The sequence below is a fragment of the Lathyrus oleraceus genome, chromosome 6 (genome assembly GCF_024323335.1).
Source record: "Lathyrus oleraceus cultivar Zhongwan6 chromosome 6, CAAS_Psat_ZW6_1.0, whole genome shotgun sequence".
In the NCBI taxonomy this organism is placed as follows: Eukaryota; Viridiplantae; Streptophyta; class Magnoliopsida; order Fabales; family Fabaceae; genus Lathyrus; species Lathyrus oleraceus.
In genome coordinates, this window is record NC_066584.1 from 73,274,530 (window position 1) to 73,346,618 (window position 72,089).

The 72,089-nt window shown below is 33.9% G+C and overlaps 2 protein-coding genes and 1 long non-coding RNA gene across 3 annotated transcripts; 2 read left to right on the forward strand and 1 right to left on the reverse strand.

Annotated features, from left to right (window-relative positions):
• The first annotated feature begins 766 nt into the window (after positions 1–766).
• On the forward strand, positions 767–2,232 carry LOC127097222 (uncharacterized). The gene is made up of 2 exons (XR_007792951.1): positions 767–1,227; positions 1,960–2,232. It is a non-coding gene; the product is annotated as an uncharacterized LOC127097222 (long non-coding RNA).
• Positions 2,233–22,096: 19,864 nt separating this feature from the next.
• On the forward strand, positions 22,097–26,339 carry LOC127092277 (fructokinase-1). Its single transcript, XM_051031121.1, has 5 exons — positions 22,097–22,631; positions 22,968–23,218; positions 23,335–23,626; positions 24,776–24,928; positions 25,440–26,339. The coding sequence occupies exons 1-5, from the start codon at positions 22,293–22,295 to the stop codon at positions 25,821–25,823; spliced, it is 1,419 nt and encodes a 472-aa protein (XP_050887078.1). The 5' UTR covers positions 22,097–22,292; the 3' UTR covers positions 25,824–26,339.
• Positions 26,340–31,234: 4,895 nt separating this feature from the next.
• LOC127091885 (flowering locus K homology domain) lies at positions 31,235–37,106 on the reverse strand. The gene is made up of 7 exons (XM_051030609.1): positions 36,952–37,106; positions 35,864–36,444; positions 34,247–34,496; positions 33,888–34,036; positions 32,985–33,260; positions 32,692–32,886; positions 31,235–31,611 (listed from the first exon to the last, which is right to left on the reverse strand). Exons 2-7 carry the CDS (start codon positions 36,434–36,436, stop codon positions 31,423–31,425), a joined length of 1,632 nt encoding a protein of 543 aa, XP_050886566.1. The 5' UTR covers positions 36,437–36,444; positions 36,952–37,106; the 3' UTR covers positions 31,235–31,422.
• Between the last annotated feature and the right edge of the window lie 34,983 nt (positions 37,107–72,089).

Genomic DNA, 72,089 nt, shown 5'->3' on the forward strand with positions numbered 1-72,089 from the left:
AAAATTGGGGTCTTACAACAGTCAATTTACACCACAAAATTCTTTATAAGCCCTAAATTAGGGGAACATGCATATCTAAACCCTAGGGGTTAAATCCTAAACATCTAAGTCTAAGGGAACATGCCATGATTAAGGTGTAATCTAATCAAAAAAATCGACACCAAAATTCTATTAAGTGCAAATGATTACATGTTCAATTAAACCTAACAATTCATGAACACTGTTGATTCTACTAATTAAAATCCTAATCAATTAAAGTCTAATCATGAAAAAATTAATCATCTAAAACATGAATGAATCAATAAGCATCATGCAATCTACAATTATCATACATTTACCATCTAACCTAAATAAAAGCTAAGATTAATCATGTATTTTTCAATTTCATTTTCCAAAAATTAATAAAAAATTAATCACTCAATTAATTCTAACCTAATCAATTAATCATGTCAAGAAAATATGATGAAAAAATAGTATAAAAATTAGTACAAAAATATCAAGAAAAAATCATGTAATAAAAATCATGGAAAATGTATATTAAAATTGCACAAAATCTAGGGGTCAGAATTCCAAAGTAGGGTGCACACAGTGGACTGGCGCATGGGCCAAAGTGACAGGCACAAACATTTACTAACCATCAGCCATGGGTGCATAAGTAAAAACAAGGCAATGTTTCAGCAAGAATGGCCCAAGCCCAATATACAAGCCCAAACGAAATTGAACTTTAAAATGGATAAAGCACAGGATGATATGGCAATGAATCAACTTCCACGCATGCCATGAATGAGTCAAAGTAACAAAGGAAAAACTCACATTCAAAACATGAGTTAAATGAATAAAGAACACATCATCTCCTCTCCTCTTAGTTCAGTTCCTCCCGCCGACGTGCCAGAGGCGCTCCTAAATTCAAATCAAGAACCACACTTAACTTAGTTCTTCGCGCTGAGTCCAAATATACTAATGGAAACTCCTAATTCATCATGAGTTGCTTGGATCGAAATGAAATAAGGAAGAATCCTAACTCTGAGAAGTTAAATTAAATGGCGCACATTCACAGATTCACGCTCAAACATTAGGGCTAATGATGCCAAGAACATTCTCTACACAACGGTAACAAAATCATGGCAAGCGGAAGAGAAGGAAGATTTACCCCCGAAATGGAGAATTGTTCCGGCGAAGGTTAAATCAGAGAAGACGAAGACGCAACTGAAAATCACTTAAAAACAGGTCATTAACGATCTAGCTTCTTACTCGTATTCACTTCTTCTTCCAAACTTCTTCTGTGATTTGAGGGATTGAATTGTGAGGAGTGAGAATATGAAGCTTAGCCCAACTCTTGTTGAAGCTTCAAGGTGAAGCTTCAATGGAGTTTTTGAGAAAGAGCTTTGTGCGAGGGTAAATAGGGGATTAAGATCGAGAAAGTGAAGATTGAAACTCGAAAATTTGGAAATGGTGGAAATGAAAACGTGAACCTTGAATGAGTGAAGAGTGAACTAATTTATAGAGTTTGATTTTCAGTTACCAAATGCAAATTTAATTGAATCGAAATTCAACAGTTAGTTGCCAAATTCCAAATTCTATTAGAGTGGTTATGGATGAAATTCAGTTAGTTGAAAATCTAAATTTAGTTAGTTTCCCAAAATATGAATTTAGTTAGTAGGGTGTTTTTATTCTCTGCATTGCATATGTGTGGGCTCATCATGGAACTCAGATTATTGTCTATTGAAATGACATTGGTGTACGTTGTTAATTTTTACTTGTGAGTTACAAAAATTATGTAGGGTTGTATGGAAATTGGCTTGTGTAAGTTTGTTAGTGAAAAATGAATGAAATTAGTTTGTGAATTGGATTATAAAGGTCAAAGTTAAATGTCAGAATTTGCAGGGCAAAGCCATGTTAATTGGAGTTAAGTTGATGAAATGACTTTGAATGTTAATTAGAATTTTATTTTTCTGCAAGGCCATGGTCAATTGAATAAGTGCAAGGCAATTTTATGAGTTAGGGCAATGTTATCATGGAGTTGTTGATGGAATGTTATGCATTGGATGAGCTTTGGATGCTAGAAGTAAATGACTTAGTGTTGCTCTGACTTAGGATTATGGTGGATATTGAATGATGTAATTTGTAAGATGAATGTTCAATTAAATTTGGTTGAATGTATGAAATATGAATGTCATTTAGTTCTAATGGTTGAATGTGATTCGGGTGAAATGGTAGTCATTTTGAATGTAATATGTATTTGTGTTTGAATGTATGAAAATTGGATTTTGGATTATGTATGAAACTTGAATGTTTGGAAAATGGATTGGATGTATGGTTTAACATGGAAAATGGCTTGATGAATGGTGTCGCGGTTGAAAAAATGACAGAGTCGCCACCATCCTTTATTTGTTACTAAGGAACAGGGAAATAATGATAAAACCTATAACTAAGGGTAAGATGCTAGATTCAGGAGTTGGTTAAGTAAGGGGAAGGGGTTAGGCACCCCTTATCTCCATTGTATCAATGTGATCCTCCTTCAATTCTAGGGTTAGTGTGTGTTTCTAATATGTTTGCTTGATTATCAAATAGTTATTAGTTATTTATTATATTTACCAAAGATATTTTATTTGAATTAATGGGAGACCCAAAAAAGATTTTTTATAACCGTACTCACTAGAGTTTACAACTTTGTGCCCACGTACCCTTACATTAGACGAGGATTAGAGTACCGTATTTCTTCTTAAAAAATGTTGGTTGATTGTTTGTTTTTATCCCTTAAAAGTTTTCTCACGCATCGGGGACGGAGAAATATTCAATTTTGAAAAATGCCTCAATACACTAGGGTAGAGGTCTTACAATTTAAAGTCTGTTGAATTTGTTTTTATCTCTTTATCACTTGCAAAAAATAGTATTTAATTTATTTAAGAAAATAAATTAAAGGTCGTAATTAGGTATTAAACATAACCTTTTATCCCGATTTTATCATCAATTTTAACCCTTGAAAACTTTAGAGTTTTATCCCATATTGTATCCCATATCCTCATCCTCTTTAATTTGAACATGTAATTTAATTTGATTAGGAAAAGAATAAATTAAATAAGATGTACTAAGATATAACCTTTATTCCGATTTTATCCCTATTTCCATTCCTTAAAACCTTAGAAATTATCCCTGATTTTATCCTATTTTCCTGATTTTATTAACCCTAATATAAATAATATAAATCCCTAATTAATTAAATATGATTATTATAATTAATAGAATTAACCCTAATTCATTTAATCAAATTAAACCATAAACCATAAATGAAATAGTTAGATGATTATTAATTAAATTTTAAAAAATTATAAATTAATTATTAAGATTGATTAAAATTATAGTTATTAATTTAATTGGATTAATCGTGGTTTTTTTAGTTAATAAGTACAGTTAATAAAATAATTAATTAATTAAAGACCAGGGGGTATACTTTGAACCAAATTAGCAATTGGGCTCTTGGGGGGGTGTTGATAGAAATAGAGAGAGGCTCATTGGCCTCTCTGAGCCCACCACGTCGAAAGTCATCTTGGGAGGGTCAACAATGGACTCTCCATTGGGAACGTCTAATTTGTTGACTGGAGAGTCAACAAGATTTATCCTCGGGCGTTGGATGAGATAACCAGAGGAAGTCATCTAGATGGAGGGACGTGATGGAGATCAAATGTTGGCGTACCATGAACCTACCCGCTTGGGATGCGTCAATGTACGCTCATCGCGTGGCCATTAGGGGGCACGCTTCCTCCATCGAGCGACGAACGAAGAGGGTATATGAGTGAGTTCCCTGTATAACTTTCATTTATATCATTTATATCATTTCTTTCTCTTTCTAACCTCTTTCTCTCTCTCATAACTCATCTCTCTACTCTCAACCTCTTATCCTTCCGGCCAACCTTCTCTACCTTCCAGTGCCCCTTAAACCACCACCTTCCCCAGTTTCCGGTTGAAGTTCAACCGGAAACTCCAAACCTTCATCGGGATCTTCAACGTCATCCCCAGAACCTCCATCCCATCTTCATATTTGGGTTCCCTAGATAAACCCTAGGGTTCATACGATGAACCCTAAGCAATCTTCAAACCAAGAACAACTTCAAACCAGAGAACCCTAGCTTGGGTTTAACAAGAACCCTAACAACCCCCCTGAACTCTAACCTTCCCCAGATGAACCCTAGGGTTTATATGATGAACCTTAACGTTAGAATTTCTCTATAAGTCAGAAAAAAATCCCCAAATCAACCCTTAAGCTTGGTTGATCTATAGATTGGCCTTCCTTAAACCCCAATAAATCCCCAAAAACAGCTAACTCGAAACAAAATTTGAAAACCCCAAACTTCAAACAAAATAAAACCCTAGATTCCATTAGATGTATCAAGCAACAACAATCAACATATTCAAATCATAGTAAATGAAGGAAGAAAATGCCAACCTTCAGAGGCGAGATTCTCTCTAGTTAACAGGTAAACAACTTGATTCAAACTTCTTCCTTTCCTTCTGCTTTTCCTCTAATTCTCCCCCTTTTCTCTAACTCATTCTTTTTATTTGTTTGACGTGAGGTCCTTCTGGATTGTGACAGAGGCCAAGCTCATAGAAATTAAGATTTCAATCTGAAACCCTAATTTTACTTTGATTCAAGCTTTAGTGAAAGGAGTTGGATTGCAACAACTAACATATTTTTCTTATATTTTTTTTCGTCCTCTCCTTTTCTCTCAGATTTCTCAATATTTATAGATTAGTTTAGGTTTTAGGATTTTAATTTTATTGATTAGTTTATGGATTTTTAGGATTTGATTGTAATTAGATTAATTGATTTAGGAAATTCAATATTTGATTTGAAATGTATTTGATTTAGATTGATTTTGTGTGAAAATAGAATTAGGGTTTAGGGGATTTATAATGTATATGGGTTGGATCTGATTTGCAATTCATAATTTTAGTGTATTTGAAATCATAAATGACAAGATTTGGTTGAACTTAAAATCTTCAAGTTTTGATTCGTTGTTGATTTGTCTCTGTTTAAAGTTAGGGTTCCCGCGTAAGGAAGAAGATGATGGACTTTTGGTTGGATCTTGGGTAGCGGACTCTGGTCCTCCTTACTCCATTGGATCATGGGCTTAGGTCACGCTTGGCCTAATTTGGAAAAAGGCCTGGTTTGGGACCCAGAACAAAGATCCAGTAAAAAATAAATAAAACAAAATTAAAACTAAAACCAGTTAAGTGCCCTCTCAAATATTTAATAATCTAATTAATCTATTAAACTAATCAAAAAACGAATAATAACCAAAATTAATCGTATTATATTATTTTGTAATCTTAACTTGATAAAATCCATTGATAAAACCTAATTAGTTTAACAATTCGAAACTTAAACTAAATAGAAAATAATTTTACTAACCTTAATCAAAACTTAATTGGTTCAAGGATCATTCTTTAAACAAAGAACTAAAAACCTAATTAATCCCAATCAAAAGAGAAACTAACAACCCTTTATGATATCATTAGCATGTTAATGATTCGGTCATGGTAAGAAAAGTCAAACAAGCCTTCTTTGACTTTTCAGGTCACTGAGGTTGACTGGCAAAGGCTTTGGGCATGTTAAAATCTGTTAAAAGAAAGAAAAGGTTATCAAAATTTGGGATACAATAGCTTCCCCTATTTAATCAGCTTCAACTCGAGACGATGATGACGATGAGCCTTCATCTTATAATGGTAGAGATGGTTAAATAGAGAGAGAACCCCCTAGTTTTAACCACGACACTAACAGATCCTGGAATGAGAGAGGATTGATCAATCCTTGATGCACTGGTGGGTATGCAAACTGACTTATGGTGGAACCCCTGATATTACTTTGTTGGTTAATTTCATCCCGTATGGGTGAAATTGGCGTATGATTCTCGTGATTATCTGATCGTATTACGAGGATCGGGCAGGACTTTGACGATCCTCCGGTCATTGTTTGATAAACCCGGTGGAATCCCTTTGATAAACTCTTGAATATAACCTTGATGGAACTCCCCTGTTAAAATCATGATGAACCCTTGATGTGGCTTTTGATGGAACCCCTGATGATCAGTTTCAACCCCTCTGGGTGAAATTCTCACATGATTCCTACAATAATTTGATCCCGTTCTAGGTAAGACTCTATGATACCCAGATTATTCTGGATGAAACCCCTTGATTAAGTTCTGGTGAAACCCCTCTGATGGACCCCTTTGGTGAAACTAATGATAAAAACCTTTTGATAAAATCCTTTTGATAGAATCCCTTGATGAAATCCCTTGATAAACCTAGTGTATTTGAAGGAACGTATCCTGTGTATGGGATAGATTAATAAGCTGGGAATGTGAGACGTGAAGACATGCTCACTAGTTGACGACGATCATTCATGATGATTGACTACTGGATAGACTCCTTTGAAGACTCATGGTGAATGAGCTTGCTGGGGAAATCTTTTGTTGAAAAAGTACTTATGGGAGTGTTATTTACTAGGAAGGCCAATAAGCATTCCTGCCTAGGGAAATGTATTTGGTATAGCTGGGGATTTGACCTCTAAGAGTGGTCACAAATCATATTCCATGTATTATGTATGCATGTTCAAGTGTATGCATATTTTGAATTGATATATATTTTATGAATGATGCAGTTTTTTTGGGCTGACACCTCTTTTATGATATGTGTATGCAATGCATGACTTTGTGGAACCGGTGTTTTCGTGACATTTTGACTCTCTGACCCCTTTAGATTTTGATATGTCCATGGAACAGACCATGATGCTCTTGATATCTGAGAATATGCAATATGATTTTTTGAAAAGGAAGAAACTTTTGTACTGGTGTGACTGTTGATTTATGGACCCTGTGTTTTGCTTGAGAGGCAATATTGGAAGAATATGATCCCTTTGACGTTTTCAAAATCAAAGTAAAATATGTTTTCTCTTGAAAGCCTTTTTTATTATGCCCAACCTTTTAGTGTCTTATTCACAAATAATTGATATTTTATAATCAAGCAGAAAAATTGAAAAACAAATTTTATTTATTGAGATTTGGCTTGTAAATGGTACTAGTACATAAGGAAGTAATTCTCGTAAGGAGAGACTACCGAAAATATAAGAAGATGTAAAAATGGCAATGAAAAACAGATTTATTCCTGTCCCTATTGAACCTGACACACACTATTATCCTTATGTCTTTGAGGTCACAATACTTTGGTTTTGAAGACGATGATTGAATTGATTGCTCTCATTTGAAATCATATTGTAGGATGAAACAAGTGATGCAGTCACATGCCTTTTGGATATCCCTAATTTTGTCTAGACCGCTCTTTTCGAGTCTTAGTCCACTGGGATGATACCCTATTTTGCTTAAACTGCCCTTTTGGGTTTTTGACTTATTGGGTTTTATTTTTTATACAAGTCCCTAATTTTTGCCTAGATTTCTCTTTCAAGTTTTCGATCCACCGAGACGCCTTAATTTTTTCCTAAGTCACCCTTTAGGGTTTTCGACTTATCAGGCTTTTTATCCTCTTTTTCTAGGCATAGTATTTGTTAACTGCGTCGGAGTTTATAAAACTTGGTAACTTCGCTTCATCCATGGTTGTGAGAATCAAGGCTCTGCCAGAGAAGGCCTTCTTCACGATGTATGGTCCTTCGTATTTCGGGGTCCATTTGCCATAGGTATCTTTATGGATGGGTGGACTTATTCTGAGCACCAGATCACCTTCTTCAAAATGTCGAGGATGAACTTTCTTGTCGAATACTTTATTGAGCCTTCACTAATATAGTTGCTCGTGACATACCACAACCATGCACTTCTCTTTTATGAGGTTTAACTGATTGAACCTAGTTTGTACCCATTATGCTTCGTCTAATTTGGTCTTCATCAGGACTCTTAAAGAGGGGATTTCGACTTTGATAGGGAGTACGACTTCGGTACCATATACCAGAGAAAAAGGAGATACTTCTGTTGAGGTGAGGACGTAAGTTCTATAGTCGTGCAGTGCAAAAGGGAGCATCCCATGCCAGTCTTTGTAGGGTTTCACCATTTTCTGGATGATCTTTTTAAATTTCTTGTTGGCCACTTCTAATGCGCCGTTCATCTTTGGTCGATAGGGTGACGAGTTATGGTGTTCAATTTTGAAACTCTCGCATAACTCATCCATCACTTTGTTATTTAGATTTAACCCATTATTTGTGATAATTTTGTTGGTAACCCCGTATCGATAAATGGTCTCCTTATTGATGAATAGATAGATCACTTGTCTTGTCACATTGGTGTAAGAAGCAACTTCTACCCACTTGGTGAAGTAATAGATAGCAACTAGAATGAGTCAATGTCCATTCACAGCTTTTGGCTCAATCATCCCGAATATGTTATACCCCACATGGAGAACGGCCATGGAGAAGTCAGGACATTTAAGGGAGTATAGGGCACATGTACTTTATCCGCATACAGCTAGTACTCGTGACACTTCTTGACGTATTTGAAACAGGCGGTCTCCTAAGATCCCACATATCATTTGCATACTTGCATACAAACAAGATTTCCTCTTGGTCCCTCTCCCTCTTATTTTTTGGTTTCCTTTTGCAGGGGTCATCAATCACTTCTTTGTTGGTATTTTAATTTTGTGTTTATATGTTCATTGCTCATCTAACCACTAATCAAAATAGAAAAAACATATCTTGTTTTCTTTAAGCTTATTTTGCAAGGTAAGGGTTTCTCATCAAGAACATCGAGCATGATTCCTCAGCCAGGATTTGTGTTAATTCCTCAAGTCAAAGCGTGATCAACCATTGATTCTCAAGGGGCTATCTTTCAATCATGATCTCCAAGGTCCAGAAGTATCTTTCAATCTCATTTTTTATCAAGAGTATCTCAAAGCTTTGTTGCTTACTTCTCAAGAAAAGTCAAAGGTTCATGTGTTTATTTCCATGTCTTCTTCAACAAGTTACCTCAAGCTTTGGGAAATCTAATATAGAGCCATCAAGGGCACCTTATTTTAAGTTCATATGATTATCCATGTACTTGGAATGCAATAAAATTTCAAGTGCACAAGTTTATCCCAAGAGGTTTGACCAAAAAGTCAACCGTTGATGTCAAAGTTCCAAGGATCACAACTCCTTTAATTACCAATATTTTTGAATGCTTATTTTTGCATATGACTCTTCTCAACATCCTCTATAACTTATCTTTACATGACAAGAACCAATTATGATTGGATGATCATCAAAATTTGGACACATTATAGGTCATTTGTGGACTTAGTGAAATTTGACCTATTTGCAAGTGACTTTTTCTCAACTTTCAAGATTCATAACTTATTCAAATTTCAACAATTTGAGACTAATTCATTTTGAATAATATAATTGTTTATGCACTCTACAAGTTTTCTTCAAGTATCAAACTCAAAATATGCTTGCAAGGCCATGGAATTCATTGAGACATTATAGGTCATTTTCAAGCATTTGGGACTTAGAATTTTCTAAGTTACATGACCAATTTTTCCTGCCAACTTCAAAATTCCATAACTTTGTGCTCAAGCATCCAAATTCAACCTTTCTTAGTACATTGTAATCTTTGTTATGATATCAACACATTGCAAAATGAATGAGATCAAAAAGCCTCCTGAGCAAGATGCCTCATTGAGTTGAACATGGTGACTTGAAACTGAAGAAATCACCATGGTCCGAATTTGAATTTCACTAATTCTTAATTACAAGTTAAATTAGCACGCATTTTGGACCTAAACATGTTTAACCAAGTCTCCAGAATTTAATTGACACTTAAAACACATTATTTGGCTGAGTTTTGATGAGTTATAAGTCATAATTTTCTCACTTCATGATCAAATTCGTTTTGCATGAATTAAGCTTGATTCCACACATATTTAGATCCAAACACATTCCTTATAAATAGAGGAAACTGCCGCACTCATTTCCAAGCTTTTGACAGCCAAGAAATCCCTATTTCAATCTAAAATTTTCCATAAAAATTCAACTATCGTGTTTTGAATTCCAGCTTATTTCAATTCAATTTCTTAATTTCATTAGCATCTTCGGCCTCCTCTGAAACTTTTGCAACAATTCCCAAGTTTTGATACATCCTGAAATGCTCTGACCATATTGAGCTTCATCAACTTCTGGTCATCATTTGGACAAGGTAGTTCTGAGCATCATATGACCTCAAACAAGTTACCACAATGTAGTCTTTCACTCTCTGATGCTTCCCGCTAACTTATCTAGTGTTGATTAATCGTGTTCATAATTTAATTTAATTTTTCGTGGATTTCTTGTTTCTGAAAGTTTTCTAAAATTCCCCATTCTCAGTTTAGATAAATGAATTTAGAGCATGAGGTTGAGTTCCAGATAAGGAGGTGATGACATTGGTGGTGGTCTCGTGTTCTGAATTTACTAAACAATGAAACTCTAGTGAGGGACCATTGGAGAAGACTGTCAGAGTTTATCTCAGGTCATCTGAAATTAGAGACACGCTGGATAATTGAAATGTTTTGATTGGTTCATTTTGAATCAGATCCCATGTCTTATTTCAACTAAATTCCATCGTGCGCCCTGGCCTTGTGAGTGTTGGATCTGCCACGTCAATTAATGAAGTCAGATCCAATGCTCCGTGTTTTTTTTTATTTTATTTCTTTTTCTATTTTTATTTTTAATTTCATTTTCTTTTAAAATTCATAGACAATTCATTTTACATCTAAAAAATCCCAAAATATTTCTAAAATTCTCTTTTATTTTTCTTCATCTGATTTTTATTTTTTCACATTTTATTTTATTGATTTTCTATTTTTCATGGAATTTATCTTTTCTCCTTTGTTTTAATTAGTTAAAAAATACTTTTCTGCATTTTTATATTCTGAAAATTTTATTATATGCTTCTTATTTTATTTCAATCCTTCCATAAATTTCTTGGCCATTTATTTGGTATTTTGAAGGACTTTATGGATTTTTCACTTTATTTCTATTTTAAAATTCATTTTAAAAATACTTTTGTTGCATTTTTATTTCATTTAATATTTGTTTGATCTTTGTGAACTTTTGTTGGCCTTGGATCATGATTGTTTTGATCATAGGTTTCATCAAACTCAATGGATCTTGGGTGTTGATGGGGTGAAAACCCTAATACGCTAAAATGGATGATTGATTTTGATGATGACTTGATCAAACCTTTAATCCAATTTGGGTATGATTTCTCTTGTCCCCTTCTTCGTCATCTCTTTCTTTTCCCCTTGGTTATTGGATGACTTGTTTCCACCTTGTTCATGATGTATAGAATGGTACTTGATGAACTTTCATCATTTCAAATCTACCTCATAATTGATCATGGATCATTTAAGGTACTTTGGATTTATGCATAAGTTTGTCCTAAGTACTATGAAGTTTGGATTGAAGTATTGGACCATCCTCTTAGCCTTTGTGCTTGATCCATCCTCTTTTCTTTTTGTGTGGCATGGCTTTAAGAGAATGATTTACATATCATATTTCTACCATGTATTAACAGAAACATTATTATTGATCAACCTCAGATAGTTGTGACTTCTACATAAGTCCAATTAAGATTGCTTAACATAACGCTAAATTTCCCTCGGAAATAAGTCATTTATATAAGTGAGATTGTAAGTCTCCTACTCCTCATGGTATTGTATGAAAATATTACTTCCTTTCCATTTATGAGAGCTAGCGGCATACTTGTTGATGTTATCCAAGTTGAAGCCCTTCTCATAAGTAATGTAGAGGTTCATATTTTCATACTTGTGGGTGAATAGATGAGTGTTCTCCAAGAGATGACAAAACCATCTTTCTTTTTTTCATCACTAACATTTGATAACATATATCTTGCATTGATTTTATTTTTAGCATCTCATATCTATTTGTGCTTATGTTATTTATTATTTGTCCAATTGGACTTTCATTTTCTTTTAAAGACATTAATAAAGAAAAAACCTAAAAAAAAGAGGGAAAACTTGGTTCTCCTAATTCAAGGACTCATGGTTACTATTCTTAATATTGTTGTGGAGTTATGGATTTAGAACTATAATCTTTACCTTTACTTTGGAAGCTTGTGCTTTGAGACCTTGGGATTCATCTGATACCTCTGACTTTTGACTTCTTTATGAATACTAGACTTGGTTATTTTGATTCCGTATGATGCATAAATATTTTTTTCCTATGTGGTTTGCTTGAGACTTAATCCAAATGAGGGAATTCTTGCTTGACTTATGTCTTAAAGCCAGTTATATCTTAGTTAGATCTTTCCTCCCTAGATTTTACTTTATGCTTTAGGATAGTCTTTTCATCTTCTCCCCTTCTTTAATTTTCAAAATCTTTTCTCTTTTTAAAAAAAACTTCTTTTTAAGCTTGAATCATTTTCTCAATAAACCTTGACTTTTGTCAAGTGATTATTTTTTTCAAACCTTTTCTTAATAAATTCTAATCCATCTTAAGCATATTCATACCAATTTCAAAATACTTAAAAAATGCATAACTCATTCAAATCATTTTGTGCCATTTGTGCACTTTTTCTTTTAAAACTATTTATCTCAAATTTTAGACATGAGTTATTTCCATAGTTGAGATATAATTATCCTATTCCTATAGCATTGATGATAAATCTTTTCCATCTAAGAGAGCTAGTGGCATACTTGTTGATCTTTAAAAATGACAAAGTGTCTTTTCATTAAAAATGAATCAAAATAAACCTTTATTATTTTTACCATGAACTACGAGGTTTTGATCCTCCATTTCACTTTGTTGGTATGTAGGCACGAGACTCCAAAAGTCTTGGCAAACACAAAAATTTTAAAAAAAAACATTTCTTTTCCTATCTCCTCAATCATCTGCAAATAACACCTTTTTAAACTAAAATGTACATATTTTGAAAGAGGTTCTTATAGAGTACTATAGATGTTTAAGGTTCTAATACATTCCCTTTGCATAATCAACCCCCGAACCCTTATCTTTTTTTACTAGTTTTGTTTTAAAACTTCTTTGGAATTTGTTCGTACTTTTTTCCTTCTCCTTTAGAAATAAGAAAAGCGTGGCGGCGACTCTTGCTTTGTGAGTTAAGTTAATCAATAACTTAATCTCAATTTTTTTACCACTATAGATTCCTTTCAGATCTTCACTGGAATAGGAGTGGGTCCTATGACTTTAGGGAATATAGGTTCTTCAGGAGGATAAGGCATCTTGACCTTAGCAGCTTTTGCTTGCACCCACTCAGTGTAAGGCTCAAAGGTAATGAAATCTTTATTTCCTAATTCATCATTTCCTTTTATGTGAATCTTATGCCAGGCGTGGACTATCTTCTCCTTTAATCCTTTGCTATCAACACCTTCTTTAATGAAGAACCCTTCCAAAAGAATATTGATTGGTTTATCCTTCATAGCATACCCCAGCTGACGTCGAGCCAAAATTAGATTGTAATTAATACCTACTTTTGTACCAAGAAGAGGTACATTAAGGAATTCACCACAACTGTTAATAATCTTCATGTCATCATAAACTCTAGAATACCAAGTCAAATCTGCATTAGTGAGAGACATGATCCTCTGAGACCACCTCAAACACTTCTTGTTATCCTTGAATAAGCTGGAATACGACAAGTGAGAAATAAACCACTTGTACAGTAAAGGTGCACAACACATAATGGTTCCTTCTTCTTCGTTCTATGGTGGATAGAATAGTAGGTACTTATGAGCAAAGTAGGAACTGGATTCTGAATCAGAAAAATACCGATATCATTTATGTCCACAAAGTTGTCAACATTGGCGAACAAGACTATTCCATAGATAAGCAAAGCAAGAACAGTTTTGAAAGCAAATACTCCTAGCACTAGCAAGAGTAACATACTTCTCCATCAAGAACTTAGCAGGTAGACTAAGACTGCATCCTTTAGTCATAAGATTAGCATCAATCTCCCCTTTTCTCAAATGCACAGCCTCTCCAATGACATGAGACTTAGGTATCTCCTCTAAACCACTGAACGATATTTGATCTGATATAGGCAAGCCTATATAATAAGAATACTCCTCCAAAGTAGGTGTAAGCTGTAAGACCCCAATTTTGACCCTAAGATCCCTCATGTTATCTCATCATTTACAGTGGCTTTAGGATCACCCCCTTACCTGTAATCTCTGACATTTTATTAGTTTTGATTTGAAAACTTCTTATCTTTGGGTTTTGTTCGTACTTTTGCCTTTTTCCTTTGGAAACAATAAAAGCACGATGGTGACTCTACTTTTATTGACGTCGAGTTAATCAATAGCTCGATGGTCATGAATTTACCGCTACACAAGCTAATAATCAGGGAAAGTGAAACACCTATATGTTGAATCATATAATTGGACCAAGGTGTTCAGAACTCCGTCTTCTAGATCAGTATTCAACACAGCCAGAAGTCTTCCATACCGGTGTTTGAAATCAGAAGGACAAGCCATCAAATATCCTAGCTTCCTTAACTCTTTCAATTCAGGACGTTTGGAACGGAACTGGTGAGTGTTTCTCATTCCAGAGTCCATACTCAAATTACCTCTGATGTTTACAAATAAAGTTCCTAAGTTCCTTGAAAACTAAGTGAAAAAGAGATGTTCATGAATGCATGAATTCATGATTAAGCCATAATCACAAGCATGAAGTGTTCAAAGGTTCAACATCACGAGTATGGAGTCAAGTGGACAGGGTGACAACCATCCCACGGGGTATGTTTTATAGTTTTGGATGTCCGAAATAGTTACCAAATTCTAAAAGAGTTCTTAGAGTCGTAAATCCATCTTTTGGATATTATCGGTTTAACGACTTGCTCGTAGACCAATAATATTCTCAATAGACCTCATCTGAGTGTAGTATCGTGTATCAACCAGACCAAGCTTACGCTGGAAAGATCACCACACTACATCATAAAAGGCCAATAGGGGTTAAATTGTTCTAAGGTCTCTCAAAATCTAGGACTCCCAGGTCAAAAATAATAACACCATTACGACTACTCGTAAGACATTAGTACCTCCAAAGGGGTCTCATCTGAGCAGGGTTCTTATGCCAACCTAACAAGTCCTAACGCCAATAAGGTCAACATGACTATACCACCATCCTAGCTTAAATGCACTCAAGTCCGGGTATGGAACTTATCTCACCACACAGAGATCACCAAGCACCCACAAATAAAAACAATAAACCAAAAGCAATAACATAAACACAGATAAACAAGCTAGGCTTAACCCACTTAGAGACTACTCCTTAGTAGAGACGCCAACTATCGCGGCGGGAGAAATTTGAGATTAAGCTACTGATTAACTTAACTCACAAAAGCAAGAGTCATCATCGAACTTTATTGTTTCCAAAGGGAATGGGGAAAAGGTCGAACAAAACCCACAAAAGGTAAAACAAAAGAGAAATATGGATACAGGGGTTGGTTATGCAAGGGGAAGGTATTACAACCCCTCACATTTATGGTACTTCATATGAACCACTTGCAAATTTGTGTTTATAAAAAATTTGGGTTGTTTGTTGATTGATTTTAATTTGAAAAGACACTTTGTCGTATTCGAGTGGAAAACTCAGCTTACTACCCACAAGTATGAGGAAATGAGCGTTTGCATCATCTTGATATGAAGAACTTTCACTTTGAATTTCTCACAAGCACGTCTCAACATTCAAGTGGAAAATGTCAATCATTTCTCAAGATATTGTAAGAGTATAGTGTTTTGCATCACTATAAGAATAGACTAATATCCAGTCTTTTAAAAAAGGCTCTTAAAGGAAAGTTCCCAAAGGCACAAAAAGAAGTTTGATGAGGTTTTTCTTTTTTAGAAGTTTGAAAAAAATAGTTTAAGTATGTTTAATTATTTTAGAATTTTATTGAGAAAAAGATTTTCTTGAGCACTTGACAAAGTCAAGGTTTATTAAGAAAAGGTGTGAAGTTTGAAAACAAGAGATTTTTGAAATAGGGAGAAGTTTTGAAAATTGAAGAAGTGGGAAGGAGAGGAATAGACTATTCTAAAGTATAAAGTAAATGACATGAAATAAAAGGTCTTATTGTAAGGTATCCCAAGAGAAAACCTTTGTGTGTACAAGTGTATTAACCACAAGATGGAGCAAGCATTTGACATTGGTCAAAACAAACATTCATTTCCCTTCAGATTGAGCCACCAGATAAAAAACACATAAGCAGATGAACATCAAAAGATCCAGATGAACAACAAAGCCACAAAGCTACAAAGGAAAATTCAAGTCTTGAATTGAAGATCAAAGGGTCCAGAAGGATCACAAGGTCTCATATGAATCACAAAGTATCAGATATACTATAAGCAAGGGGAAAACATTAAGTCTTAAGATCCAAAGTACAAAATATTCCTCAGGCAAGGGATAATAACATAAAGTCCATAAGATCATATTAAAGTTTTTTAGGGTTTTATCCATTTTATAATGTTTTTGTTCTTTTGAAATAGGAAAGAAAAAAAGCAAAAAGTAAAAGGCAAGAATGTAAATGACATGAATTTAAATTATATAAAATGTAAATGACATAAATGTAAAGTCATAAAAGCAAATATTAAATGTTAGCACAATTAATATGTCAATGTTAGTATTAATGAGGATTCAACTGAGTCGGGACTATTTAGCGCTATGTTAAGAAATCATAAGTGGACTTATGTAGAAGTCACACCTATCTGAGACCGTCCAATAAAAATTTATGTGTCAAACATGTTAGAGAAATGATACAAAATCATTATCCTACAACAATGCAACACAATAGCTAAAAACAAAAGAAGAAGAGAGATGGATATGGGGAGGGACTGTAAAACAAGCTCAAATCATCACAAGGGATTATCTATCATCAAGTCCAAAAATGAAAACATATGCTACACCAAGGGATAAACATATCATTAGTCCAAAGTACCAAAAATGATCAAATTATCATTTAATCAACATGTTTGAAATTATGAAGGTTCATGCAACCCAGGGACCATTTATAAAACAATTGTAAGTGATGAAAAAATGCTCAACCAAGTAACTTCTCAAGTCAAACAAAAGTCAAACAAAATTTGGATAAAAAAAGAAATTAAAATAATTTAAAAGGATTTTAAAAGTAAAATAAAGAGAAAATACAAAAGAAACATTAAAATATAAAATAAATAGTTGAGAAAATTATGGTAAGTCAAGAAAAATATGAATAATTGGATCTCAAAAGTTGGATGAGAAAATGTTTGAAAATGATCAAAATGAAAATTGAAAATGAAAGTTAAATGAAAAATAAGAGAAAGTCTCAAATAAATGCAAAAATGATTTTAAAAATTATGAAAAAAATATATGTGATGCAAAATATTTTTAAAGATTTTGTGTAAAAAATTTGAGTAAAAAAGGTCAAATAACCAATCAAAAATTAATTTGGAAAGTTAATGAAAAAATAAAATATAAAAATTAAATAGAAAATAGTTTGAAAATGGTGTTAACGGCCAGATTATTTGAAAAATTTGTGTGGCGTGTTTTCATTGGCCTAGGAAATTTGAAAATCCCTCAAACACACGCAAAGGCATTCGTCTTCAACCTCTGAACCTGATCTTTGGCAAATCACGAACTCTGAGTTTTAAGCTCAAACAACACATGTTAAAGCATCAACTCACATCATCGTTCATGTCTCTTTGCTTCAGAGTCATTGATTGGCTATGAGTAAAGAGAATTTGCTCAAGAACATGAAAAACCTTATTTCTTCAAAGTAAAATTAAATGACCAATATGCAGTATAAATTCAAGGTAGGTGAGGACTTTTGATCTATGAATCAAGACGAACACACTGATAACTTGTTTGCTTAGAAATGTTACTTATAACTACCTTTTCAGTTGAAGCTTTAGAGGTCAACAATGGTGGAAATAATGAGCTTGATTCAAGAAGCTTTAGAGCACGATAATGGTTTAGTCAGCTTCAGATGATGCCAATGAGTGATTCTGGTCGAAGAAACGAAGCTAAAAGAGCTCGAATCAAAGAAATGGTTAACTGGTTTTTTGAGGTATCGGTTTCAAATGGTTTCAAAGTTTCTTTGGTTATCCAAGCTTGTAAATTAAGGAAAATAAACCCTCTATTTATAGGGAATGAAGTGACTCATGGTACGTGTGAATTGGAGGCAAATTCGTGTCAATTAGGGTTGAGTTTTGGTGTTTTGCAATCGGTGTGAAATGAAACATGAAATGCGTGAGTTTATTACGAAACCAAGTCATTTTGAACTTGTTTATATGTGTTTTCTTTGCCAAAGAGGTTACACATGTACGGGTGGTCCCATTTTGAGATTTGTCATGAATTATATGACCTAAAACTTGTGCAAGAAGTCGAGTTTGAGGTACCATGTTGGAGCTTAGGCCAAATGAAATTCACTCGTGCATTTTGAGATATTATTTGTGCCAAATGATCTCCTCATGGTGAAGAATCAAATGCAGAAAGAATCAAATCAGAATGATGCTTGGGTTGAAAATGGCATGGATGAAAAGTTCAGGTCATGACTTGAAACTCTGGGCTAGGCATTAGGTCGACCAGGTCTTGGGCCTACTATTATGCATACATAGGCATCTTATAAAATTCCAAAATTGATGGACTTAGAGGCAAAATTGATGTTTGACCCTTGAAGCAAAGTTGTAGATGAGTTCAAATGTGACATTTGGCTCAAAGTATATTCCAAAAATGTTGAGAAATGAGATAGTTATGGTTTTTGGATCCAGTGACATGCCATACTTGATTTTAGGTAAACCAAAGATGTACCAACTTGTGATTTCTTGCCATTTCTTGCATCCAAAGGTCCAGTGATGAACACTTGAATATCAAATGAAGGAAACTTGATTGTCTCGTGAATAATCTTGATAATTGCTTGAGAATTGGATGGAGATGGCATGGAAGTAAACACATAAACCATACTTGAATCAAATTTGAAATTACGAACCAAACTTGAAATTCTCTTGATCAAATGATGTTGAATGAAGCTTGACATGTGACATAAGATTATAGGTCATTCATTGAAGTAAAATCTCTTGTGGACCACTTGTTGACCAAATTTTGACCTTGGGAATCAAAACCCTAATTTAGAAACCAAGCTTGATCTTTTGATTGCAAGTCTGTACCTTGTACAATAAGAAAAAGAAAACAACACATATTTTTGTAGTTTGAATAAGGTTAGCAAAGTTAGAGTTGTCATACCGTCAAATTTTCCCTACCCCACATCACATTCTTAAACCCTAATTCATAAGCATACATCCCATACATATCATTTCATATACATTGACACTAAATGACCATAATAATCCACAGGCTTAAGGCATGGGATTCATCTACAAGGCCTCAAGGTCCTCTTATCATGTTGAGGTGCGCCCAAGCCACCTTAACCCTAATCTCATCCTCAATCACTCCCAAAAATCTTGAAGGGTCACTTAAGACATCTCACTCACTCCCCAAACCCAATTTGGGTGGTGAGTCCCCTTTGAAAGCAACTCCAAGATTCATCTGGCCACCCAAGGAACAAACCCTAGCTCTTGACTTGTACAAGTCTTGATTCCTCATGGATCTTGACCATGCCATTAGGGACCCCTCAAATCCAAAGTTTTTTCATGCCTTACACCCTAAACATCCCAATTTAATCCTTACATCTAAAACCCTAGTGCAAGTTGGCTTTGGTCCTTGATGAAACTTGTGGCTCAAGAAACCCTAGTCTGAGTATCCCTTGTGTAATACCCCAATTTTGACCCTAAGATCCCTCATGATATCTCATCATTTGCATTGGCTTTGGGATCACACCTTGATATCCTCCTTACCCCTCATTTATTGGGTTTGCATTGGGAGACATCACCAAGCATATTTTATTGTATCATACTTCATTTTTCTTTGTTTACTAACCAAAATACCAAAAATATGTCTATGTATAGCTTTGTTTCTTTTGTAGGTAGTGTGTGCATCCACCAATGCCTCATCAAGCTCACAACTAGGGTTTGAGACTCCCAGTGCAAAGAGATCAATCAAAAGATGGTTCAAATTGGTTCTAAACATCATATATGGATTCTCGTGGTCTTTATTTATCATTTTGATCAAGAATTCATCAAGAGTTTGAAGCTTGTTTGCCTTGGAAGCCCTAATTCATCTAGGTATCTTGTGTGACTTTCTCAGCAAGTTTCTTCAACAGTTGATCAAATACATCAAGGTATACTTCATCATACATAATATTATACATATATAATATCCCATGAGTCCCAAAGATCAAGAGAACTTCAAGTTTGCAAGTTGGCTCAAGGTGGTTGACCAGAGAAAGCCAACTGGTCAAAACCGGGGTTCCCTAGACCCTATATCCTACAACTTTTGTCATATTAAAATGATTACAAGATCAAAGTTACTCCTTATGATATTCCAAACAACGTTAATGTTGACATCAAGAGCTAGTTTTGCTTGTAAAGTCATTTTTTATGGTGAAAGAGTATATGTCATTTTGCATGTGCCCTGGTTAGGAGTTCAACTTCCAAGGACCCTAACTTGCTCAATTTTTATGATATGAAGCCCATATAAGTTTCATGATCAATTTCAAGATGTCCTTTAAAACCTTTATTCTTTGATAAATGTCAAAAATTTAAAGTGTGTGAAAAGCAACTTGATATCCTATAAATACATGGCCATTGTGATCAGAATGAGGATCCCTTCTGCCCAAGCTTTGAAGCATTGCATCCCTAACCTCCATTAAAGGATAAACTTGAAGATTTCACTTGAAATCGAGTTTCAATTCTCCTTCTATTTTGAGATTGAAACTCCAAGAATCCAAGCCTATCTTTGATCCATTTCACTTCCTGCAAGCTTCTAGAGTCGAGCCAAGGCAAATTGGAAGCAAGATCAAGTTGAACTGAAGCTACCTGAAGGTGATTTTTCTCAAACTTCTCTTCTTCGGTTCTCTCTCAATTCTTCACTATTCTCTTTGATTTTTAGTTGGCTGAAATCCTTTTATTACTAAACATCACACTTTGGACATAAAATCACTGTTTAGAAACAAGTGACACATTCTCTCTTGATAGCATACACAAAACACAATAATTCAGCCCCTCAGTATCTTGGATAACTGTATATGTAATGAGATTTTAGGGAGTATGAACTTTATCCAAAAAGAAGTTGGTAGAAAAAGGAATCAACTTTTTTTGGAATTAAGCTCTTTTTAACTTGGAAAATGGTCTTTATTTGATATTTTTTAAAGGAAACATACTCTAGGAGATCTAGTTGGCAGAATCTCATAAGTCGAGTTGAAAAAGAGTTTGCTCATAAAAACTAGTCATTACTCGTCTAATTAAGAATGATTTTTCTTCTTCTAACATGATTTCATTATATAAAAATATCTCACTTCCAAGTGAGCGCTTAAACCACATGTCATCAATCTATTGAGCTAATCTAATAACATTTAAAATTTGTTGATTTGAAATTAAAAACAACCTAAAGTAATATTGATGTAGGGCTACCTCACAAACCTAAGCATCAAACCAGAGGAGGTTAATAGCATGTTAGCAACCATCCTTTTCACCCCTTCAAAATTCAATCTAAGGTCAAGTTAGTAGAAGAAACTAATAGAGAAACTTATTCCCACCAGGTTGAATAGTGTTTATCAACTCCAAAACAATTACCAATCTATTGGATGAGTTAACTATGATATTAAAAAAAAAGACCATTCTCCATAAAAGTGTTAATCCTAAAATATCATTTCGTCTCCATTAGCTAACATGAAACCATCAAATCCAATAAAACTATTTTTTTTCAAATTTCCCAAAAAAAAAGTTTATGTATCTGGATAATTAGCTTCCAAACCCAAATAAACATTTTTCAATAAAAAAAAACCCTAAAAGAAGAGATGTTGTTAATAATGAAGTTTAGAAAAATGATATAAGTTTATCCATACGTGACATCAAATCCCTAATTTTATATGACCTATTTTATCTCTCTTATTATCTCCTACAACTTATACTTATTTCAAAAATACACAAAATTAAATGATACCAAATTTGACATAATTTTTTTTTATGGTAACATATTTCTTAAAACATAAGCTGTCAATCCAATCCAAAATAATACTACTATATAAGTAACAATTAGTTAAATAATTAAATGAGAATTCATTCCACTACTATGATTCCAAGTACCCCAATTCCTTGCTTATTCGTTGTGATATGATTAAATTTAGTTCTCTCTTTCCTTCTGATTCGTGAAAACAAAATCTCATTTCTTACTCACTGCAAAAACACCATTTTTCAGTTCAAACCCAAAAACTCGCTGAATGCCTCTTCTTCCACTCCCATCCACCACCAAAACCCTAAATTTTCCATCCCCTTTCTACCTCCACCATGTCTCTTCCTTTCAATCCAAATCCAAACCCAAATTCCAGTTTCATCCAATTCTCTCCCTCAATCTCGCCTGCAAAGGTCTCACTCTCGCCGTCTCTTCCTCATCACCGCCGGATACGAAGCTGAGAAGCGTGGGATCCAAAAACATTGATGTTGCCACTATGGGTAATCTCTGTCTTGATATTGTTCTCAATGTTCCGCAATTGCCACCTCTGTCTGTCCATGAACGGAAAGCTTTCATGGAACGGTTGGCTTCCTCTCCACCTCCCAAGGTTTCGTATTTTCTGTCATTTCCATTCACATTATTTGCCCTAAATTATGTTATAGTGTTCTTGTTTTTGTGTAGATTTTTGTATTAATTCTAGAGAATGTATTTCTATATTGGTTTGGTTTGGTTTGGTTTGATGTATCATATTCATGCAGGTAATGATTTATTAAAACACTGTTTTCAATGAGTTAGTTAACTAGTTAGTGTTTTCTTAAACCAAACAGAACGTGTTATGTTATCATTCATGATAATCACCTTGCCACACTTTTGTGTACTCTTACTATCATATTTGTATGATATAGATGGTTTTATTGTTTGGATTCTGTGTTTTTTGGTGTAGAAATATTGGGAAGCTGGTGGGAACTGCAATATGGCTATAGCAGCTGCGAGGCTGGGACTTGACTGTGTATCAATTGGTCATGTGGGTGATGAAATATACGGGAACTTTCTATCGGATGTGCTTCGTGATGAGGGTATTGGTATGGTTGAGATTAGTACTGGTGATGATACTGTCAGTATGTCAGGTGACTCATATGAAACACTTATATGCTGGGTTCTCGTTGATCCTTTGCAAAAACATGATTTTTGTAGGTAAAATCATTTATTTTCATTTGTATAATTGTATCGTCACTGTTATTGTGGCACTTTTTATTCTCTTCTTCTTTTGTTTACGGTGGCCTAATTTGAGTTTTTTATTTTACTACTAGTCGAGCTGATTTTTGCAAGGAACCTGCATTTAATTGGCTGAGCACAATTTCTAGAGAAGCAAAATTAGCTATTAAAAATTCAAAGGTTTTGTTTTGTAATGGATATGGTTTTGATGACCTATCTCCTAGTTTACTGCAATCTGTAGTGGACTGTGCTGTTGAAGTTGGCACATCAATCTTTTTTGATCCAGGGCCACGTGGGAAGAGTCTCTCCGCTGGGACGCCAGAAGAACAAAGAGCTCTTAACCAGTTTTTGAGGATGAGTGATGTTCTTCTCTTAACGGCTGATGAGGTTTCACTTATAGCTCCCCTCATATTGCTTCTATTCTTAATAGGACTGTGATTGCTTATAGTTGTTTGCTTTAGGCTTGTTCTCTACTATTTGTGGTATGCTTTTATTTAAGTTCTCTGTTCTTTGTTTTATAAACTATGGGATTTTTCTTTCTATCTCATTTGAGAAACATATGTCTGCTTGCACTTTGCTTTCAGATGCATGACCAGTGCTCCATGTTAATCTTTCTTCATTTTCTTGTTCTACTTTTGTACTTCCCTATTTATGGACTCTTTCACGATATCAAATTTAGTGTATCTGGCCCATTAAATTATATAAATTTCAAACTCCTATACTTGGCCTTTTGACATTGCTATTCATAAGCAGTTTCTTACAATGTCCTCAATCCTCTGTTGCTACTCCCTGTTCCCCCTACTGTAACCCTTTGTTAGGGGGGTTGTCTATTATAGCAAGCAGCTTTTGGACCAACCAGTTGACCACCACAGGCCTCAAAGGACGGCCCTTTCTACAAATGAGATGTTCTTGGATAGTAGAGAAACAGGCTTATATATTAGTTAAGGTTAAAAAAAAATGCTTCCCTACATTTGTTTCTCGCCATCAAAGCTCTCCAATCCATAATTATATTGATGTATTGTCCTCCATAGTTTTGCTAGAATTTGTTTCTGCTCCACATTATTTTTAATATAATGCTGAATCTAGTCCTTTCCGCACATTTGAGTTGTCATCCCTTGCCTGTTTTCTTTGAAATCTTCTCTTCATAGAATCTTCCACTACCATAGAATTGCAAGGCAGATGGCCTATTCCTTCATTTCACTATTCAGATGGTCGTGGAAGCTTCATGATCAATGCTAGACCATCCGTTTACTTTTCCAAATTTCCCTCATTGTTTTTTTAGTAAACTTTGATTATGTGACATTCTGATTCAGAATGACTTGTTTCCATCTCTATCAATGTCATATGCAATATTATTTAATCCATAGACTGGAGTTGATGAAATTATATAAATCCTGCAACAGTTATTGTTTTTCTCATAAGTCCTTTTGTCATCTAACAATTATATAAATCTTATAATTATGTGATGCAAATTAAAAATGCTTCTGTTTTTTTACATCTATAATTTTTTACATCTTTGATGCTACTGAATGACAGGCTGAGTCATTAACTGGCATAGGAGATCCGATATTAGCTGGGCAAGAGTTGCTTAAAAGAGGGATCCGCACAAAGTGGGTGATTGTAAAAATGGGTCTTAAGGGTTCATTTCTAATAACTACATCAAGTATAGTGTGTGCACCTGCATTCAAGGTAACTTCTCATTCTGAATTCTCTCTTAATAGCTGCCATCAAATTTTTGCAATTATGGAGAATAATGATTTCCCCAATTATAGAATGCCACTCTGCTTAATTTTGCTTTGGCATACTTTGTATTATGAATTTGTTAGGTCAAAATTCTAGTTTGGGGCAAATTAATGAAAAGTACTCGATTAAAGCTATAACCACATATTACAAAGGATTATATTTTAAAACATTAAGTCTTTGTGAACATTGGACACTGTTTCTCCTACTAAAATATCTTTTACTTGTATGAGTTAAACTTGCAATTCTAACATCCTTAATATCAAAGGAATTATCAAGTGAGAGTCTGATATGCTCCAAATATAACTTGTCACTTTTTCTGTGTGTTCAAAGTATTATTTATTTATGTTTGTCTCTTGCAGTAATTTCTATTAAAATTATGTGATATTTTTTTACAACCATTAGATTTTGTGATAACTCTTGAGTGCAAACTAATTGGATTAATAAATTATATCATCAGGTGAACATTGTTGACTCTGTTGGGTGTGGAGACAGTTTTGTAGCTGCTATTGCTTATGGTTTTATACATAATTTGCCAATGGTTAATACATTAGCAATTGCAAATGCAATAGGTGCTGCAACAGCCATGGGCTGTGGTGCTGGTAGGAATGTAGCATCACTGGAAAAAGTAGTTGATATATTAAGATCACCTAACCTCAATGAAGATGACGAGTTTTGGACCGAAATTCTCGAAAAGGAAGTGTTAGATCAGGAAGTAACATGTCTGTCAAATATTATGAATGGAAACAAAAATCATCTCAACTTTGTCTCATTTGACCAGGTCGCCTCTGAGCTCTTGCCGAAGCTTGAGTTTCCACAAACAGTGGAGAATGTTCCAACTTGATTTTTGTGGACAGTAGATCGTAGCCACTGTTTATCCACTCATGTGAACTAACCCTTCTCTGGATTCTCTTACTTCTTGGCTCCTTCATCCTCTAAAAGTTCAAAAGTAAGCGATAAGGCGACAGTTTTTTCTCTCCGACAATATTACATTACAATAGCTAATTAAAAAGGCATTGTCTTTTAGCAAGTATATGAGAGATTGCTGCTCATCAAGCCTTTTAGCTGATTTCTTTTATTTCAGTCTCAATGATTTTCCTTTGATGTCAAAGGTATTTTTCCTTTCAGAAAGGGTGAGAAGGCTTTTATCCTTGGACAAATTCCATTTTTTGGGCTTCATTTTTGCATGAATGCTTCTGAAGCAGTGATATGTAATAGTATATATTTTGATAGTCAATTGATGGCAGTGGGAGAAATGGTTTGTATGAATTTCAATATTTTGAATAGGAATTGTAGTACTAATTTATGGTACTTATGGTTGGAATTATTACAAATATATCTGACAAATGTTTTTCTCTTATGACCTACTAAAAAATGATGTTGTTTTAGTGGTGTTTGAAATGCTAATTTCGGTATTTATTATATTTCGGTAGTTATATATTCTTCCAAATTTTCTGCTTTCCTTTATCAGTTGTTAGTTAACACATTTGTGATAATTAGCAGGAACTAACTTGGCTCTTATTAACTCTAGATTGCTATGGAAGTACAGAAATAATGCCGTGTTATTCCTTTCATATAGATGCTTTGTTTTCTGAGTTGTTCCAAGCAATTAAGGAATTATAGCCAGTGTTATTCTTCTCCTATTGCTATTTCTTACTCTTTGTTGTCCTCTCTTAGGATTAAGAGATTTCTGAATCTTTTAAGGCATCATTTTTTTTTTGGATTGCTTGGTTAGGCCTTTTGATAATTTTGTTGTTAAGTGTAAGTAATTACCAACGTTATGAGTTGTTGCACTTGCATCTTCACTAACCCAAAAAATGCATAAAAACGAATAAAAACGAATAGAAGGAGGGAGGATTAGGAGAGGATGCAAATCCCTACTAGATTCAACTCTATTATTAACAAAAATGTTTAATTTGAAAAGAAAAAAAAACTGAGAAGATAGAAAATAAGGTCAATTTAAATATTCATATAAATTTCTCAAAGAACTTTGAGAAGATAGAAAACAAGGTCAATTTTTTATTCTTAATTTAAGATGTTTTTTTACTTTTTCATTTCCTTTTCAATCAAAAAATATTTTATTTAATTTTTTACAAAAGAGGGTCTAATAGTTTATAGAAGAAAAACTAACAAAAGACTAGGAGAATGAAGATCTCACCGTTGTTCAAATAAGGTTATAATTGGCAAATCAATTAGCATAATGATTTCCATTACTCCAAGTATGATTGAGCCTGATATGTCAATTCTTGTCATTTTTTTAATTCTTTAGACTAGGATTGGAAACTGTGATCATCTCCAATTTCACGACTAATCATATTTATCAAAAAGCTTTGTGTCATGCAACATTGTTCACATTTCATCTGTGAGTGCATCACACAAATCAATTTTATGTGCATATTCCCCATCCAATTTTCTAACTAGTCTTTGAGTAAGCATCCACGTCCAAAAATGAAAGCATATCTCTTGTAAGTACCATCTCAATTGAGCTTAATTCAATCTCGATATGGACTATATCATTGAATATGTTTGATCTTCGGTCTCCACAACCCAAATTTATTATGCAAATAGTTTTCATTCTTGATCTTTCCCTTCGTATGCATGATTGTTTCTACTGGATTGTCAAGACGCTAAAAGTCCGCTTCAAAAATACATTTGTTTCTCAACTTTCAAAGATACCAATAAAATGTCATAAAGATGGATCTCCAATGTATTTTACGAAGATTCACATAAAGATGGATCTCCAATGTATTTTATGAAGATTCACAATATCCTTCTGAGACGGTAAGAGATCCAATCTCTGTAAAAAATAGAGCAAGACTGGGTTATTTTGTTAAAGGGGACAAGTATAATCCATACCTAAGTTGCATTAGGTCAATCCTGCAACACATGAATCAAGAATTTTTCAGCATTCGTACATCGATGGGGGCTTTTTCCACTTGTAGCCCATGTAGTTTGTCAAAAGTCTCTTATGTGCCATGATCCAAGTGAACCTTTGAATTCGGTTGGGCTTTTTCACTTCTAAATGATGTTCGAGTCGATATTAGTATTACTCACAATCTAAGATGAAAAAGGATATCTATAAGCATGACTAACAGAAAATTTATCATCTATACTCCATCCCCACCCCCGTTTATTTGCTCCATATTCTATAATACAGGGAGGTGTAACAATAATTTGATTTACTATCTCACTAGTGTGCAAGTTTTAAAACAAATCTAGATTCCATTTTTCTTCCCTATTTACCACATCCTTAATAGTTAGGGTAGTATCCACAATCATATAAATTTGATTTGAATTGAAGAAGAAAAATTGCTCTGTTGGAATCCAATCGTAAAGTCAAAAGTGACCTTCATTATGTTCTTAAGTAATACTTTTCTGAAACTTTTTCCAAATTTTCGCTAAAGATAATCATTCGACTTGCTAATTATATTTTTCATCAAGTTCTGATTTCTGACACACTTATTAATGAGAACCTGGCACCATAAATTAGTCAATAAATTTTAAAACATAAAAAGAAAAGCATCACTCATTAATTAAGGTTGTTTGATGTCTAGGTCACCTTGTTCCTTAGACACACAACAAACCTTTCAACTGATTAGATGAGCCTTGTAAGTTGTTTTATTGTCTTCCCTAATAAATCTTCATTGTAATTTTTCCAACTCATTACTAATAATTATACTCATTACTAATAATTATAGGGATTTTTGCATATTGCATATAAAATTAAGGGATAAAACTTAATACAAATTTACTCAGCATAATTCTTCCATCTAAGTCCAAACATAGTTGTTTCCAACCCCTCGGACGCCTTTGAACATGTTAAGTAATATGCCGAAATATATTTCTAGAGCTTCTACAATGGGTAATGTTTGCCCCCAATATATTTTCCCCAGCTAGAGACTTTTATAAATCATGTATTTCATGATCTCTTGCCAAAGTCGGGGATCTGTTTTAGTTGAAAAATAAATTTGAATCTTCTCTGAGTTAATCTTTTGTCTCGATGTTTAACAAAATTGAACAAGACAGTGTTTGATATAATTAGTTTGCTCTATAGTAACATCTACAAAAAAAAAGATCATATGCAAAAAGGAGATGAGACACCTGAGATTCCGCACACATATGTTTCCAATTACGTGTATCAACATGATCACCAATAATATGCGACAAACAATTCATACAAATTATAAAAAAAATGGACCACTTTGAGAAATACGACGAAGAAATACAATAAGTTTAATTATTTAATTATTTTTAAAACTTACGGTCCTTAAGACATTGAATTGCAAACTTCCAATGTAATATGTCATAGACTTTCTCTAGATAAATTTTATTAACATAAATATCTTATTCTCCTCACTCTTTTCATCGCATGAACCATCTCATGCGCTATAATAATATTGTGATGAATATTCTTTCCTAAAATAAAACTAGATTGACGAGGAGAGATGATATTATTCAAATTTATCACAATTTTAGTCATCAATTTATATGTCACATTACATATCGCAATAGGAAGAAACTGTGTGAAGACCTGTGGTTGGTCAACTTTAGAGACAATCATTAGGAAAGTGTTTTTTTCATAACTAATCATGAAAGGATTAGTCAAAACACTTATAACAAACTGGTGTAAAGACGGAGTCACAATATCCAAACAATGCAAGTAGAAAAGCGCCAAAAAAAATCAACATCTCTCAAGACTTCGTGGGAATTAATACCAAAGCATACTTTCCGTAATGGACGACATATCACATAAGTTAACCTGATAATTTTTCAAATAATTTGGCGTAAAAAAGAAAAAGAAACAATTGACTCCTTAACTTTAAAAAAAATTTAACACACATTAATAACTTTGTTAAAAAAATACTTGTATTGGTATAATTTTAAAAGACCCACAAAAGACGATATAGACGATTTATTAAGAGGAGGTGACACAATATATCGCCCATATCAGCCTTCTAACCACCCATTTACTGGAACAAGGTTATGTCACTGGATTATGGTGCCCGTTTTCCATACCACTCGTTTTTTTATGAAAACACGAAGGTGGTGTGTCTATATTCATAACGATATGAAAAAAAAGAATCAAATGGAGAAGCCACGTTTTCCAAAAAACAGAGAAATAACTACCCTTTTTTCATACCCCTAAATGTGAAATCTATTTTTTTTGGATCTGAGATTCAAGCCCACGGGACCCTTATAAATAACTCAATCCTAAGGTTGAGGAAGAGATTCAATCCATTATGCAAATAAAATTTTCCTTTGTGAATTTACTCTAACACCACAACCTTAAGAATCTCTGAATTTACTCTGACACCACAACCTTAAATACATCTGACAGCCTTATACAAAATTGTCATATAACAAGTACAATAGTGTTTTTTTAAAAGTTATTAATTTATAAATATCAACAAATTTTGCACCAATGCACAAATATAAATAAAAAGTGCTAAGATAAATTAAACCTAGACTTAACACGTACCAAAAGTGTTGACATAAATTAAACCTAGACTTAACACATACCAATTGAGTTATCTCCTTCACCATCGTTTAATGTCCTATTAAAAACATTAGTTATATTTCTCTCGCGTGATGATAATTATAAGAATAATTAGTATATAGTCAAAAAATTTAACAAGTCTATCATGACAATCATCATTTTAATGGTTTTTGTAACAAGTGCTTCATAATAAGAGACCAATGTGTAACACTTTAATGTTTGACGTGGCTTGTTTATTATGAGAGGAAAAAGCCAAAATAATAGGGCAACCACATTCTTATTGACACTCCATATATTCACTTACTAGTAAAAGAGCTTATGTAGCATCATAACATTTATCAATAAAGATTCACTTAAATTTAAAATCTCTTTGAGCAGAATGGGAATACGTAAAACTTACCAACACTTTGCTCCGTTTTTTCAACTAAAACAATTCCTACGAAACCATTTGACAGCTTTCAGATTATAAACTGTGTTTTTTATGAACCAGATTTTATCTATATGCAACTTCGGAGACAAATCTCCAACAAAAATGCGAGGACGACAACAGGCAAAAAAAAATCCCTCAAAATTTAATAATGAGGCATTATAAACTATTGGATTTCCCTGTTTATGGAAAACGGTTTCATCATTAATTTCATACACCTATACAGAACTCCAGAATCCAAGCATTGCATTCTATTCTTTATCATGACGAATGATTATATTTATCATTTTTAAGGACATTAAATTCAAGACCCATGATAAATTTAGAAACATAAAGGAAACTGACAAGGTAACATTAAACAAATTTTAAATGAAAAAACTACCAAATTATCATATTCTCTAGACCCTATTCCAGTATTATACCAAATGCAGTAGAATTCAAATATAAGAACTGGAACTAAAATTGAACGAATTGTTTACAAAAAGTAAGGCTCCTCAACTAAAATTGAATGTAATATTCTCAATAGCCATAGTTGGTGCCATATACAGAGCCATAATCTGCCGAAGGCGCATGACCTGCAGCACTTGATGGCGGAGATGCGTAAACAGGAGCATTAGTGGGATACGAATTATAGCCTTGGTTAATTGATCCTCCCATATGATCCTGTGCCGCAGCAGCAGCAGCATTTGCAGCTTCAGCCATGAAATTCTGCATCGGGTAGATTGTGAGCAATTTAGATAAGCACACAAGACAGGGGTGCCATGTCAAGCAAAACATGTTTCCCGTAACTATTACTTTTCTTCTCAACAGGTGAAAAGGAAGTACAAGAAATAAACAAATACTTCAATATCATCAGAAATCCCTCCCCTTATTCAATGCTACTACCAACACCATCCCTGTATGTAAGACCCCCCTCTTGGCCAATGCACAAGAATAAAGAAAAATTGTTTTACATTCAACTTTTCAACTATGTACATTCTCTTTCCAAAATTATCCCTCAGTTATTAAGAGAAATGGCAGGTCTTTTGATTCTCTCTACCTAATTAGGGGAATTTTTGTGAAAAACTAATTAATGCATCTTGAAATTTGAAGGATCTAATAAAAGGGGACTCAAATCAGAAGAGGGTCCATCCATACAGTGACAAGAGTAGTATCATTTATTAACCTTAGAGTACAAAAGACTGATAGCAACGCATTTTCACTTTACCCAATAGACATTTAAAATTAAAGTTATCATACAGAAATGATTTAAAAAGTACTTGGAAAAACTACTACATCTGGGCTCTGTCCCTAAATATAAGACCCTCTTGAAAGTTTCTTTTCTTCGACACTCTTCGAATAGGGGTCGGACAATTCAGCCAAGTGTTTCAAAAAGAAATTTTTTACTTCGAAACAACTTAATACATTTTTTAGACATATCTCAAAACACATCTAAATGGGTTGAAGATGTGTTGTAGCAATGTTGATCAATGAATGGGATAAAGACATTAAACTTGATTAAAACAGTTTAAACTTTTTTAATAGTAGGTGGATAAATGAATGTAAAAAACTATCATATATGTGGTGGTGTTAATGGCCTATGTTTTTGACATTACCGGTGTCGGAGGAGTGTCTGTGCCGTGCCATGCCTCGGTGTCTGTGTCTGAAATTGTGCTTAATAGATACTAGAATAAACCAAAAATGCAAAACTAACATTAACCCTGACTGGTGTCGGTGCCTATTAATCAATAACGACAAAACAGATAAAAAACAGATCAGAAATTTCAAAGCAGCCTCAAAATCAAATACCTGAACCAGCTGCTGGGCTGCCTGTATTTGTGAAGCAGTACCACTTATCTCAACAGTCATCTCCCCTGGCACACCCCTGGTCTCTTGAATTGTAATACTTGCTCCACTAGCACGGCGAATGTAGCTAATATTTGCTCCTGATGCCCCAATAACAGCATCTGCAAAGGACAGTGGGATTTGCATGTGCTGTGTGACCTATACAATAGAAAACAAATTACAAAAGAAGATAAAGATAAACATACTTAAACCCAAAGTTACACTCTGCAATGACCTAGCTGAGCATAGGAAAATACCTTAGTTCCACCAGATTGTTGTGGCTGCCCACCGGACGAATGTATTCCCAAAGAGGCATCCCTTGCATAGGCAGATGGTGGACCCTGATGCATGTGCTTGTCAATGGGAGGCATGTCAGCAGGTGGGTAATAATTGTCATAGTTATGTTGTGGTGGCATATATTGAGGATTGGGTGGATACGCAGGTGCACCACCGCCAGGAGCAGAAAACCCTTGAGGCCCCCAAGGTTGGTGTGGTGGCACATTGTGGTTAACGCGAACATCGGGTCGTTGCATCTACAGTTTGCATTTGCGAGGAAGAAAAAAATAATTAGAAATATATATATATATATATATATATATATATATATATATATATATATATATATATATATGTATATATATATATATATATATATGTATATATATATGTGTATATATGTATATATATATGTGTATATATATATATATATATATATATATATATATATATATATATATATATATATATATATATATATATATATATATATATATATATATATATATATATATATATTATTGTAAAAATGCTCCAGCCTCCACATAACCTCGAAATAAACAAATCACAATTTCCTCCAATCCAGTATATAAAAAAAAAGGCCATTACACTTGAAAGTAACATTGAACCCCTCCTTAAATTGCACAACATAAAAAACAATAACTGAGCTGTCAGGCAAGCATATAGCATGCAAATGATAGATAGCCTAGAATGTTTTCCCATCCACTCTAGTCCTATCACTAACCTATCCCAATCAACTGTTCCTCAATATAACTTATGTTAGAAAACATCAATTCACCAATAGCAGGCAATATATTCTTAAGCTGCCCATCATGTCATTTATCTTTTGAAAAAAATAAGTTCAGAAGTAAGAAAGATCTTACCTGTGTTTCAAATACTCCTACTATGCTGCGGTCCACCAAGAACTTGCGTAAATGAAGTGCAATAAGTTCAACTGCCTTGTGAACTCCAGCAGATTCCCCTTGTATCTCAACAATACTATCGTCCCGCAGAGCAAAAATTGGCAGGTGTTCTGTTGTATATATTACATATTACATTATTCAGGTACAATATTAATCACACACTTGTGTATTCGTTAATCATGTTTCTAAAGGCATAATAAGAATAGTAGTAAGAAAACTAGTGCATCTGAGAGTGGTGGTTTTAGTAATCCTGACAACATATGCTTCAGTGAATGTTTAGAGCAATATCTCGTCACACTTAATAATACAAGTAAACACACCTGAACCAAGAATGCGTATACTGCAACCTGTAGCATCTTGAAAGGTTTTTATAGTGGCCCCCTGCTTCCCAATCAAACTTCCTGCTTGAGTATCAGCCACCAGAAGCCTCGTAACACCTGGGCGTCCTGCGCCTGATGCGTTATCTGCAGGATCACGGTCCACATTGCAAACTTGTTTATGAACCCTTAACAAACCCTCCACAGCAGGTGGTATGGGGCGATCTGGCTCTTCTTTTGCAGAAACCATTACCTTTGAGAAGCATGTGTGAAATAGAATTCAGAAACACCATGTAGGAAATAGTGGACTTTCATAAAACACAAAAAACAGACTTACTTCAGAAAACCTAACTTTATATGTTTAACTCATTGATTGATTCATTTCAATTGTTCCAAAGACACACTCTCGTTATTGCATCACTAGAATAAATATATACAACTTTGTTATACCTCTTCACTTAATTTTCATTTCCTTGGACCAGTGCATCTCTTGTCATTGAACTAGCAATTGTTTTAATGGGTTAATCTAATTTTTCCTTTAACTGTATTTCCATTTCTTTGGAACAATGCATCTCTAATTACACAATTTAGCAATTATTTTCACTGTCAATTATTTATGAATACAGTTTTTAATTAATAATTTCACATCTTTGGAGTAACTTAACAATGATAGATCTCCATGGAGTAATTGAACTGATCAGGACATATTTTAGATTTATAAATTTTAATGACATAGCCTCCTGATTTAATCAGTTTTAGTGTACTTAGTAATGTGTGGATCAAATTTTAGAAGCTTTTTTTGTGTGACTGTAAGTGTGTTTTGTAGGAAAGAGTTTGAGTGTGGCAAGACACCAACCGACCAAATTCTGAAGTTACCAGGTACAGTGAAAGCTTCTTGCCACCATAGGCTGCACAAACTATTTCTGATTCTTAGGTCAGAAACAACATTTCAGCAGTTGTACATGCTCATTGCTGTTTCCCTGCAACTTGAACTTTGGCTCTTCAGTTTGAAGCCACTTTGTTCATTCATATTTGCTGACAACCTGCACACATCCATTTTGTTATCTCGATAAAAGACATCTCCTTTTATACATATTAACCTTTTTAATTACTTATCACTTCTTGTGTTTAGTTGTATAATGTAATTTTGATAGTTTCACTTACTTGATAACTGGTTAGTTAGTGTTTCCTTTTTATATAATACTAATATGCAATTCCTTACTCCTTGGCAATAGTATTCATCTCGGTTACCGTGTTTTATCATGAATTAACTATTAAGTTTGAATTTCAAACTGATAAAACAAGAGGTTTGCTTCATCCAGTAGATGTTTTCCATAGCAAAGCACTAAATAGTTACCACAAGATAGAGCACTAGGGTTTAATAATAAGCATGAAGTGATGTTCCTTCTATTATATTTTCATTCACCTAGTTCTTGATGATGGAAATAGTAGTTTATCTGTTTATGGTAAGGGCAGCATGAACATAACATAACCATATTCAACAAAAGAACTGATAATAAGTCTAACAAAATGGGTGAACAAATATGTATAATACACTTTAATATCTACGATTACCCCTAGTTACATGAATAAGAAAAACAAATTGAAAAGTATACTCACAGCTCTTTCTGCGGTTCCTGGAGGTCCGTCAAGAATTTTAACTCGAGCCCTAGTCTCTTCAGTAATTTTCTTAATAAACTCTCCTTTGCGACCAATGATACTGCCAACTTTTTGTGAAGCAACCAACATCCTGAAAACATTCTCTCCCGGCCATCCAGGCCACTTCTTTACTTCAACTCCTTTTGAATCTTCGCGGAGTACCTGCTTTTCCGGTGAGCCAAAATTCTCATTCACATCACCTCCATCAATTTGCTCCTCAATAGTATGCTCTTGTGGTACACCATCAGCAATATCATCACCAATTTCAGTAAAATCTTCCACATCGTTACCATCAAATTGATTTTCAGGAAAATTGATTTCCACATCCTCACCCAAACTTCCCACCTGTTCATCATCAATATCATCATCACCACCATCGTCATCGTCACCACCATCGTCATCGTGCTGCAGTTGATGAAACCCAGAGTCATCAATCACATCTCCTTCTTCGTGTTCTTCCGAATGGTTTTGAGGAAACCCCATATCCTCAGGCACATAGCCAACATCTTCCCCTTCAAAATGTTCCCCAGACATATCTATTACTGCAAAACCCATCATATGAAAACAACAACTCATCAAAATAATTCTCAACAGAAACTAAAATCAAAATATAAAAAATATTTAAAAAAATATATGAAAATTAGAACACACTCATAAAAGAGAAGAAAACCAAAAATGCTACAATCTATGAAGCACGGACACTCCGACACTGATAAGGCCACACCAGTAATAATTTGAAAAAATAAATAAATTACACGTAATCACAAGTGTCTGTTCTACATAGGCTAGAATCATTAGTAATTTAGTAAACACCATCAATAACCCTTCAATATTCATATACACAAGCCATAAATTAAATACAGTAACTACCAATGCCTTGAAATGAAACTGAACTAAATAAAAACTTCTGCATAAAATAGATACAAATTTAAGAATTATCCACAACGGAAGATAGCTCGCAATAATATATGAAGGATGAAACTCGCATTTGAGAGAAGTTTGTGGTGAGTGAAGAAAAAAGGAGTGGGAGTTAGGGTTAGAGAACTTACTGTGATTCGTGAAGATTCAGAGAAAAGGCGGGCGATTAGATTTGGAGAAGGGTTTTGTGCGCGGTGCGATGGAGAATTTAGGTTTTTGCGTAAGGATCAGAAAGAGCGACAAAATGGCACCACAAACTATATATATAGTTCTATTTTCTCTAATCTCTTTTTTTAGTCGTATATTATTGACTTTGCAGTTTTTTTATTTTAAGAAAATAAATTTTTGAATTTTAAAATGGTAATAAGTGTCCCTCCAAAAAACAAAATATGAGAATACTTTTTTTAATGGTAGGTTTATTTATTGAAAGAAATAAAGGGAATATTCAATTTAATCTTTAAAATGAACTATTAGACCTAATTTAATTTTTTAAATAAATAAAATGAAACAATTTAGTCCTTGTTTTTTATACACTTTATTTAGTTGATGAAAAAATGATGGAGAAAAATCTTTTACCATTCAAAATCAAAATCAATGTATCAAAACTCAACATTGAATCAACATAATTTTTCAATTTTATATTTTGAACATTTCTCTAATAAACCCAACCATTTTTAAAATGTATATAAATTCATTAGAGTGAAAATTTTATGTTTTTTCTTACGACTTAAATTATAATTTAGTTAGTTAAATTTTCATTCATCTTTAAATTAATTGATACACAAACTTTGAATTAATCATTTATTAAAATAAGTGAGCATAACACAAACATAAAATTTTGGTATCATTAATCAAATTATAAAGATGAGACATTTGATAAGGTATCGTGTCTCATTGTCATTTCATGAGAAATTGAGTGTTAAATCCTTAAATTCTTTGAAATAATCCTGATGTCCATGTTGTTTCGATTTGTCATTATTAATAATAATAATGGAAGAAGAAAATAATACAGATGAAAATGAAAGAATATATATATATATATATATATATATATATATATATATATATATATATATATATATATATATATATATATATATATATATATATATATATATATATATATAGAGAGAGAGAGAGAGAGAGAGAGAGAGAGAGATTTGTAACTAACTTTCAAACTCTATTTCTCAAAAGTGTGTTACAAATGTAGCTGACTTGGGTTTATATATTAACCTAAGTTGTAATGCAAACTAAATGCAACTAAAATGAAAATTGAACCTAAATTCAAATGTAAATGCAATCTCACAACTTGAATTTAAATTACATTTCAACATCATCCCTTAATTAACATTCAAGTTTAAAATTCAAAAACACTCATTTCATCCCTCAAATTGATGAAGTGTTAAGTTTTGATCGCCTTGGTCAACACATTTGTAAGTTGCTTCTTAGTGCTGACATGAACAACCTCAAGTACCCCATTCTGAATTTGATTGTGCATAAAATGGTACTCAATATCGATATGCTTGCTTCTACCATGCAGCACTGAATTCTTAGCAAGACTTATGACAAATTTGTTGTCAATCATCAATTTGAATAGTTTGCTCACTTTGAACTTTAGTTCCTATAACAAGTTCATCAGCCAAACAGCCTGACAAAGCACCAATTGTGTATTCAGCTTCACATGTTAACAATGCAACCACCAGTTGCTTCTTAGAGCACCATGAAATGGGAGTTCTTAGATACATAAACATGTATCCTATAGTGTTTCTTCTGTCCACTCTGTCACCATATCAGTCAGAGTCTGAGTAGCATACCAGCTCAGCATCATCTGACACTCCAGATGGAAATAAAATTCCATGCCTTAGAGTTCCTTTTACATACCTCAGAATCCTGACTGCAACTTTGTAATGTGACAACTTTGGTTTACTCGTAAACATACTCACCATTCGAACTATATAACATATGTAACGTATGGTGTTATACAAATATCTGAGAGAGCCAACCAATTATTTGAAGGTTGTAGCATCAACATCCTCACCATCATCATTAGAATGCAACTTATGATTTTTCTCAACAAGTGTGACTGTTGACTTATAATTCATTAGCTCAAGTTCATACTTCAGTTGGTGCATAATGATTCCCTTATCAAAGTAGAGAATCTCCATCCCTGTAAAATATACCATGCTTCCAAGGTCAGTCATATCTAATGCATTCATCAACTCATTTTTGAACTTGTTTATCTCAAAAGTACAGCTCCCAGTCAGAAGTATATCATCCATATAAAGACACACCAGAATCACATTGTCATCAGAAGTATGTCACACGTACAGATCATATTTTATTTCACAATTCTTGAATCCCATAGGCTTGAAAAATGAATTAATTTTCAGATTCCAAACCCTTAGAGCTTGTTTCAGCACGTAAAAGGCTTTATGTAGCTTGTAGATCATCCTTTTTTGTTCTTTTTCTCAAATCCATGAGGTTGTAACACATAAACTTCTTCTTGCAATAGACCATTCAAAAAAGCTAATTTTACATCTAAATGTATCAAAGGCCAATTCTTATTTGCAGCTATAACAATAACCAACCTTATGGTTTCATGTATAGTCACGTATGCAAACATTTTAAAGTAGTCTAAACTAGACTTTTGTAGGAATCCTCTAGCTATTAACCTTGTTTATGCTTGACAATTGTGTTGGTGTAAGCCCTAGAGACCAATACTTTTGGTACTTGTATCGAATTATTTATTAATAATAAAAAAAATTCTTTATTATGTTTGTTTAATAAAGTCCTTAGAATAGCTAGTTTGTTTAATGTATCAAGTGTGACTTAATCATGAGATCCCATTAAACATAAAGATATTGTTCTTAAAGTATCCATAGTTGAGCTTTGTTGATGACATTAAAACATTAAGACTATTATGTATATAGACTGATGATCACATCTCATGGATAAGAAATTATCATGTCTTAAACATAGGTAGGAATATTATGAGTAATATTTATAATGGATTGACTCGCTATGAGAATACTACATAGAATGTTATACAAAGTGTCATAAGTTATTCTCATGGTGATAGTGGTGTATACCACCATTTGACCTGAAACCACTATGGACCCTAAATGTAGAGTTGAGTGTCTTAGTGCTGATTAAACATTGTCCGTAACTGGATAACCATAAAGACAGTTGATGGGTACTCCACGAAGCATGTTGAGGGACATGAGTGGCCTAGATGGAATTTGCCCATCCCGCGTAACGGGATAAATGTATAAGGGCTCAATATTGAATTGGGCAAGGATGACACTGTCTATGCCTTGTGTTCAATATAGATATAATGGGAAAAAAGGGTAATTGTACCCACAAGTATTATCACAAAAAGGGATTTGTCATATCACATGACATTTTCGTGTCTTGGGTAGCAATGACGTGTTACTAGATACCGTTCACTGTTTATCATGTTAAATATGTGATTTAATATAATTGTCAATATCGTTAAAACCTATAGGGTCACACACAAAAGGACGGATTGATGAAAGACAAAGTAAATAAGGAACACTACAAGATACGGTGCACTTAAGTGAATTGTAGAACATCGTAAGGTACAATGCACTTAAGTAGAATACGAAATATGGTAAGGTACCACGCACTTAAGTGATTTTGGTATATCATAAGATATGGGTCACATACACTTAAGTGGGCTTTTTAGATTGCACCCCACACAAGTGGTTCTATAAATAGAACCCTTGTGCATAAGCATTTTACTTGATGAAATTTCATTTCTCTCTCTCCCTCTCTCACTCAAAGCCTTCATTCGTAGCAGCTAGCACTGAGATTGAAGGAATTCATTCGTGTGGACTGAGTAGAGGTGTTGTCACCATTCAACTTTCATGATCACTCCCTAGATTTTCATCAAAGGTTTCAATCGCCACAAGAGGTAACGATTCTATCATTGATCATGCCCATTTGTAAGGATCACTAAAGGAGACAAATTTTAAATTCCGTTGCGTTTTGGATCGTTATTCTCCTTCACATATACCACAAGTCTACCAATTTTTCACATGCATTCTCATATGCCATCAATAGTACATGTTCATTATCAGAATCTCATATGGCTATGTTGGATTATTCACCTTTTCTAACCTTGTTTGACCATCAACAAGTAGCAAAGTAGCCAAACTTGTTGCAACCATAACACTGGACCTTCCTCTTATCAAACTTCTCATTTCCCTTATGGACATTCTTATGTTTCTTATCTTTAAATTTGAAGAGTTTTGACTTCTTAACACCACCACCATACTTTTCTTATTCTCTAACCATGCTTGCTTCTGGTTCTTCTTGACAAAATAAGCTTTCAGAGTTTGAGCTTCCAGATCCTGTTATGACTCCTTTCATAGTTTCTTTCAATCAGACGCAACTCTTGTGCCTCTAAATTAATCCAAAGCTCTTCAATTCTCATGGTTATAGTGTCTTTAGATGTTCTATGGCTACAAGTATGTAATTAAACTGAGGAGTAAGTGATATCAATACCTTTTCAATGATTACTTGTTCAGAGAATGTTTCTCCATAAGACTTCATCTCATTTGTGACCACAATTACTTTGGAGATGTAATTAGGCACCTTTTCATTGTTCTTCATGCTAATATTATCATATTTCTTGCATAGGGACTGCAACTTTACCTTCTTCACTAATGTGTCACCACCATAGCGCCACACTAGTGTATCCCATGTTGCATTCATCGTTGTAGAATCAATAATTTTCTCAAACACCTTATCCACACACTGATGGATATAGACCAATGCCTTATGATCCTTCTTCCTCATTTCACGTTGCACATTTCTTTGCGCTTCTGTTGCATTTTCTGCAACCAATATGTAATCATCATTGACGAGATCAAGAACATCTTGAGCTCCAAATAACACACGTGTCTGAATCGACCATCGATTCCAATTATTTATGCCAAATATTGGAGCCTTAATGTTCAACCTATTTTTTCTGCCATTCATCTTCGTATTTTTTTAAATCACTCAGTTTTCACCAACACTCGTGTTTCCCAAACCCCGAGAATCAAGATCTATGATTCTCTTCAATTTTGAACTTCAATTCAACGCGAATTTCAGGAATAAAACTAATCACATACCTCACTACACTCGTGTTACTGATTTGAATCATCGTTACCAATTTGCATATGAGAAAGCTTAGGATTTGTTTATAAAATTAGGGTTTAATTTTAAATCTGCATATGTAAACAAAATTATCTTCTTAACTTTTGTCTTTGATTCAGATGTGCAATTCATAAATTATTTGTTGTCAATTTGTTTTCTATTATAGGAAAATGACACAAAAGTTTGATTCTATGAACAATATGATGACTTAAAAGAAACATGACAGCTTGTTGTCCTGACTCTTGATATATAGAATGTTGTTAACAACAAGGGCATTGAGCATTTTGATATGCATATAATGGATACAAAGTTATTTAAATACATTTGTAATCATTCTTATTATTATTTTTATTTTTTCCAACTCTAACCCTTAACCTTACCATTTATTATTTTAATTTAGGGTGATAGGATTCAAGTTTTTATTCCCCATGATCACACACCTAAGTGGAAATAGGATTAAGGAAAATATTATTTGTATTTTATCAATGGAACTATCTATGATAATGATTTCCAATGAAAGCTATCTGATCACTTGAAAAAATGTGTATTCCTTAGTGGCACTATATCACCCCAATTTTGATTTTAATACTTTATTTAAGTTTTAGAATGCTTTAATTTAATTTAATTAATATTATTGAGGTTGTAGGGTTTTAATAGAAATTATCTATATTTTTATTTATTTAAAATAGTGTAGAAAGTGAGAAATTATAATTTGTGGAGAAAATAGAAATTAATTAAAATTACGAGAAGCAAATGAAATTATTAGGAGTTGGGAATTAATAAAATAAAAACAGGATTTTATTTAAGGAGGGAGAGAGAGAGAGAGAGAGAGAGAGAGAGAGAGAGAGAGAGAGAGAGAGAGAGAGAGAGAGAGAGAGAGAGAGAGAGAGAGAGAGAGAGAGAGAGAGAGAGAGAGAGAGAGAGAGAGTAGAAAAATAAAGTTTTTTATTTAAGTAGAGAGATAGAGAGAGATAGAGAGAGAGAGAGAGAGAGAGAGAGAGAGAGAATAGAAAAAGATAGTTTTTTGGTGAAACAAGGTGTCAGTGGAGTTGAGAGGAAAATCCTAGCAGAGCAAGAGTGGAAGGAAAATCCCCATAGCCAAAGCTTCAATATTTTTTCGCGAATTCGAGGTAATGGGGGAAGGGGGGATTGTTCATGATATGAGTGTTTAAGCATGAATGATAGAGAGAATCCCTTATCCTCTTTCCTTTTTTCTTTCCTTTTTCTCCATTAATGAGAGATTTAAATCTTAAGATGGTTTGTACAAAACCTCTCTAGATTATTATGATGCGACGCTATTTTTGTGATACGTTAATTATTGAATTCCGTGTGGGTTATGTACATAATTCTGATTTTTGATATTCATGAGTATAAATGATGATTTGAAAAGATATGATGATGATTTCATATTTGATTGATGATGTATATGTCAAATCTATGATGGTTGGTGTGATTAAATGTTGCATTATTCATGTTTGATTAATTGTTGTGCGTATGAGGTTATTTGGAATCGAAATCAAAGATCTAGAGATGTAACAATGGTGAAAAAGTTATTTTTCGCGTTCTACACAGCAGTGACGAGTGTCACCTGTGTGATGGGCTAATCATCAGCAATGACGGGCGTCAGACGAGTGACGACCTGCCCATCAATGCTCCATGATGGGTGCAGTTTCCCCAAAACGGCAGCAATGGCGGGAGATCGAGAGAGGATGAGTGACGGGTTAGGAGGACGATCGTCATGCCTGGAAGGCTGGCCGTCAGACCTTGTCTAGACTGGTTCAGGTCGTTTGATTCAATTTTTCAAGTAGTTTCTGATTCCGATGATTGTATTACTGGGTGTGAATATGGGGGTAGAAAAACAGTCTAGAGGGGGTATTACCCTTACAGATTAAGGATTGAGAAGTCAAGTGTGACACCCTAAAAACCCGCGTCTAATTATTAAAGAATTTAATTAACAAAATACAATCACTTAGGATGTCACTCATAATAATCATAATCTTCTCCATAACACGGGTTACAACAAAATATTTTACTGCATAGATTTGCACTTAGGATGTTTACACGACATCCAACTCATCTGAATATCTTTGCAGCGGTATCATAATAAAAAAATTATACCAATTTAAAATCTCATAATAGTTTCATAACAAAATTAGAAGCACCGGCTCATGAGTCCTTTCCAAGTGCTATAACACCAAAACATAAAACAAATACGAGAGCATGCATTATCTCTTAGGAAATTTCAACACAAAACAAATAATTTTCTCCCTCGCATTACATGTCAAAGCATAACTAAAGCCAACATGAATAAACTAAAAGAAATAACTCCTTGAACTAACTTTCACTCACAACAACGTCTCTATTCTTGAGTATCTACACGATGCCCATCTAAAGGCAACATTCAAACAGAAGAGGTGAGAATTCATTTCAATAATAATAGCATAGAACCTAAAATAGAGTACAACATCTATGCAACCATACACAAAAACATATCACATTCTCACGCCCAAATTATCATCAGCATCTCATACAACACACTATCATCATACATAGTTGTGAGGGAAAATATGCCTAGTCCTTATTTTAATGATGTCAAACCTCTCTATTCGCCCACATCGTGTCTTTGAATAATATTATCATATCATATAAAGCATTCATCCTTTAACATGTTCAAAATATAGGTTTCGTGTGTTCAAGCATATATGAGTTTGTATCTTATGTGTGAATCATGCACTTAATCATAGTAAACATCCTAGGTTCATAAGAGATGGGCTTAAATTGGTCATAATATGTTGGAAAACTCATTTTTGGGGGTTAAACCTCTGTGAGTCGACTCATGACTCGAAGCAAAACCTTCGGGTATGAATAGGTCGACTCATTCCTAGAAAACCTGAATGAGTCGACTCATGCACTCTTTAGGTCGACTCATTTCCCAATCATATTGCCACGGGTCCGAACAGGTCGACTCAACCATGTAATAAACTTTGTTTGAGTCGACTCATCCCTTGTTTGAGTTGACTCATCGCTTGTTTCACCTAATTTTCTGTTGTGTAACTTTGTGAAATTTTTCTGTTATGTTAGTTATTTGTCCATACATCATATAAATATTCAAATGTCTCTTCTTCAACATTTTAACAAGAAAAGTGAAAGATATACACCAAAGTGCTCATCATCTTCATTCTTAATTGCATTTCTCAATAATCACACATAATAATCGTTTTTGAGCATTGTGCAGTGCAGCTGTGATAACGTCCAAATAAGATTGGATTATCTTAGTTTGGGTTGAGACTTTGTGTGGGTTTTTCTTGAATAAAACCCTTGAGGTTTTGTCCTTCAAAAATTGGGAGTTTTTGCACTAACCTTGTCTTCGCAGATTCAACCGAGTGAAAAGTTTGAAGAACGGAAGGTTCGGTCAAATAAGTAGCGGTAAACAAAGGATTGTGAAGAGAGCTTAGGGTTCAAGCAACTTGCATTTGAAATCAGCCGAGCTGAAGTTTTGGAGAACGAGGAGTTCGTCCAATAAGGTAGTTGTAAATGGAGGTTTGTTCGAAGTGCTTGAAGATCTTGGTTCAACTCAAATCAAGGGGAGAGAATAGAATAGGATATGCAACAAGTCTAGAAGTTGATCGCCAGTGATCATTTGTTCTCTTGTATTGACTTTGCAACATGTTAAGAAAAACATCTCAATTCTAGATTTAGAATTAAGGGCAGACATACCATAAGCAAGGACGATAAGGGAATTGCCTCAACAAAACCGGTCTTATTCTCTCTATCCCTTAACTCTTTAAATTATGCGTAATTACTTTGTGTGTGAAATTGATCGTAAAATCAATATCACTTGATTGGTGTGCATATCAACTGTTTGATAAATTGTTTGAGTAAAATTCTACACATTCAACTTAAGTGAAATTGATACTTGGTATGAAGTGCACACCAAGTGTTCGACAAAATTAATTTCGCACAAACTTAGTAATATTTTCCTTGATCTCTTATTGTGTTGAGCATTATTAGAGGTAACAATATCAAGGATCAAAGTAGTTAATTAATTAACTTAGATAGGGGTTGATTTTCTCCATCTTAAGTAATTCCATTCGGCTCACATATATCCGATCTTTCCATTAACGGGATCTTCTAGACGATTTCAATCTAGGGTGTTTCCGCAACCGTTGAAAATATTTTTAAAAAGTGCTTAATTTCAAAACCGATATATTCAACTCCCCCTTTAGATCGACACTATTGTCTAACAAGTGGTATCACGAGCGCCGGTTCATCTAGTGCTTCGCATATAAATTTTAAGAAAATGAGTAATGATCCTAAAGGGGCGTACAATAGGGCGCCTCTTTTTACCGGTGAAAACTATAGTTATTGGAAATATTATATGTGTATCCATATCAACTATATTGATAGGAAAGTAATCCAAGATGGTCATATGGAAATAACCATGACCAATGCGGATGACCTTGTTGTACCTAAACCGGAAGCACAATGGAATGAAGAAGATGAGAAAAAGTACAACTACGATTGGAAAGCTAGAAATATGCTCATTGCCACTTTAGGTGTTATGAGTATTATAGGGTCTCCCATTGTACTAGTGCTAAAGCTATGTGGGACTCATTGCAAATTACCCATGAGGGAACCAATGATGTCAAACTAGCTAGAATCAACACCCTAACTCAAGAATTTGACCTTTTTCATATGGAAGATGGTGAAACCATTGCCGATATGCAAAAGAGATTTTCTCATCTCATCAATCGGTTAAATGCTCTTGGTAGAAATACCCCTAATGATGTTGCTACTAATAAAATCTTAAGATGTCTTAATAAGGATTGGCTACCAAAAGTCACAGCGATCAAGGAAGCCAGTGATCTAAGAACGTTGGACATGACGACATTGTTCGGCAAACTTCAAGAGCATGAACAAGAGCTCATGAATATTGAGAAACATGAGAAAAAACAAAAGAAGGAGAATAAGGATAAAGACAAGAACACAGAAAGGAAGTTTATTGCGTTAAAGGCTTCAAGATACAAGTCATCCACCAATGATGTGTGTGAAAATGAGTCAAGTGATGATGACAAAGATTTGATTGAAGACATGGGGTTGTTCGTTAGGAGGTACAATCAATACCTTAAAAAAAGGAAGTCCAACATTCGGACAAAAATCTTGTAAATTACAAAAGGCAATCAAAATTTCCAAATCGAGAGAAAAGCAAGACAAACAAGTCAAAAGGATCATGCTTCAATTGCAGAAAGACCGGTCACTATAAGTCGGAGTGTCCCTTATTGAAGAAAGACAAAGGAAAAGACAAACGCTATAATAAACCAAGCAAACCTAGAAAAGCATACATCGCATGGGAGAGCGATAGCGAGCCCTCAAGCGATGACAACTCAAGGGATGAAGAAGAAATTTTCAATCTTTGTCTCACAGCTCATCAAAGGAAGAGAAAGAATATAAGTCATTCCAAATATGATCATACTGATAAAATGTCTTATGTTGATTTGCAAAATGCCTTTAGTACTCTACACAATGAGGCCAAGGAAGCTTTTAAACGCTTGGCCTCTAATAAGAAAATTTTCAACCATTTAGAAAAGAAGATTTCTGATTCTGAAAAGGAATTAGAAACCCTCGAGAAATCTATGATAGAGGCTACTAAAGGCAAAACGGAAGACGATAAGGGATTTTGGTTCAGATGGGGTGGATGTGAAACCTGTCATATTTGGCAAAGAGAGGTTAGAACTCTCCAAGCTAAATTAGACAAGGCTCTACAACCCAAAGTTACCTTTGTTATTGATCAATCACACTTTAGAAGCAATATGAATAATCCTTATCAAAAATACACTTACGTGGTTAAGGATCAATCTAGTAAAAACAACTTTCATCCGAACTTAAATTGTCTATATTGTTGCAAAAAGGGACATACTATTGCTAAATGTTGATTTAGGAGATTTCTAGTTCCTAAAGGCATTTTTCATTGGTTGCCCAAATGCAACCAAAGTTTCCCTCACACACTAGGACCCAATGAAAATTGGGTACCTCCTTCCCTTGTTTGAATTTGTAGGTGGAATATCTTGAGGATACGGAGAGAACATGTGTTCTCTATAGTAGATGCTCAAGATACATGACAAGCGACTCTTCTTTATTCGTTGACTTTGTGGTTAAGAAGAAAGGGTTTGTGACCTATCGTGACAATAAAAAAGGATCTATACTCGGAAAAGGTAGTGTAAGTAATCCCTCATTTACTACTATCTCAGACGTCCTATTAGGGGAGAAAATAAAATAGGATATATAACAACTCTAGAAGTTGGTCGTCGGTGATCATTTGTTCTCTTGTATTGACTTTGCGACGTGTTAATAAAAACATCTCAATTCTAGATTTATAATTGAGGGCAGACGTACCCTAAGTGAGGACGATAGGGGAACTGCCTCAACAAATCTGGTCTTGTTCTCTCTATCCCTTAACTCTTTAAATTCTGCATAATTACTTTGTGTGTGAAATTGATCATAAAATCAATATCGCTCGATTGGTGTGCATATCAATTATTCGATAAATTGTTTGAGTAAAATTCTGCACATTTAACTTAAGTGAAATTAATACTTGGTGTGAAATGCACACCAAGTGTTCGACAAAATTAATTTTGCACAAACTTAGTAATATTTTCCTTGATCTCTTATTGTGTTGAGCATTATTAGAGGTAACGATGTCAAGGATCATAGTAGTTAATTGATTGGCTTAGATAGGGGTTGATTTTCTCCATCTTAAGTAATTCCATTCGGTTCACGTATATCCGATCTTTCCATTAACGGGATCGTTTAGACGATTTCAATCTAGGGTGTTTCCGCAACCGCTGAAAATATTTTTAAAAAGCACTTAATTTCAAAACCGATCTATTCAACCCCCCCCCCCCTTTTAGAATGGCACTATCTTCTAACAATAGTAATATTTCACGCATATATTTCATTCATGTTATGCGACTCACGACAACGACAATGACTCATATGCATGTGGTACCAATTCAATATTTGGTTCTTCTTACGAACCCGATTCCACCTTCGGAATCCTGAACTCCCCTTCTGAGTTCCAAATAAGTCTTTCGTCCCCCTTCGGACCTATGACTTATCTCCTTCAACATAATAACAATGAATATATGGCATGGTAATAATGCAACTAATACAACAATTATAATAATATTTAGTGATCTACAATTAATCATAAAATTACAACCATGTGTACCGTAATCCACCATTTTGGACTATCACCAATATAATCAAACACACTATCCTAATCATTCATAACACAACAAATAATTTGTCAATACATACCTCGTCCATATTCGTCACATCATACATTTTTTTCCCATCTACTACTAACCTCTGATAAAATTATTACAAATATTTTATCTCTGAAACAAAGTTATAGCCCTCTGTTTCAGCTACCCAATGATTCAAACCTCGTCCTAAAATGATTTATGAGTTTAAAATCATGATCAAAACCTTGCACAAAAGTGTTACCAAAAAGTTATTGTTTTATGAAATTTCCAGCACGATTTTCATCTTCTCCAACCCCCAAAACAGCCATAAAATCATCACCGAAAATATATTTACCCCTGAAACAAAGTTATTTCCCTCTATCTCAGATACCCAACTCTTCAAATTATGTCCTAAAATGATTTACGAGTTGAAAGTTATGATCTAAATCATGCACAAAGGCGTTACCAAAAAGTTGTTATTTTTCTGAATTTTCCAGTACGATTTTCATTTTCTCCAACCCCAAAAACATCCATAAAATCATCACAAAAAATATTTTATGGTTTTAAACTCATCATAAACATACTTATATCAATCACTACTTATATTCATATAATCATTGATCTATATACTATATCAATCCCTAAAAACTTCAAACATCACCAAGGGTGAAAATACATAGACACTTTAAAATATAAATTTCATTAAACAAATATCAACATTCATCATCAATCCAAAAATAATTAAACCTTCCTCTACCCTTCCATTGATATCCCTATTCTTGAACCAAATTCCCATCCTTACCTTGTAATTCCAAAAAAAAAATCAAGCTTTTAGCTATGACTTCTATTCCCTAGAGCTCTCCTTAGGTTTTCCTTGTTTTTCTCTTCTCTTGTCTAATTTTCTCAATTCCAAAAGATTCACCTCACTTCTCTCCTGATAAATCAAAAACCTGATATATATTTTTTTGATATTCCACTAAGACTCAACTTATTACTAACTTACATTATTTATTCTAATTCTCCATAATTCTCACTTTCCACCCCAAACTCATTACTTCCTTTTATTTTATTATTTCATTTAAATAATAACATTAAAATATTATTTAATCACTTAAATAATTCAAAATAAATCTATCAGCCTCTATTTACTCGCCATACTCTCTACCTAAGGGTCACTCACCCTTGTTGCTCTAACACATCTCAATTATCATACAAATAATAATTAGTTACACACATAAAATTATAATTAATGAATATAAATAGTTTTTAGAAAATTGGGGTGTTACATGAAGCACTTGATAGGTAAATAGATTTACTATTTGAAAGTACTATGGGGAGGACCTGCTCGAGGAAGCGTGATGTGGGGGCTAGAGAGTCAGATGCGAGAGTCGTATCCTGAGATGTTTACTTCAGGTAGTTTTTGTAACACCCCATTTTTTATTAGATATTTTATTATATTTTAATTTTTTAATTATAGATTTTGATGATTTATTTTATGGTTGAGTGTTGGCGGAGTATGTATCCTTGAGTTAGGGGTATGGAGGGATGATAGAAGTAAGTAGAATAGTTTAGAATTATTTTGATAATTTAAAATAATATTTATTTATTTTATTATATTAATTAGTGAAGATAGAATAATTGTGCCAAATTTGAGAAATTGAGAAAGTTAGTGGGAAGAAGAAATATGAGATAATTAAGTTTGTGCAAAGTTGGTGATTTGGAAAAGTTTATCCTAAAAATAAGGAATATGAGAAACCTAGGTTTAGGGAGATTTTCACAGTAAGTGACATTCGATAAAAAGGAGAAAAGATACAATAGGAAAGATGATCAAGGAAAGAGAGTGAAGGTTTCAATTCAAATATTTTGCAAGAAATTCAAGTAACGGTGAGAACTTGTTCCAATAGTAATGAGTATGGTAGAATGGTTGGATGAAGGAACCTTTAACTTCCTTAGGGTTGGGTGTTTTGATTCATAATTTTGAATTTGGATGCTATGATGGTTGTTATATGATGATTATATGATGAATTTCGTGTCTCTTATGTGCGTATATTTTTCTATTTTTATGGTTGAACATATATCCATCATTGTTGCAATTTTTAAGGTTTTAAACATAATCTTAAAACATTGATTAGAAGATTTAATTATGTTAAAATTGTAAGTTAACTTTAGATAATTAGAGTATTACATGAGTTGTAATTTTTTGAGCGTTTGCCTTTTTACGAAATCGAAATCGGAGGTCCGGAAGGCCTCAAACGATAAAAAATGCAGAAAATTCTGCATTCTGTCCGTCACGATCACGCTCAGCGCGGGAGCCTTTTTTGTGTTTTTTGATCGAAATCGTTTTGACCATAACTTTTGATACTAAGTCCAAATCGAGTGTCGTTTGAAGTGTTGGATATCTCAAATAAAGGTTTATAACTTTGTTTCAGGAATAAAATAATTTTGGTGATTATTTCATAGACGTTTTCGGGGTTGAAGAAGATTAAAATTATGTTGGAAATTTTAGAAAACAACAATTTTTTAGTAACGTCTTCGTGCACGGTTTTGATCATAACTTTCAACTCGTGAATCATTTTGGGTTGGAGTTGAAGCATTAGAAAGTTGACTCTTAGAGACATAGAGTGATGGTGATAAGTGAATTGTTTAAGTATTATTCTTATGCCTATTGTGTTGGTGAAGTTTTTTTCATACGTTCGATTAATGAATTGTTGATATATCCCGACGATTTTGGTCATAACTTTTATTCTGTTAGTCCGATTTTGATGTCGTTTGAAGTGTTAGAATGTTAACACTCAGACCTATAACATGGTAGAGATTATTGATATGTTTTAATAATATTCATATGCATAGTTCGTTAATAAATGTATTGGTTTACACATTTGGTTGATGAATCGTTGCATTGTTGTAATATCGTGGTGTGATGATTATGTTGTTATGTCGATGATGTTAAGATGTTGACGAGTTGCTTCTGTTTGTTGATATTATTCACGTGGAAATATGAGTTGGTTGTTGCATGATGAATGATGTGATGCATACATGATGAGATGTGTGTGGGGATCCTTTAGGTGATCCTTGTTGTGTTAATGCATGTTATTTGAGAGTCATGCATCTTGGTGTACGAGCTTCGGTCCAATTTTGGTGAGCCTCGATTCTATGGTGATAGATCGGGTGTGAGTAGCTAATTCCTATTATGAAGGATTAATGAAGCGTTACCTATGTTGATGGTAACGAGTTTTGGTGAGCCTTAATCCCATTGTGATGGATCAGGTGCGAGTAGCTAATTCCTATTATGGAGGATTAGTGAAGCGTTACCTATGGTGATGGTAGCGATTTTAGTGTGCTCCGGTTCCAAGAGGGAATCGATCCTATGGTGGGGATCATGGAGTGATACCAACCTGAGTGTTCATATTTGGTACCACATGCATATCGAGTCGGTGTTGAGTACATTGCATAAGTGTTGCATTTGTATTGGTTGTTGTTTACGTGCTGTTGGATGAGATATTGTTGCATATGATGTTAATGATAATTGAGATATGGTTTTGTATGATGTTGATGATAATTGAGATGTTGTCGTGTATGATGTTGATTATGATTTAGATGTATGAATATGATATATTATTGTGCATGATTGTGTAAATGTTGTACTCTATTTTTCATTCTATATCATTATTATTGAAATGAATTCTTTCCCCTTCTGTTTGAATGTTGCCTTTACATGGGCATCATGCAGATACTCAAGAGTAGTATTGCTGAAGTAAGTGGAAGGTAGCTCTTGGATTACTTCTTTATTTTGTCGTTTTTATTAGTGGTACCTTGCTCCGATCATATAACATCGGGTTGGGTTAAACGCTTATTTTATTCCTTATGTTTGATTATGTTGAAGTCATAAGACTAATTTTGTTGTTGAGAATTCGTAAGATTTTGAGTTGATTGATTAGAACTCTCTTATTTTGTTATTACTATTGAAGTTGAGACTAGATGTTATTACTTACTTTATCTTCCATAATTGTGATGATAATTCCACTACGATGATACTTTAAAATGGAAGTGAGCATGCAGTGACAAGTTATGAATGTCTTATTTTATGAATATATAATACCGATCAGATGAGAAGGATTTCGTGTAAACATCCCAAGTATGATTCAGATAAGTGGGATGCCGTGTAATCATCCTTATTACAAATGTGTGTTTTAAAATTTACTGTTGAAACCTGTGTTACAGAGCAGGTCATGTGTGTTATGAATCTGTGACACCCTACATGGTTTTATTTTATATTTAATTTACGTGATAAATTATGTGAGGGATTTAGGGTGTTACATTAGTGGTATCAGAGCCTGGTCGGCCCGTCCGACTAGGTTGTGTAATCATGTTTGTTCCCTAGTATGCGACATGTGTGTGAGAACACCGTCGATGCTTATTTTGTTTTCCCTTTGCAGGTTGGGAATGAAATAAGTTGGGGAGAAGCATTTGTTTCTCTTGGATGTTCCAAATGTATAGAGCTTGGACATCATGTTGCTGCATGTAAGAGTGCAGTGTTGGCTAGTTAATCTATTTTGAGAATGTTGTGCTTTTCCTGAACCCAAAGAGAGGTCCGATTCGAGGATGGTTTCGGTTAGAAAAATGATGTGATCCTTGAGGGAATACGGTCAGGTGTTCTCGTTGGTCGCTTCCTTGTGAGGGGGAAGGCGATGTTTTGGACATAGATGAGCCAGTGGTGTGTTGAGTATCGTGACGTGTTCCTCGAGGATGTGTACGGTTTTGTATTTTGTTGGAACAAGTTGACGTTATTCTTGGAATGAATTGGTTGGAGTTAAACTAAGTGTTTTCCTATTGTTTTGATAAGTTGGTGCAGTGGGCTGCTGATTGCAAGAGCTCAGGCGATGGTAAATGTGTGTTCTTCCTAACACTGAAGATGTCATGGATTCGAGATTGTTGTTTGCCGGTCAAGTTGTAAAGTCTTTAGGGAAAACGACCAGGTATTATTTGTGTTATTTCTCAGAGAAGAGAGAGAAGTGTGACGAGTAGTGTTATGCTAGTGGTGTGTGATTCTTGATATTTTCCTAAAGATATATGTGACTTACCTCTAGAGCGTGAATTTGAATTCGATGAAGGTGAAGAGTTGACGTTTGTATCAACTAAGCAAGTGAGAGAGTCAGTGAAGGATATGACACAAGTGTTTGTGATGTTAGCTTCGTTGGAAGCTGGAGGAAAGGGAGTAGTTTGGGATCTTCCTGGAGTGTGTGAATTTCCTAAAAGTGTTTCTTGAAGACATCAATGATTTGCCTACATAGCACGAAGTGGATATTTCTATAGACTTAGTACCTGGTACTAGTCTAGTGTCGATGACTCCTTATAGGGTGTCTACTTCAGAGTTGGGGAATTGAAGAAGCAACTAGAAGATTTGATTGAGAAGAAGTTTGTTCAACCAAGTGTTTCTCTATGGGGTGTGTCGGTGTTGTTAGTGAAGAAGAGGGGCGGTAGTATGAGGCTATGAGTGATCTGAGAATTGTATTGTAGGCATTGAAAGAGAACCATTTGTACGTAAAGTTTTTCCAAGTGCGAGTTATGGTTAAAGGAAGTGAGTTTCCTTAGTCATGTGATTCTAGTGGTGGTATAGTTGTGGGTCTATTGAAGATAGATGCCGCGTTACAATGGGGAGACTTTGAAGTTTGCCACTGAGATTAGAAGTTTTTCTTAGATTGATTGGTTACTACCGGAAGTTCATTAAAGATTTTTCAAATTTAGCATTGTCGTTATCTCAGTTGACTCGAAAGGGTTAAGCTTGGGTTGGGATGTGCATTGTGAAAAGGGTTTCCAAGAACTCAAGAAGAAGTTGATGTCTGCTCCAATTTTGATTTCGACGAGTCCAAGTGAGTTTTTTGTTGTATATTGTGATGCTTCAAAGATGGATCTGAGAGGTGTGTTGATGCAAAATGGTCAGGTTGTGGCTTATGCTTAGAGACAGTTGAGATTACATGAAATGAATTACCCTACGCATGATCTTAAGTTGACAACAATGGTATTCATGTTGAAGATTTGGAGGCACTGCCTATTTGGCTCCAAATTCAAAGTTTTCAGTGATCACAAGTGTTTGAAATATTTATTTGGTGAGAAGAGTCGAATATGAGGCAGGGGAGATGGCTTGAACTTTTGAAGGGTTATGATTTTAATTTGAGTTACCATTCAGGTAAAACTAATGTTGTAGCTCATGTGATGAGTAAGAAGTCTTTATGCAGGTCGATGCTTATGGCTCGAGAGTTAGAACTGATTGAGCAATTCAAAGATATGAGTTAGTGGGTGGATAAACTCCTAACAATGTGAAGTTGGGTATGTTGAAGCTGACGAGTGATATCCTTGAAGAGATCAGAGAAGGTCATGGATCTGATTTGAGTTTGATAGATCGTCTCACATTAATCAACCAAGGTAATGGATGTGACTTCCGAGTTGATGAAAATGGTGTGATGATGTTCAGAGATAGAATTTGTGTTTCTGATGTACACGAAGTTAAAAGGAGTATTCTTTAGGAGGGTCACAAAAGTGGATTGAGTATTCATCCTGGTGCTATGAATAAGTATCAATATTTGAAGAAGATATTTTGGTGGCCATGAATGAAGAAAGAGGTTGCCGAATTTATGTATGCTTCTTTGACCTGTCAGAAGTCAAAGATCGAACATCAAAAACCGTTGGGTCTGATGCAACCATTGAATATTCCTTAGTTGAAATGGGATAGTATTTACATGGATTTTGTAACAGATTTACCGAAGACTTCAAAGGGATGCGATTCAATTTGGGTGATTGTGTATAGACTGACTAAATCGGCTCATTTTATATCGATGAGGATCAATTATCCTTTGCAGAAGATGGATGAATTGTATATTGATGAGACTGTGAAGCTAAATGGTAATCCTTCAAGTATTGTGTCAAATAGAGATATGAGATTTACATCAGGTTCTGGGAGAGTCTGTAGGCTACTTTGGATACTATGCTGAAGTTGAGTTCTTCTTATCTTACGTGAGGACTATCCAGTCTTTGGAGGACTTGTTAAGGGCTTTTGTGCTAGAACAATGAGGTACTTGGGATAAATACTTGTCGTTGGTTGAGTTTACCTACAACAACAATTTCTATTATAGTATAATAATAAACCATATGAGGCGTTGTTGTTGGTGTAAGCCCTAGAGGCCAATACTTTTGGTACCTGTATCAAATTATTTAAAGGCATTTTCTTTATTATGGTTGATTAATAAAGTCCCTGGAATAGATAGTCCGTTTAATGTATTAAGTGTGACTTAATCATGAGAACACATTAAACATAAGGACACTATTCTTAAAGTATTTGTAATCGAGCTTTAGTGTGAAGTGGGATAACATTAAAGCATTAAGACTATTATGTTTGTAGACTGATGATCACATCTCATGGATCATGGATAAAGAGTTATCAAGTCTTAAACATAGGTATGAATATTAGGAGTAATATTTATACCGGATTGACCCGCTATGAGAATACTATATAGAAAGTTATGCAAAGTGTCATAAGTTATTCTCATGGTGATAATAGTGTATACCACTCTTCAACCTGAAACCACTATGGATCCTAGATGTAGAGTCGAGTGCTTTATTGCTGATCCAACATTGTCCGTAACTATATAACCATAAAGACAGTTGATGGGTACTCCACAAAGCATGCTGAGGGACATGAGTGTCCTAGATGGAATTTGCCCATCCTGCGTAACAGGATAAATGTCTATGGGCCCAATATTGAACTGGACAAGGATGACACGGTCTATACCTTGTGTTCAATATAGACATAAGGGCAAAGGGGTAATTATACACATAATTATTATCACAGGAGGTTTTGTCAGATCACATGACATTTTCGTGACTTGGGTAGCAGTGATGTGTTGCTAGATACCGCTCACTGTTTATTATGTTAAATGCGTGATTTAATATAATTGCCAACGCCGTGAAAACCTATAAGGTCACACACAAAGGACGGATTGATGAGAGATAGACTAATTAAGGAACATCGTAAGGTACGGTGTACTTAAGTAGAATACGAAATATGGTAAGGTACCAAATACTTAAGTGATTTTGGCATTTTATGAGATATGGGCCAAAATGCACTTAAGTGGGCTTTTTGGCTTGAAGCCCACACAAGTGGTTCTATAAATAGAACCCCTTGGGTAGAAGCATTGTAACTCACTGAGACAGAAAACACAACTGAAGAGTTGGAATTTCGTATCTCTCTCTCACTCAAAGCCTTCATTCATAACAGCTAGCACTGCGATTGAAGGAATCCGTTCGTGTGGACTGAGTAGAGACGTTGTCATCGTTCAACGTTCGTGATCGCCCCGTGGATCTGTATCAAAGGTTTTGATCATTATTAGAAATCTGCACCAAGGGTTTGAATCGCCACAAGAGGTAACGATTCTATCACTGATCATGCCCATTCGTAAGGATCACTAAATGGAGAAATTTTTAAATTCCGCTGCGCCTTGGATGGCAATTCTCCTACAGTTGTATGGTAGGAGGTGTAGAACTTATTTGTGTTAGTATGAGTCAGGCGAACCTGTTGTGCTTGGACCTGAGATTGTTCACTTGACGACTTAAAAGATCAAGATGATCCAAGAAATGATGAAAACGTCAAAGAGTCGTTAGAGAAGTTATCATGACAAGAGGAGGAAAGCACTTGAGTTCCAGAAGGGAGATCATGTGTTTTTGAGAGTTACGCCAGTAACTGATGTTGGTCGAGTTTTTAATTTTCGAAAGCTCATGCCGTGTTTTGTTGGTCCGTACCAGATTTTACAGAGGATAAGATGTAAGTTAGGAATGAGCCTAAGAGGGGGTAGGGGGGGATTAGGACTTTAGAAAATTTATTTTGATTTGGTGGATAAAGGTTCTTTTCTTTTCTGGATTGGTATGGTAATGAAAGCGGTAAAAAGCGGAAAGTAAAGAATACCAGGAATTATACCGGTTCCCCTCACAACATGAGAGTACTCTAGTCCCCTTACAATGTGTAAGAGATTTTATTATTGTTAGATATTCTAAAGCAAGCCTCTAACTAAGTGATCAAGAACAATCCTCTTGAAAACTTAACTCACAAGAAAAGAAAATAATCCTTCTTTTTCTTGACACTTTTATCCAACAATCCTGGATAATAAGCAACACACCTAAAACCAAACAATCCTCGGTACTTAGGATTTTACAAAGTAATTGTGAATGAATATGAATATTTATATTGAATAAGACTTTAATCAATTGATTAGAATCATATTCTCTTTCAATATGAAGGTTCAAAACAAAATAATCTATAAGTGCTCAAGAGTACTTTTGAAGAAAATGATATGAAAATTTTATTTCAAAAGTACCTGAATATGAAAATATAGATGAAAATGAATGTATAGAGATTTTGTAAATTAATTTGAAAGAGGTGAATTTTGAAATGAAAATATAAAGAATATTTATAGTATGAATGCATCCATTCAATCATAACATGGCAATAGTTAAAAGAGAAACCAGAGAATTGTTGATGAAAGGATGTAAGGTTTTGCCATGAAGAGTTATGATGAATTGGTGCAAAGAATGGTGAAATAAAATTTCAGATTTTTTAAAAATTTCCCAGCATCAATCAATTGACCCTCATAACCAATCGATTTACATAGACAAAAAATTGAAAAATACACTAAGATCAATTGATTGACATACAACACCAATCGATTGGTCCAATTTTAAAAACGAAAAATGCTAAAACAGAAAGTTTGATCAATCGATTGCGATATAGCATCAATCGATTGACACAGTAAAAACTTTGAAAATTTTCTAAGTTAAAAAAACTTTTAAATATGCAATGTTTTAAACATCATTTTAAAACAAAAAATCATGATAGAAAAAGTTTTATAATGATCATATAATGTATGATAAAAACTTTTGAGCACTAGGAGTATATTGTCAAGAATTCCATATACCTTTACTAGATCCATGAAAAACTTGAGCAATGTTGAAATGATCTTCTTTTTCCATTCTTTTGATATGGAGAGCTTGATATGTTGTCTTCATCAAAATCTTGTAGGAAACTTGTCTTCACATAAGAGAGGTGTCCTATCAGATTATTTTGCCGCCGCCGCTAGCTAATATTCATGATGTGTTTCATGTGTCTCAGTTGAGGAGATACATTTCAGATCCATCTCATGTGATCTAGGTAGATGATATGCATGTGAGAGATGACCTGACTATTGAGGTATCACTTGTGTGGATAGAGGATCAAGAAGTGAAGCAGATGCATGGTAAATAAATTGCCTTAGTGAAGGTAGTTTGAGATGGACCAGCTGGTGGGAGCATGACTTGAGAACGTGAGAAACAGATGAAGGAGTCATATCCTACTCTATTTTCCTCAGGTAATTTTCGATGGCGAAAACTTCTTAAGTGAGGGAGAGTTACAACACCCTGTTTTTTTATTAGATATTTTATTATATTTTAATTGTTTGAATTATGGATTTTGATGATTTATTTTATGGCTGAGTGTTGGTGGAGTATGTATCCTTGAGTTAGGGGTATGAAGGGATGATAGAAGTAAGTAGAATAATTTAGAATTATTTTGATAATTAAAAATAATATTTTATTTATTTTTATTATATTAACTATTGAAGATAGAATAATTGGGGCAAATATGAGAAATTGAGAAAGTTAGTGGGAAGAATGAATATGAGATAATTAAGTTTGGGTCAAGTTGGTTATTTGGAAAAGTTTACCCTAAAAATAAGGAATATGAGAAACCTAGGTTTATGGAGATTTTCACAGTAAGTGACATTTGAGAAACAGGAGAAAAGAGGCAATAAGAAAGGTGATCAAGGAAAGAGAGTGAATGTTTCAATTCAGATTTTTTGCAAGGAATTCAAGTAAGGTTGAGAACTTGTTCCAATAGTATGGGTATGGTAGAAGGGTAGAATGAAGGAACCTTTAACTTCCTTAGGGTTGACTATTTTGATTCATAATTTTGAATTTGGATGCTATGATGGCTGTTATATGATGATTATACGATGACTTTCGTGTCCCTTATGTGCGTATATTTTTCTGTTTTTATGATTGAACATATATCCACCATTGTTGCAATTTTGAAGGTTTTAGGCATAATATTAAAACAATGATTAGATGATTTAATTGTGTGAAAATTATAAATTAACTTTAGATAGTTAGAGTATTGTATGAGTTATAATTTTCTGAGCATTTGAATTTTTACGGAATCGAAATCGGAGGTCCGGAAGGCCTCCAACGATGAAAAATGCAGAAAATTTTGCGTTCTTTCTATCACGGTTGCGCTCAATGCGGGAGCCTTTTTTGTATTTTTCGGTCGAAATCATTTTGGCCATAAATTTTGATACGTAAGTCTAAATCAAATGTCGTTTGAAGTGTTGGATATTTGAAATAGAGGGCTATAACTTTGTTTCAGGGATAAAATGATTTTGGTGATTATTTCATAGACGTTTTTGGGGTTGAAGAAGATGAAAATTATGTTGAAAATTTTAGAAAACAACAACTTTTTAGTAATGTCTTTGTGCACAGTTTTGATCATAACTTTCAACTCGTGAATCATTTTGGGTTGGGGTTGAAACATTAGAAAGCTGACTCTCAGAGATATAAAGTGATGGTGATAAGTGAATTGTTTAAGTATTATTCCTATGCCTAGTGTGTTGGTGAAATTTTGTTCATACGTTCGATTAATGAATTGTTGACATATCCCGACAATTTTGGTCATAACTTTTATTCTGTAAGTCCGATTTTGATGTCGTTTGAAGCGTTAGAATGTTAACACTCAAACTTATAACATGGTAGAGATGATTGATATGTTTTTAATAATATTCACATGCATAATATGTTAATTAATGTATTGGTTTATACGTTTGATTGATGAATCGTTGCATTATTGTAATATCGTGGTGTGATGATTATGTTGTTATGTCGATGATGTTAAGATGTTAACAAGTTGCTGCTGTTTATTGATATTATTCACGTGGAAACATGAGTTGGTTGTTGCATGATGAATGATTTGATGCATACATGATGAGATGTGTGTGGGGATCCTTTAGGTGGTCCTTGTTGTGTTAATGCATGTTATTTGAGAGCCATGCATCTTGGTGTACGGGCTTCAGTCTAATTTTGGCGAGCCTCGATTCTATGGTAATGGATCGGGTGCGAGTAGCTAATTCCTATTATGAAGGATTAGTGAAGCGTTACCTATGTTGATGGTAACGAGTTTTGGTGAGCCTCGATCCCATTGTGATGGATCGGGTGCGAGTAGCTAACTCCTATTATGGGGGATTAGTGAAGCGTTACCTATGGTGATGATAGCGATTTTGGTGTGCTCCGGGTCCAAGAGGGAATCGATCCTATGATGGGGATCATGGAGTGAGATGAACCTGAGTATTCATATTTGGCACCACATGCATGTCGAGTCGGTGTTGAGTACATTGCATAAGTGTTGCATTTGTATTGGTTATTGTTGGCGTTCTGTTGGATGAGATGTTGTTGCATATGATGTTAATGATAATTGAGATATGGTTTTGTATGATGTTGATGATAATCGAGATGTTGTCGTGTATGATATTGATTATGATTTGGATGTAAGAAGGTGATCTATTATTGTGCATGATTGTGTAGATGTTGTACTATATTCTTCATTCTATATCGTTATTATTGAAATGAATTATCACCCCTTCTGTTTGAATGTTGCGTTTACATGGGCATCATGCAGATACTCAAGAGTAGTATTGATGAGGTAAGTGGAAGGTAGTTCTTGGATTACTTCTTTATTTTGTCTCTTTTACTAATGGTTCCTTGCTCTGATCATGTAACATCGGGTTGGGTTAAACGCTTATTTTATTCCTTATGTATGATTATGTTGAAGTCATAAGACTAATTTTGTTGTTGAGAATTCTTAAGATTTTGAGTTGATTGATTATAACTCTCTTATTTTGTTATTACAATTGAAGTTGAGACTAGATGTTATTACTTGCTTTATCTTCCATAATTGTAATGATAATTCCGCTGCGATGATACTTTAAAATGGAAGTGAGCATGCAGCGACAAGTTATGAATCACTTATTTTGTTAATATATAATACCGATCAGATGAGAAGGATGTCATGTAAACATCCCATGTATGATTCAGATGAGTGGGATGTCGTGTAAACATCCTTATTACAAATGTGTGTATTGAAATTTACCGTTGAAACTCGTGTTACGGAGCATGTCATGTGTGTTATGAATGTGTGATACCATACATAGTTTTATTTTATATTTAATTTACGTGATAAATTATGTGCGGAGTTTAGGGTGTTACAGTTTTCGAGGGCGAAGATTCTTTAAGTGGGGGAGAGTTGTAACATCCCAGTTTTTAAATGAAATTATTTTATTGAGTTTTATATGCTTAAATGATATATTGGAATGTTCTATGTGTTTTTGTGGGGTTAATTGAGGTCGGGTATAATTTATATTATTTATCACTATTTTTGGATTAATTAAAGTAATAGAAAACTGGATAAAATAATGAAATAGTGAATTATGGAGAAAATAGAATAATAAAATAAGTGGTGGGATAAGGAGAGGTAGACCAAAAGTGGAGGAGGAGAATTAGAAATAGTAGAAGATTAAATTAGGTTTTTTATTTAAAAGAAAATTGGAGAGAAAAATAGGTTTATCAAGTACGTGAGAAGTTAAAGCAAATAGGAGTTTGAGAGGCAAGAGCAAAACTTAAGATATCAAGCAAAAACTTCAAATTTTCAGCAGAATTCAGGTAAGGGAGATTGTTCATTAATGGGTGCTTATTTCATAAAGGATGGCGAGAGATCCTCACCCTCTTCATTGTTTGTTGTCTTTTTCCTCAATTGATGAGTTAATAGATGAAGATAAGGCTTGTGCAAAACCTTTCCCTCAATTGCCGGGATGGTGATAAATTCGTATTCTGATTTGCCTCTGAAATTCGCGTAAATTGGTATGTAAAATCTGAATGTTGATTGTTCATGTTTCTATGCCTAATATGATTAACACGTGAATTGAATTGGTGAAAATCTGTTGAATATATGGTTTATCTAACTGTAATTACTGTAATAAATAGTGAATACAAATGTATGATGTTTTTATGTTCGAATTGAGTGATTGGGGGCTGAAATCGGAGCTTTGGAAGTGCTCCCATGGTAGGAAATGCAATTTTGCCTTCTCCACAGCGATGACGGGCAACCCGTCACTGCAAACGGGGAAGCTGAAGGGTGTTAACATGGTGACTGGATGATTATCATGGTCTTCTAGATGAGCTTCTTGCCCGAGGCGTCACATGGTGATAGGTTTGTGTGGGGGAAGGGTGATGAGTTGTCATGACGACCGTCATGATGGGTGGTTGATTGTCAACCCTTCGGTTTACCAGTTTTGGATTGTAGGTTCAATTTTTCGAGCTATTTCTAATTCGAATTACTATTTGTTACTGTATGTGCAGTTTGGTGAGTTGGTGAGTAAAGTTGTTATATTTTAAGAATTGTTTGATTTTACTCTATTGAGATATGAGTAAATTGTTGTTGAATGTCTACATGATTATGTATTGGTGAGTCAAAATCACATAACATATTTATTATATGAGATTGTGGCCTTATTGGCAGTGTGTGCAGTTTGAAGGGGAACCAATGATGATTATTACCTCTGTAGGTGTTGGTTCCTTTTATGCATCATGGTGTACGGACTTCGGTCCATCGTTATGTCGTTGGTTCAGAGGGGAGGACCAGTGACGAGTCACTAATTCAGAATGATAGGGTCAATGGTGAGTCTTAATTCATAAGGGAGGATCAATGACCTTTATGGTTCAAATGGGAACCATCAGTGAGCAAACTAAATCAGTAACATACCTCTGATGTCCAAATTGGTATCACATGTATATATAGTCGAGGAGTTGATGCATTGCATACATACCTACTTAGCGATCAAGTTATTATTGTAATTGATACATTGTTGTGAATGATATTCATGTGATTCATGATTGCTTGAATTATACTATCCTTTACTTTTTATGCATCACTAACTCTATTGAATGTATTCTCACCCCCTGGTTTTTCATTTGTGGTGTTATGTACTCTCGTGGTACATATACTTAGGTATATGAGCACTAGTTGATGTCGAGTTAGGGGATGGCATTAAGGTATCTTCGTCTATTTTAGAGTTTTTTGAGTTGTTTAGTTTTGGCGTCGCTCTGATATGTAACAATATGAATGGGTTGATTTGTTACATGTTATGTTCTTGAGATGTTTGAGTTATTTTATTTAGTAAATTTTGTTGAGATCAATAATTGTTTTCTTTGAAGTTTTGATATTTTATTACGCTGCATGTTTTATGTTATAATTTATGAAAAAGATGTATGTTATGAGTGTGTAGCACCGAGGTTGTGTAAAATTATATATTTTTTATTTTTATAAATCAAGGGTGTCAGGTTTTAGAGTGTTGCAACAATTTCCGCCAGTACACCCAAGAAGAAGAACGTGGATGATCTACTCAATAAGCTGACAAAGAAAAAGGAATATGATGAAGAAGAAGTTGAAAAGGATGAAACATCTGGGAGTGAGGAGACAAAATCTTCTGACAGTATATAAGATGAGAAAAGATCTAAATAATAAATCTAGGGAAGTGGCCTGCCAGGATGTTCTAGATATCTAGTAGGACAAGGGCAAGTCTGTTGAAGCTGATTATTGGAAAAAAATTGCCCTTAGTTTTTAGCTAGCTTTATTTTGGTGTTGTAATAACTATAATCTTTACACTGTATGCACTACATTTCCTATGTTCAACAATTAGGATTTGCTTTTGTGATCTTGTATGAAGTAGTCTTTGTTGATTTGGCTGTGTATGTGCTAACATATTAACATATGCATGACTGACATATGAGTGCTATTTTGGTGAACTAACCCTTGCCAACTTAGGGGAAAATGGGAGTATAAGTGGTGTTGCTGAGGTAACATGTATTTGTTTAGTACTGATAATCTGATAGGTACTGATGTGCTCACACTCTGGAGCATCAAGCAAGATATCCGACCTTTTTTGAGTGAGCTTTTGTGTTAGTATTATTTTGCATATCCTGATATTAACTATAAAAAGTGTTTGTGTTATGCATGACTAAGTATGTGAATGATTGCATGATGATAATTGTTAGTTGGTAGGGTTGTATGCTACTAGCTATGAGCTGATTGAGTGTTATGCATGACTAGGTTATGAATGATTGCATGTTTGTCTGATTAACTTTGGAGCATTATTTTATCTGATGTTTGTGATGAATGCTATTGATTTTCCGCTGCTGTGCTACAACTTTGATGAATGTTGTTACTGATGAAATTGTATGCTCTCATAGTCTTCTAATGAATGTCACTTGTTCTGATTGAATGAGTGTTATCTATCTTGAAGAGTTATTTTTCCACAATTTTCTAAAAGGGGAGATTGATGTTCCTTTTAGATTTGATGCATTTTGCAAAACAACAACATAGAGAAGTGTTCAAGTTTTCCAAGCTACTTCAAGATAATTTTCAAGTGCAGAAGGGACACATGTTAGACGTGGTGTCACAACATGTGGGTACGAAATCTGAGCTTTGCTCAATAGGCCAGATTGATTTTGGGACAAATTTTCTGTTGATGATTCAGTTAGATTTTATTTCTTTTATTTAGCAATACGATTATATGATTTGATTGGATAGTTTTAATATCAAATCAAATTTAAGTGTGATTTAAATTTGAATCTGAAACAAACCAAATCATATTTTTCTGTTGAAGATATTTATGGAACAAATCATATTCAATAGATTGTGCAAAGATTCTGGACGAAATTAAATCAAAGTTCAAAGGAGAAAAGTTTAGAATACTTTTGTTATATAAGGAGCTGAAATCCTACATTGAAAAGCAAGCAATACATTGAAGATATTGGACGACTAAGGTTTATTTGAGTCCTTGTTATTACTGTATATACACCATGCTATGATGCAGTAACTTGACATAGTTGTAGGTTTGTCTAATTTAGTTGGAAATCAACATTCAACATTGTGAATTGAAGTTGATTACTAGGATTTAGTGATTGAGAGAAAGTGATATGGGTTCTCATATTTAGGGAGAGACCTACATAGAAATTCATTGGATAGTGTTAGGAAGAGACATTGAACAACATATGGTTTGCTATGTCTGTAAGACTAAATGTACCAAATTAATAATAGTGAATTTTCTTTCTTGGGTTGAAAATCAACCCTTTAGACATATGCGTTGTTGCATCGAACTGAATTACTAATTATTGTGTTCTTTAATTCTTTTTTGCTCCATCATCTTGTACAAGTTAAACTATGTTAATTGTGTGGATTCTTTTAAAAGAAGTCGAACCAGTTGTCTAGGACACTGTATTCGACATTTGTCTTTTGAAGACAAAATTTTAATTTCTAAACTTTGTTAATCCAAAATCAGTTCTAGAAGGATAAGGAGAGAGTTCATCATTTTATGTATGGTGATCGAAACACGCCATATTATCATCGTCTCGCAAAAATTAAGGCTATGCGGATCGCATGAAGAATGTTAACAAGGAAGATGGTATAATCACTAGATGTGAAGAAATAGAGCAACATTTTTTGTCCAACTTTCAATCTATTTTCTATGTTAAAAACCAGTGTGTAGAGACTGGTGAAGTGCGAGAAACATTCCGCATTTAGTATCATAACAAGATAACATGTTACTAACAGTTATTCCTTCAATGGAGGATATACAACTGGTGGTCTTTGTTGATTTTGATTCCTAAATCTACAGGCGCGAATAGAGCAGATGAGTTCTGGCCAACTGCGTTAGCCAAATTTCAGTTTAAAATTATTACAAAGTTTTTGACAGATCATTTATCTCTGATGGTAAAGAAGATTATATTTCCACATCAAAGTGGAGTGTTTAAGATATATTGATGGAAGGTGTGTTGAGTGTTTAAGATATGTCCGGGGCAAAAAGGTCAATGCAGTAGCGTAAGCCGCCAAACCATTCAAATGGTTATGAATTTCTGTTACATGATCATCTTGACTATTGTCACCGACAATAGTAAAAGAAAGTAAAATGAAGAACCTTTATTTGATTGAGAAAACTACAAAACATGGACAAGAAGTGTCACACTAAAAGGCATTTTGACGTCTTTAAATTTACATAGAGATCATGATTTCATTCACCTTTTGTTTTGTTGGGCTAGTTTAGTGTTAGATTTATCTATAGCTTTTGGAAGTTATATCTGAAACTTTATTCTTCTACATGCAGGTCCCTCTAAAAGCTCATTTTGACTTAAAAATAAAATAAAATCTGCATTATAAACTTTATTCTTTGTATGTGTTTTCTTGTACATTATGAAGGTTTATGGGCCAGACATTGTTTTGGTCTTATTAAGGAGCCGTCTTCAACACATTCATTAACTTTGGTTTTTGATAACGAACTTGACTGGGGAATCCATCGCGCAGAGTTGTGTCCATAGGAATATGGTGGTACATATACTTTCATTAGCTAGATCTCATATATGCTCCACTAAATTCAAATTCTCCATCTTATCCTTTACGATTTCTCATTTATAACATAAGATATATGTTTAAGTTTTAAATTTAGATACATAAGTTTAATAGCTATGTGATGTTGTCGTTGTCAAATTGTAAAAATTAGTTTAAGATGTGGATTCTCAATAGAAGTCTTCAAGCAATTATTTTAAAGGAGGAATTTTGTCTTTTAGTTTTGGATTTCTATTTAACTAGTCTAGAGAATGTTAAATATGACATGTGGAGATATTGAACTACCAATTTAAAAAAGATATCGAACATGATAAATTCAATAAACTTGAAAAAAAATTGGTTAATCAAGTTTGGTTGTGTTTGCGTTGGCTTGACTTGATATCGACAAAGGAACATTAAGATAAGTATAATATTGCATGCCTGCTGATTTCAAATGACACTTTAATTATATTTAGGTGTAAGCAAAAGCCTCAATATGTTACATTAACACCTAACCTCTAGATGGTGTGACATAACATATCATAACTACTCGTAAATAAGATTGTCACTGCACCATAAAAAATAAAAGGCATAATTAATTCTTAAGTCCTTTAATTTTAAATGAAGTTTCGTGTTGATCCCCTAACTAAAAAACGTTACATATTGGTACCTTAACTTCTCTTCCGTTAAACTATTTGGTCCCTTCCGTTAGTTAGGGTGAAAAAACGTTAAGTATGACTGAGGTGACATGTCAGGTATGCAACCATTCAAGTTAACACTCAGCTGTTGTGTTATAAACAATTTAGGACTCGTGTTTTCCCAATCTTCATCTTCCTCCTTCGTTTTTCATTGTTCATACATCAATCTTCCATCTTCCATCATGCATTCGAATTCCTCAATCTTCCATCAGTGCTTCAATGTCTAAGAATGCAAGCAGTGCTTCAATCACAAGCTTTGGTACATCTGGATCCGTGTGTTGTAGAAACAAAATAATGAGGTGTTTTTGCCAAGATGATAGTGTTCTTCGTACTGTTAGTGATGTGAACAATGTCAATTATGGGGAATTTTTTTGGGATTGTAGAAATTACAGAAATCACATGGACAAGGGGTGCAATTTCTTCAAGTGGTTAGGGGATGAATTTGTTGATGAAAGAGATTTGAAGCTTGAAAGACAAAAGAAGAAAATTAACAAATTGAAGAATGAGGTTATCCACACTAAAGGATGATTGAAAATGTCCATTATGGTCGGGATGTTGAGCTTAAGGTTGAGCCTTGCGTTTGTAACAATGTATTTTAATTAGGATTAAGGTAATTTAGTATTTTGTTTTCACAATAAATGTAATCTTCTGCTTATTTAATGAAGAATATTAGTGTCTATTTTAATAAAGTGTTCTGTTTGTACATTATTCTCTGTTTTAACACTGATACATAACTGGTATAAAAGTTGGAACAAAATATAACATGTTATAATGCATATCTATAAAATTCCAAAAAATGATACAAAAAGGCATTATAAGCCATTGTCATTAAGCCATTATAAGGAATATCAATAGCATTACAAAAAGGCATTACAAACCATTGTCAATAAACCATTATAAGACACTAACATAACATTGCAAAAAGGCATTATAAGCCATTGTCAATAAGCCATTATAAGGCACTAAAATAACATTACAAAAAGGCATTATAAGCCATTGTCCATAAGCCATTATAAAGCACTAAAATAACATTACAAAAAAACATTATAAGGCATAACAAACATCACAACAAACATCAAAGTTGACTTTAAACAAGCTTCCCACCCATTTGAAGTTTTTTTTTTCTTTTTGGGTGGTGGGTGATTTGAAACTGTTGGTTGTGGTGGCTGACTTGAAACTGTTGGTTATGGTGGCTGACTTGAAATTATTGCTTGTGGTTCCTGAGTTGAGGCTCCTTTTGCTACCTGAGTTGGAGGTACTACTGGTTGTGGTAGTTTACAGGTGACCTTGTTGTGACCTTCCTTGTGGAAACAACTACACTTGATTCCATGGTTTTCCCTTTTCAAGTGTGTCTCATCCCTCACCATTTCTCCAGCTTCTATATTTCTCTTTTTCTTGGGCCTTCCAAGTTTTCTCTTTATTGGCGGTGGTTGGAGATCAACAACATCATATTTAGTCCATAAAGCTTCCCCATTAACTAGATAAATAACTAGTGACTATACAGTTTCTTCTTATAATAGCCAGGTACAAAATTATCAATTTATAAATGTTGATCCTTCATGCATGACATTGCATGACAACATGGCAACCCTTTCAGCATCCACATTCTACATGAGCATTCTTTCTTGGAAAGATTGACAACATATTTTTCTCCATTTAGTGATATATGCCTAATCTCGTAGTCATATTCACCTGCACGCCTGTAATATTCAATATTCAACATTCAACATACGTATTTAACAAAGTAAAAGGATAACAAATTAATCATTACCTCACAATCCAATGGTTTATTTTTTGTGATTCCATTTCCATCCTCTTTTTGATGTTTCGTAGTATTGTGTCTTCATATTTGTCAATCTTTTTCCTATTTGATTCCCATCTTTGCATTATATACACTCTAATTTCTTCAAGCATTACCATAATTGACTTGGCTCTAGCAACTACAAAGACAAAGTTGAATGCCTCCGTCATATTATTGACCAAAGTATCACATCCTGTACTTGTCCTGAACCTTGATTTGCTCCAAAATCTTGGTGGAATTTTGATGAGATGTTTGAATGCCTCTTCATTGACTCCCTTGATTTCAAGCATTATTTTCTCCCAAGCATTCACATGACTTACAGTTGCAGCCCTTCATATCAATTCCTTCAGTTTTAGGCCATGGAACTTCTTCCTGAAGTTGCTATATAAATGCTTGACACAAAACCTCTGGTCAACATTACGAAGTAACTCCTCAATAGGTGGTAACAAACCCTACAATCAAAAAATTTTAAGGTGTTAAAACTTTTGGTGATATATATGAAACAAATAAAATTTAAACTTTTGGTGATAAACATCTCAAATGGTCTCTAACCCTTGATACCCCGACTTTGTGAAGTTATCAAACTCCCTAGAAAATTCACCAGAATGATGAACAACACACTTAAACATCTTCTCCATTACTTATTCAACCTACATAAGATAGAAGAAGTACTAAGGAAGATGGCAAAAAAAAGTTCACGTTTTTAGTAGGTTACAAGTGAGAAACCATACCTTAGTCGTAATCAGAGAAATATTACTACCGTTGTCAATGGCGTTGGTCTGTGGAATAAGATGATGTTATCCTCTTCAATGCAGTTTACCCTATTCAGAGAGACGTCTTCGTTTTCCCTAACCTTTGAGCTTCATGCCTTTGAGCTTTATGCCTTTGAGCTCCATGCCTTTCTTATTTAACTTCAACGATTTACAACATGACACTTTTAACCATTTTCTAGGAATATTAAAATTCCATGTCAGATGTAAATAGTCCATCCTGACATTTTTTAACATTTTTTAATACAAACTAACGGAAAGAACCAAATACTTTAACAAAAGTGAAGTTAAGGACCACTATGTAATGCTTTTTTTCTTAAGGGACCAAAGCGAAACATCACATAAAGTTAAGGATAAAATGATGCATTAAGCCAAAATAAAACTAATTGTTGTAAACCTCGTCTCAACTTGTCAACTGTGAAAGACCATTTTAATTGATAAAATATCTTTCTGCCTATTTTTTTGAAGTTTTTTTTTAAATATCCAATTTTAAAAAAAAATATCCAAAAATACCCTTTATTTCAAAAATATTATATTTTTGGCCATTTTTTGTCCTAATTTGGCCTTGGGCGCCACCCTAGTTGGCGCCTACCCTTAAATTTAGGACAAGTCGTCACTAGGAGTGGCGCCTACTCCTATTTTATTATTATTATTATTATTATTATTATTATTATTAATATGTTTTTAATTTTTTTTTAATTTTTTTAAATCTTTTTTAAGTTATTTTAAATTTATTAATTCATATTTATTATAAATTATATTAATTTATATTAATACATATATATAAATAATATTATTTACAATATATATATATATATATATATATATATATAAATTTATATATATATAAATTTTATTTATGAGTAAATAATATTATTTATAAATTATTAAAATATATTAATTTATATACATGTAAATAAATAATATTATATATATATTTGTCAAATTGTACAAGATATATATATAAATATATATTTATATATATATATATATATATATATATATATATATATATATATATATATATATATATATATATATATATATATATATATATAAATTTATATTAATAAACACAATATATTTATATT

Bases quoted from the DNA above. Each gene is read 5' to 3' on its own strand.
- LOC127092277 (XM_051031121.1), top strand. From the start codon at position 22,293: ATGCCTCTTCTTCCACTCCCATCCACCACCAAAACCCTAAATTTTCCA. The intron at 23,219-23,334 runs GTAAAATCATTT...TTTTACTACTAG, and splicing joins CAAAAACATGATTTTTGTAG to TCGAGCTGATTTTTGCAAGG. The intron at 24,929-25,439 runs GTAACTTCTCAT...TTATATCATCAG, and splicing joins TGTGTGCACCTGCATTCAAG to GTGAACATTGTTGACTCTGT.
- LOC127091885 (XM_051030609.1), bottom strand. From the start codon at position 36,436: ATGTCTGGGGAACATTTTGAAGGGGAAGATGTTGGCTATGTGCCTGAG. The intron at 34,037-34,246 runs GTGTGTTTACTT...TATATACAACAG, and splicing joins TATACGCATTCTTGGTTCAG to AACACCTGCCAATTTTTGCT. The intron at 31,612-32,691 runs GTATTTGATTTT...TACCCGATGCAG, and splicing joins CAGCCCAGCAGCTGGTTCAG to AATTTCATGGCTGAAGCTGC.